Raw genomic sequence first — 65399 nt, forward strand, 5'->3', positions numbered from 1 at the left:
GACAAAGCAGGGTAACACGGGTGCTGGCCCCTGCAAAGCTGTTCGCCAGCATTTCAAGGTGAATCTGACAACGCAGCTGCTTTCCTAAAGTGTTAAGAACATGCTTCACTCCAGCTTTTCATCTCAAGCACATGCAGAGCCAAGGGCAGCTTGCCAAAAGCAAAAATCACATGCAGGACGAAAAGCATCCCCCCTGGGAAATCTGCATCCAAGGAAGGCTGGAAACCTCCTCCCCAAAACTGACAGAAGCACAAGGTTATTCGAATCCCTCCCCTGCTGAGACAGTCTCTTTCAATTTGTTCAGTGGATGCATTTCACGCCTCACCTGCGGAGTGACTGTTCCTGAAGAAGGAGGAACCATGGAGAAGTTTGATCACAGCACAAAGCCAAACTTGGATCGTGTCTCTTGGTTTTTACCGCTTCTCCCCCACTGAGGCACGTTAGGAGTGAGATTTCAGAGAGACCGGCGATATTGTTAGCGTCAGAGCCACAAGACAGCAACCCTAAGCTGGAAGGAACAATACAGCCCTCTTCATGAACCCATCCTGCTTATTCTCTTTTCACAGCACAATTGGAGGCTAAACTCACACTCCAATAACAGTGCTGTGGATGAGTCATCTTCGTTGCTGTCAGCTGGAATGATAAGGATGAAATCACATCACTTATCAGCAATGAGCCAGCAGAGAGGTGGCTGCAGGACCCGTGAGACAGGCTGAGGTTTGCATTAGGAAACTGAGCCCAAAACAGGGATGTTCTCAAAAGGCCCAACCTTTTGCCCAGTTCCTACATGAGCTCAGCATTGCTTCAAAGCCTAAAACCAAGTTAAACATCTGCTTGCAGACACAGCAACTGCCTCTTGCACCTGCCTATGGAGGAGAAAACTTTTGGGGGGCTCAATGGCAATTTTAGCACCAAATTGTGGCAAGTTCTTAATGTTTTCAAGCTGGGAGTCCTGCAGGGTCAACGGAGGTGGACTCACAGATCATAATGGCTCTGACTAATCACACCCAGCTCTTGGCTGGCTGCCTGGTTAAAGATCTGGATTACTCCAATGAGAAGCTGACCCTGATTTAAAGTCAAGTCCACATTTTACAGCTTCACATTACAGCTGCTAGGCTCTACCTTACGTACCTTCTTTTTGACATAGCTGTTTCCTCTCCCTCTTTTGGCAAGCCACCAAGAAGCAGGACCATTGGCAGGGTCTCATAATTGACGCATCTAAGAAAGCAACTTCCAGCCAGCTAAGCAGTCTGACACATTAAATAGCTGAGCAACTAAAACCACTGGTTAAAATTACTTGCAGCAGAACATTAGTCCTTTGGGGTGGTCTCCCTAAGCCAGGCCACGTTAGTATTTGTTAATACTAATACCTAATAATACTAATATTAATACCTTTCCACTCACACGCTTCGCCCTCAAGATGCAAGAATAGGAAGCCCGTCTCAGAGAAAGAACCACCCAACATACTGGAGAAGACATTTCAAGAGCACCTCCCCAGCTCCAAAAGCAGCCCCTGATGTAGCCATTGGCCTGCAAGACAGGTGTCTGTGTTCGTGTGGCATGTTTAACCCTGAAATGTCATGACTCACCAGCATTTTCCTCCTGTAATTTGAAATGTAACAAGCTGTGGCACGCCAGCTCAAGCTCAGTGATTCATGCTGGAGCGGGTATGCGAGAGACCACCTCTTACCCAAATATATATAGGTTTGGCTGACAGCTATAATGGACATCAGAGTCTTGCTCTCCATGGGAGATTCAGCCAGAGATCACCTCCGTGGGATCAGCTATCTGACCAGAATATAAAGGCAGCCATTGAGACCAGTGCTTCAGGGATTGAGAGCTGAACAAGGCAGTTGCCTTCCCAAATGGCTAAGTAAAGCAGATAAAGGAGCTGTAGGTTTATTTGATGATTTAATCAATAAGATAATTATATTAATTCAATAGTTTCATACAAGGCCACTTCCCTTCTGTTTGATTTAACTGCATTTCAGAATTTTCACGGCTTAGTTGACCAAATACATAAAATAGAAAATTTGTGCTAATTAATTAATCAGATGTATTTTCTTTAACTATGACTTGCAAGAGGCCTGGAGGCAGAGAGCACAATCACCCAGTGACCATGTAACGACGGCCCACAGATTTGCATCTACAGTCATCACGCAAGCCACTAACAGTGCCAGAATTCATCTAAAAGGCAGGGCACCTGTACTACGAGGGGATCTGGCAGAGAACAGAGATGCTGGTGCATCCACACTTAATACAGAGAGGTCTGAACACTTCTGGTAATGGAGTAAAGAAAGACTATTATCATGTATATAGCTGTTCTCCATTTACAGGGAGGAAGAGTAAAGTGTCTTCCTTTGGGAGGATGGAACAGTCTAGGCATGCATTTTTTTAGCCTTGTTTCCTAAGGAAACACCAGCTAGAGAAGCCAGTCAAGCACCACCACCCCCCTTGCCCAAAGGCACAGTAACATGGTGAGACCCATCCCTAGTATTAATGCCCCAGAGAGCCACTGTAAGAGGCTGAAAAGTCACAATAGGAACCTCTACCTTGTTAGACTGCAGGGAATCCCTCCCCAAGGCCGGGAGCAGGTATCGGCCGCTCTCCTTCTTGCAAAGGTACTCCTCATGTGGCTGGGCAGCCCCGTTTGAGACTGGAGAAGAACATCCTCCTAAGCTAGGGAGACTGGTGCTGTTTGCAAAGTTCCTTGGGTTTTTTGCCTTTCCCAGGAAGGACAAAAACCACACACACAGACACACACGCACAGACACCCCCTGCCTGCAACTATAGCCATACAGTAATTCCCAGCATTACCACGACCTGCTTTCAAGCTAATTTTCTCTTTTTCCCCTCCCTCCTTTCTCCACTTGAAATTTATCCAACCCCCACACGGCCAGAAGAGATGCAGTAAAGGCGATCGCAGGTCAGCCTCCTTCAAACAATTCCAGGATCTTCTTGCCAGGTTCCTCTCTGGGTAATACCATCCCTCCAGCAAGAAAGAAAAGCCTCTAAATTAAAAAGGCCTGGACAGCAACCCACCAGCTGCCACTCCTGCCCTGATCAATGAAGCTTGCTAATTAAAAGCAGTTGACCTGAGCAAAGAATGGCTTGGAGGAGATTAGCCCAAGGGAGACAAGATTTAAGAATTAAATTACTTGACTAGTCTGTTTCATTTTATTTTACAACCCTGGTTTTTCCTCCTCCCGCACACAGGTAAATGGTGGTTTTGAGGACTCAGTCCCAATTTGTAAGAGCAAAGCAGCAGAGAACATGGTCCTGCTGCTTAATTCACTGTCAAACACCACCATCTGAGTGCTTGGGGCTGTCGGAGCAGCTGCTCAGTCTGATCGCCAGGTGACAACTGAAAAACAGCCGGGTGGCACCTAATTTCTCCAGTTTGATTAACTAGTCCTTTGCACCCTGCCACATCAACAGGACTCTGAACAAACACACCAGCAATGCCTCAGACACTCGCTGTGACTCCACAGCCAGGGTCTCACTGATATATTTATCTCTGCCTGTAACCCCTGAGAGATTTATGCCTAGCAATCAAAGGGAGATGACCACCACCCAAAAGCAATAGTGCTCAGGTCAGGTCCCCATCATCTGACCTGATCAGTGACTCACTGGTATGAGTATCATACTGCACAGGGTTATAAAGCAGACGGGAGGTCCTACAGCAAGCCGGCACATAGCAAACACGCTGGGTCTCATGTCTGGGTATGCAGGATGCACTGGAATAGCAAGGAAGCAAACAGAGGGCTGGGCTCTTCGGAAAGCTCTCGCATCTAATTTTCAGAGTTGCTTTGCCCTGCTCACGTCAGTGGGAACCGCAGGAGCTCAGCGCCTCTAGAAACCCTGTTAATAGGAGGCAAAGGAGAGGAATGTAATACTTCCTTGCTTCAGGAGAATTGGCTGGAAACATGTTTTTTTTCCCCATACAATCAGAAATTCCTGTGCAAACATGAAATATGTTCTCCTTCAAACACCAGTATTTGAGGGCCTTCACCACAAAATAACTTTAAGGGGATTTGCCCAGAGCATATGCATTTGCACAGAGAGAAACAATATTCTTGGGAGAAAAGACCAGCTTCCTAACAAAACACTTGGGATTTTGTGTATGTTCCATATACAATCTTGGCATTCATTTTCTTTTAAAAATCACTGTCTTGGAGTTGAGGGGGATAAGACCAAGAACAGGAGCCATGGCAACCTGATTTTTATAACTTATTAATCCACTGCCCTTTTTTCTCCTGCATCCTGGTTCTTTCCTCATCCAAGACCCTTCCTTGCTTGGATGCTGCAGACCCAGCCTGGCTGGTTGGGGAGCTCTCACACTCCCAGGCCACATGCTGTCTACCGCTGCAATGGTATACTTACTTGTCCTGGTTTTGGCTGGGATAGAGTTAATTTTCTTCCTAGTAGCTGGTATAGTGCCGTGTTTTGGATTTAGGATGAGAATAATGTTGATAGCAACAACTAAAACATCAGTGTGTTAAGTAGTGCTTACACTAGTCAAGGACTTTTCAGCTTCTCATGCCCTGCCAGCAAGAAACCAGGAGGGGGCACAGCCAGGACAGCTGACCCGAACTGGCCAAAGGGACATTCCATACCATGTGACATCGTGCTCAGTACATAAACTGGGGGGAGTTGGCTGGGGGGCGGTGACCACTGCTTGGGAACTGGTTGGGCATCAGTCAGCAGGTGGTGAGCGATTGCATTGTGCATCACTTATTTTGTATATTCTTTTATCATTATCATCATCATTATTATTATTTTCCCTTCCTTTTCTGTCCTATTAAACTGTCTTTATCTCAACCCACGAATTTTACTTCCCCCCCTGCCCCGATTCTCTCCCCCATCCCACTGGCAGGGGGGGAGTGAGCGAACGGCTGCGTGGTGTTTAGCTGCCTGCCGGGTTAAACCGCAACAGTACTGCAAGTTGCTTTTGCTGGGTGCTGCTCCTTCCTGTCCCAGGCAGCTGAAGGAGGCAGCAGGCTGTGTAGGCAGCTGGGAGGGGGAAGTCCCAGGTGGCCCACGCACCATATCTCCCAGACTAGCATCCTTCCTTCAGAGCTGGCACTCCTTCTCTGGTCACCATGCCTTGTTCTTACTTGTCACGGAGAATAGCTCATGCCGAAAGAGCCACGCATCTGTGAGAAGAGCTTTGCTCACACACAAGGAAAGAGAGTAGCCCTCTACAATCCCAGTCCCAGACAAAACACACGCCTGGAAAAGAGCTGCTGCAGGCCTGGCCGCTCCTTGCACCGGCCCCTCAGCAGGGTACCATGTCTCTTCTGTGCCCACGCTTCAGTGGCTGCTCCGGTGGTTTGGAGACTGGGCCCTCCACTGCAATCCAAAGGCTTTCTGTGTCCAGCAAGACCTGCAGTGAGAATTAAATGGTGCAGCAGCCCCGTGGCACAGTTGCCTGCCAGCCTGGGCAGCACAGCCAGCCGCAGGCATGTATCCCCGACCCCTCATTGCATTTGCAGTCATCAGGCACAGGCGCTTGCTGAGAGCTGGTGAACAGGGCTGCTTTGGTCCTTGGCCTGCTGCCGCAGCAAACCTGCTCCCCTCCAGCTTCCACCCGCTTGGGGGACTCCAGCCAAGAGCCAGCAGGGTGACCAGCTTCTTTCTCTGTGCATGAAGAGATTGCTTCTGGATAAACTGTTATGGGAATCCCTGATGACAAAGCAAGTGGTGGTGATGCACCTGGTCCTGTTCTCGCCCACTTCAGCTCTGGCATGGCTGCAGGGCCCAAAGGGTCCCCCCATACTCCTGGCTGTTGATACCAGATCTTCAGAGTCATCTCAGCTTTTGCTCCCCCATAATTACGCTCTCTTCTTTTCACCTTCATGCAGCCTGCAGCAACTTGCTTACCATTTTCCAACCAGCATAGCTTGGACACGTCTGATACTGGACTGACCATCAGAGCAAGGCACTTTCTATTTCAGCTGCAATTCCCAAACTAAAATAATACTCAATTGCTTCCTCCAGTCCCCTTAAAAAAACTGATTGTAGGGTGAGGAAGAAGTGACAGCATAACATCCAGCAAGAGGAGCTGGTCATGAATTAGGACCCTAAGGCACTACCACCAGAAAAAAAACGATGCCTCCTTGCAAATGCCAGCCAAAGTAAAAATAATTCAGCACCTGAAATGTAAGCATAGCCAAGCTGCATCTCAGCAAGGCAGTAATCCATATTCCTCTTCACCAAGGAAAGTGGCACATAAGCATGTAGCAATAGACACGGAGTCAAACACACTCTGCAAAACCAGAGAGATGTCTCAGAGGTGCCCTAGACGGCCATACAGCTTGTAGGGGATGTCATGGCTCATGCATTGTTTAAACTGCATAAAGAAAGATGTCTGAGATGTTATAATATACTGTTACTCCGCCCTAATCCCCCCAGCCACTGTCCCTGAAGTAACCCCATCATTTTTATTACCAGGAGGGAGCCAATTGCAAACCCAACCACATTTCCTTCTGAAGGGAAGAAACTTCATCAGAAATGCTGCAAAACATCCTCATCTGACTTGTGAAACGAGATTTATTTAAAGAAAGTTCCTCTCTCCAGCAACACCTCCCTCCTGCCCAAAGGTGAGAGGAGTACGGGAAGGCGTAAAGAGAAGCAATGCTGGATAGTCCATCAGAGGAGGGTGCCGAGATACAGTCCCTTCCAGCTACCTGGCTGAAATCCAAATGCTGGATTAGTGCCTCTGGCACACTGTTAATAGGAGGCAAAGGAGAGAAATGTAATGCTTCCTTCTGGCCTTTCAGATTGACAAACCTCTCCCAGGTAGCAGACAGTCTGGTCCATCAAAGGGAGAGCAGAATCAGAAGTGAGACTTACTTGTCATATAAAATTTCCAGGTATGAGGAACCAAGCTGAACTCCAGTCAGGTGAAGGTTAGGGCTGCTTGGCATCCGTTACAGTCATGGGCCTCAGAAAACCAAAAAGAGCAAAGGATGAACACTTCTCCGTGGCAACATCACTCCTGTCCAGCTGGATATGAGGGACTTTGAAGGTTGGAAACTCAGCAGGGTTGGATGCAGTGAAACAGGGAAGAAAATGGAGATATGGAAGAAGAAAAAAGTTAATCTTCAAAAACAAAGTGTTTTTGTTCATATTCTCTTTGGTCACCAAGGTAGCTCCAGCTGTGACTTGCATTCTGGGACTAAAAGGAAAATGCTAGCTGGAGCTCTCAGGAATTGGAGTCACTTATGCGTCTTCTTTGTACTGAGTTAAGGTTCACATAAAAATGAGGGTGGCAAGCCCTGAAGGTGTCCTTTAGCCACATAAAGGGAAAAGTGCTGCAAAAGACAGACCTTGATAAAACATGATCCAAATGGGGACACATTCAGCATCCCTTGGGGTACCTGACAGCTGTGCAGACAATCATCCCAACAGCTCTGGGCAGGGTTTGGGCACTGGCTTCTGCCCAGATCCATTCAGTGGGTAAGAACACGAGCAAGCAAAGGGACTGGTGTTACACTCGGGTTTGGATATGTCCTATTTCTCCTATCAAATCTCTGCAAAAGCAGCAGTTTTCCACTTCGCCCCTTGGACACCTACAAGGATCAACAGCTGGAAGCCCCTTACCACTGCCAATCCCAGCACCCAAGGACCTGCCATCTGCATTGCAGCCTGCCTTTTGTACAGATTTGTTAAGTTTTAGCCCTGATTGCACGCCTCGGGCAGGCGACAGTTGCTTTGTGCAGGACTTGGAGGAGGGAAGTTTTACAGCTTGGCTGCTGCCAACGCACAGATGTTACAGGCTGGGTCACGGCAAGGTGCTAAAGGCCTTCAGAAATGTTGCAAAGCATTAATTATGTTTCCGCAGCTGTTCTTCAACCCTCGTGCATGTCTCCTTTCTTCCAGGGGCTGCCAGAATGACAACTGTGAACGGGAAATCAAAGCAGGACGCTTTGAGAGGAAGCAAAGCAGAGAATTTAAAGGTTAAAAGAACAGCAAACACAGGGTTTTTTTAAAGCTGCTTATCCCTGCCATTTGCTTGAACACCTCCTCTTCCACTTGATGCAGTGCCGAACTCCAACAGCACCCAAGGAGAGATGGAAGAGGTCACCCCAATCCTGACGTATCACGGAGCACGTCTCAGCTGGGAGGTTGATCCATGGGCTTGGAAATGCTTTGTCTCGCAAGACTGGAGGGAATGACTTGCAGGATGGGGTTAACCAACCTTTCTGTCTGTGCAGATCCAGAGATGAGATCTGAAAGGGGTTTCCCTGGTCTGAAACGCCCCATTATGCCCCAGTTGGACGAGAGCTGTACTGAGCTGGAGAGCAAACCTCTCAGACACACTACTGACCAACCTGATCTGCTGAACCCAAGCTCAGAGCTTCTCCCATCCCTGCTACAGATGCCGGGGAATGCCAAGCATCAAGACAGCATTCAAGCGGGCTTACCTGGAACAGCACTGAGAGACGTAGGGAGCCAACAGTCTCCTGAACTCACCTCATGTGCTTCAGCCCCGTGACAGCCACTGTCTGCCTGGGCTGGCAACATGCCTCCCGGGCTCTCTGCAAAGGCAATCTCAAAAGGACCTACATACACTTCTCTGGGCAATGGGAGCACTGGAAAACCTGTAGCTACTGCCAAGAAAGCAGGCCCATCCTTGCAGCACGGTGCCATTCAGAGCTGCCACTATGGGAAAGCAGAACCACTTCGTTAAGGAGGTCTGCATCTAGACTTCTGAGTCCTGCTGAACATCAGGACTAACAAGTGCCACCACAACACCAGGGCAGCCGTTCCGGTGCTAGAGCTGCAGCCTACCTGGGGAGGCATCTCCATGCCCCACAAGCCAGGGCTTCCCACAGGGAAAGTCTGCCCATCGCTAATCTACAGACCAGCTGCAAACTGAAGCCCCAGCTCAAACACAGGCATCCACTAACATGTCTGTACAGGCTGGGCTGCAGCTGTGACACAGGACCATGAGTGGTCTGATAAAACTCACCAGGCTCCTGAACGGCTTCTCCCTCCCCCATTCCCCGTGCTTTAAGCTGCAGTCAAACAGAGCATAACTCCTTTTAAGACTCGCAGATGTTGTGTTTCTGAATCATCTGGCCAGGCGGCTTGTGCTGGTGAGAGGAAACAAGATTGTCTCTGGAATCCTTTGTGCTGCGGCTCTCTATGCACAATAAGCTCCCACACACTGGCAGACTAAATAACTTTTTATGCTAGAAATGAAGTAGGGGGGGGAAGAAAAAAAATACAGGCACAACAACAGCAAACAAACAAGCAGAGACTGAGGTGATGGAAAAGCAGGCAGAAAAAGCTATGCTGTTGTGCCTGGACACACATCCCACACAACAGCATCTTCCAGCACCTTCCACATTTAAAAAGGCAGAAAACATCAAAGAGGACAAGCTTTACCTGACATTTCCTGGACATGTCTTCAGCCAGGGATCGTTACGATGCAGCATGCTGGCCAGGACTTAAATTTCTGCATAATGTCCCCAGACAGCTACCGATACCCTCAGCTGCTGCTGGCACAAACGTTAGCTCCATTGCAGTCTTAGGAGCTACGATAACTAAAAAGAGATGAACATACAGACCTTGAAAGAGATCCATGATAGCGTTAATCACTGAGCCCCAGGGCCACCTGTAACACTAGACCGAGCTCCCCTGACAGCCAGAGGTGAAGGAGCTTCCTCCAGGCAGCTCAGGACCCTCATTCCAGGTGACCAAAGAGGATGTGAGTCCTCCCACACCAAAGCAGCAGGTGACAGCCCTCCTCCCCTCCAGGGATATGCCACGGGGTGCCATGGGGAAGCCTGGCCCTGGGCACACAGCCATTTCAAGCGGGAATCCTAACTCAAGGATTCAAGTCACACTAACTCAAGCTCCAGTCCTTAGGCGCTGGGCATGGGCTTGCCTTCCTTGGGCAACTGTCCTAGGGGAGCTGGGGGGGTGGGCTGACACCAGTTTCCCACCAGGACGGACCAACAGCCAAACAAAATCAGGTTAAAGGCTTTGCGGGAGCTGTGTTTGTGTTAGACATCTGTGGAAACCCCCATTATGCTTAAATATTAAGCAAGGAGACAATGTTTTCATCTACTTAATAGAGCTCTTCAAACCACATGCAACCATGTGGCCTAGGCTGGCTATTTTAAAACAATGTTCAGCTGAGACTTTTGTTTCCAACAGAGTAATTAAACACCCCACTCTCGCAAAGTACTTTCACCCCCAGATATCAGAGCAGTTCAGAAAGGCTATGCCAATTTTACAAATGGGGGGGTGGGGGATGGGAACAGCAACATAACTGACATCACCTGTGATCCCAGGAGCAGAAACTCCTACCTGCCCAAAACTGCCACCAGCAGGGACAGGCAGAGAGGCAGCTTCTTCTCCAGCAGCCTCTCCCAAACAGCAGCTTCCCTCTGAGCTTTCTGCTTCTTTTTCCAGCTTTTTTTTTTTTTTTTTTTTTCTCTCCAGTCTCCCCCCCCCCCCACTCCAAGTTCAAGTTACTTAAATTTCACAGAGGGGCTGACATCTTCTGATGAAGATGATTCCATCGGTGTTATTGTCTGGCTGCCAGCTCCTGGGAAACAGGCAAGGCACAAGGGCGGTTGCTGTTTTTAACCAGAGGCCGTGTCTGACTCGAGCGTTAGGGGAGTTAATGAGCACTGTGCAGTGGGAGGGAGGGCTGGGAGAAAGCAAACGGGGAAAGCTTTATTTTTATATTTCATTATTTTTATAAGAAAAATAAGCCAGGAACCTTAAGGGAGGCATTTTTTATTTTATTTTTTTTTAAACAGCAGAATTACAGGTTTGCAGCCGGAAGAGACTGCTGGGATGTCCTGTGCCCAGGGGTTGAATAGAAGGGAGATGCCTGGGTCTCCATGCAGGACGTTACAGGTCACCTTGCTCTTCTAGGTGTCAAGAAGGTCTGGAAGGGAGACATCCCTCGCAGACTATATTAGTGGGTCCTGTTGGGGATGCACCTGCAATCATGGTCAGACAGGGAAGGCTCTGATCGTCTCCAGTAAGGGCCAGACACGATCGTGATGTTTTCCCCAGCTGCTTAAGGTCCACCTCACAATCTAGAAATTGAGACCTGCACCAATTTGCAGGGTATGAGGAACACACCACACTGGCCATTCCTGCTGAAATGAACCCCAAGATATTCACGTACACACACACACTCTACAACCCTAGAGAGGAATCCTCTGTAGTTCATCCCATTCACCCAACCCTGTCCCAGACACGGGGTGGGTCTGCATGATGGACCCTCTCTTGGGGGTGACAGTCTCCAGGCTGCCTCAAGGAGTCCAGGCACCCTGGGAGCTCCCTCGCCAGCTCTGAAGGGGGCTCTGACCACTTGGTGAGTGCTCAGCACCAGGCAGGTGGAAGCCAAACCCAGTCATCTCTAGAAAAGATGGACAGGGTCAGCAAACCTGACATTATTCCCCTTAAAGCAGCAGGGAAAAGGTTAAAAGAGAAGATTTATGGGCATATATCTCTGCCAGAACCACCAGGTGATCATGTGTACACATTTCTCAACACTAAGACCTAATTTTCCACCATTTCCCTTGATTTGCTGTTCCTTTTCTCCCATTTCCTTGATTTAGGGCCCAATTATTTCTTGTCCTCTTGCCAGTGAAACAAAATATTTCATAAGCACTCCTGCCACCTCTCCCCACTCCCTCCCTCCTTTGGATGCTGGTTTCAATGCCTGACTCATGCCTCATGTTCTGCAAGATTTAGAGTATTTTAGTGAACACCTAACGATGATTTTACCATTTTTCACAGTGATGCAAATGGGATTTGGCACCAATGAGCTCGCTGTTGGAATTTAAGTGAGTCTGTGGCCCCGGCAGCTCTGGTACATCTTTGCAAAGCAGTCCCTGGGGATTGTCACCTGGGCAGGATTTCCTTCTGATAAGACTGTGTCCTTCACTAGGGATGAGCCACGTGCCCTGAGCTGGTGGTAACACTCTGTGCTGGGATAGGGAGAAGGGCAGACAACTCAACTCCACAGCTCATCTAGTTCCTGACCAGTACAGATATATAAGCAATGCCCTGCAAGAGTTGTGTTGGCAAGAGCAGGACTGTGCTAACACAAGGCAACTCCCTGGCTGGACCACATCACCTCCTCGATGTAGCTGCATGCCCATGGAAGAGTTGGGGACTACCATCCCTACACAAGCATGTCTAGGGTCTGGTCCTTCTCCTTAATGATATAGACAACAAATTCTGCCCTCATTAAAAGGAAATGTAGAGTAAGAGGAAAAAAAAAAAACGATAACGCCTGTCTCTGGTGGGTCCCCAGTCTAAACTTCTAAGCATAATCAAATCTTTCAAGTGGTTCATCACAGTTGGACCCCTGGGATCCACCCCAAAACCCCAGTGAAGGACAGACTGACTTCTGTCAGCATGCTGAGCACCAGCCCTTGGGAATAGTCCCAGGCAAACACTCTCCTCTCCCTGTGGAGTGATGGTTTTACAATAGCTTTCCATCCTTCTTCCTCCCCTCTGCCCAATCACAGCATATAGCATCTGTATACCATCCTCCTACTAGTTCCCATAACCATATCCAAACCTGTCACAATACAACACAACCACAAAAAAAGACAGTTAAAAGTGCTATTTCAATATTGCCAACCTTTTTCAGGGAGATGTATCCATAAAGTGAGGTGAGGAAGATTAGGGGACCGACAGCACAGATCGAATCAGAGGTTCCCTAGGCTGTGAGCAGGGAGAAAGAGCTAAAGTTTGCTCCGAATCAAATGGAGCAAGGACTCAAAATTGGGTCTCCTGTATTCTGAACTCATGCCTCAGACACCAGTGACCTCTAACTTCCATGACCATCAGCTGCTTACCTCTACCTGCGCAACACAATTCCTTTAGCCTTCCCCACCCCACCCCACTCCCCCCCCCCCCCCAAAAAAAAAATCCAACTCACTGGATATGAAGCTTTTACATCCAAACGCCACCTGGAAAACTGCAAACCCTTGAAAGCTGCAGCAAAATGGGGCTGTGCTCGCCAGCCAGCTCTAACTTGGGTCACTCTCCAGAAGAAGAGAACAGCTGCTTGTGTCGGCAAGCTCCTGCTCCTGTATCACCCCGCCTGTCGTAACGGCGGACATGAAATACCACCTCTCTGGTTTACACCGTGGCTGTACATGGATTTTAAATAGAGAGCAGTTTAGCCAGCTAGGACAGGTGAACACCACAGCTTCTCCTAAAGCCAGTGCCTTTTCTATGCACGCATATCCAGCGAGGGGCATCTCCAGTGATTCTAGTCCTTCCAGTGGCTGGCAGTAACAAGGAGGAAAGATCTTGGGTATCTGAAGAACAGGATCAGGAGGAGGGGATAGGGAAAGGTACTCTCTCCTAGTTATTTTAAGCTATGCCCGTTCTCTTCACCCAAGCAGACAACTGTCATAGCACATGGAGAAGTGTCCAAACCTGACTCCATGCTCAGCCATCACTGATGGGGTCAAGCAGGCAAGAAAGCTGGACACAAGCTGGGAGATGCAGAGCTCTGTCAGAAACCAGGCCCTAAAGCAACACAATAGGAAGCCCTAGGTAGGGTAAAGCAACATTCACGCACCCCAAAGCCGGCAGGGGGATCTGGCCTTCACACCCACCACCGCAGCTGTTGGCAACTTATTCACACATTTCACAGAGCCTGGAGGACAAGCTGAGCCATGCGATGCTGTTTAGCCACACTAGATTTCTTGCTGCTCTGTTATGGGATTGGGCAACTTCACTCCAAAAAGCTTTGCAAAATAATTGACCACCAAATGCCACCAGAGTGAGACTACTTCCGTCTTTGGTAACACAAGAAAGGACTGAGGTTTGTCAGGGGGGCTCTTTATCTGAACTTAAGAAGCAGAAAACTAGCCCTAGCTAGAAACATCAAATAAGAATGGAAAAACAAATGAGGAGGAAGCCAGAGAAAGTCTCTGCAGACTGCCTTGTGCAAAGGCATCTCCTCTTCATCGCAGGGGCTACAGAAGGCAAGACCCTTCTATTTTGCCCTGGGAAAAGCTTCTGAGACCCTGCCTGCCACGCTCTGTGGGGCATCAAACCTGCTCTGGGCTCCCTCTGACGATCAGCCCAGCTGAGGGCCTCTAAAATCCACCTGCATCTTGGGGAGGTTTGGGGATTGGTACGCCCCCCCAGAGCCCTTAGAGGATGCTAACCAGGCTAACTTCATTCCTCTTCATAACTTGGTATGATCAGCTCTGCTAACTGTGTTGGCCTGAGGTTTGCTAGATTAATGTCACTTTTAATTTATCATGTGGCTGTGACTGGCTGGAAGCATCGCCTCCAGGGGAAGCTGACTCACGCTAAGCACGCTGTTTTCCGTAGGCCAGCTAAGTCCTGTCCACTAGACCAGCTTCCCTTCAAGCTACCTGTCAACCTAGCACAGGCTGGACAGTCCCCTAAAGCTAACAAACCACAGTTCATATTCCTGGCAAGTACCATCACAGAGCTTAACTCCCCTGAAAAGTATTGGAAATAGTAAAAGCTGGCCATTAGGGCAGTTTTATATTGGATAGAGATATTCTACATTGTAAAGCGTGTTTGGAAGGACCATTACACTCCCTCCCTTGTCCTTCCTCAGAGGAAAGAAGATAAATGTCTAGCTGGTTGTTCATAGCCCAGGGCAAGGGAAATACAACATCCACCGTAACAGCTCGCAGAAGTACCAGAGAGCAGAGACACGCAGGGACTATGCTCAGAGACAGCACAGCTGGCTTGCCCAGCGCTGCACCAGCGCCAATACACTATCAAACCCAAACCACCTCCAGCAAGCCCACTCCAGGGCCTTTGTACCACTCTCCCAGCAGCCCGGGTGCTGAGGTGTTAGGGAAAGAGGTTCTCAGAGATTCTAGCCCTGACCCCGAACAAAACAGCAGTGCCTGGGACTGCTCTCAAAATAACAAGACTACTGCATGCAAGCAGCACAGTGCCTCTGTATGGTTACTCTGCTACCAAAAGAAACCTCTCCCATTTGATTTGACCATTACACCAGCACAGGGAGGAACTGCGTTTGGTCCCCAGAGAGCTCACTAAGCCAGTATGTCTGTAGGAAACGGGTGCCTGTGCACCAGGATCTAAATATAGTTTTAAAAAATAAAATCAGCCTCTACTCCATCTGAGCAAGAGAAAAGTCTTCAGAGGGTAAACCAAGACAGGAGTGTTTGCTCAGATTTATGGGGAGGCTGAATAACAACTTGGAGAGGTCTGAACCGAATTCATCCCTTGAATGGGAGTGTAACTACGTAACTCTGAAGTCCAGCTATAGCTTCCTTTGCTGCCTGCCAAAATTCTCAAAGGAAGAGAGGAGGAAAGGACCCTTAATGACCTTCATCAGTGACCCAGATGACACGACACAGCGCACTCACAGCAAGTTTGCATATGATACCAAACAGGGAGGAAGGGATGATAGACCAGATGGTTGCCACAAAGATGATTAAGAGCTTGGACCATCCAACATACAAGGAGAGGCTGAGAGAGCTGGGACTGTTTAGTCCAAAGAAGACAAGGCTCAGGGGGATCTTATCCATGTGCATAAATACCTCATAGGAGGGAGTAAAGACTAAAGCCAGGTTCTTCTCAGTGGTAACTGGCATAAATTGAAATACAAGAAGTTCCATTTAAACACAAGACCTTTTTTTACTGTAAGGGCAATCTAAAACTTTAACAGGTTGCCCAGAGAGGCATCCATCCTTGGAGGTGTTCAAACGCTGACTGGATGTGGTCCTGGGCAGCCTGCTTCAGCTGACCCTGCTTTGAGCAGGCAGGTTGGACTAGACGATCTCCAGAGGTCCCTCCAACCTCAGCTACTTCATGATTCTGTTGGATGCAGGATTCATGGTACCCTATTTTGACACTGGGAATAGTAATAATGTGGTTAGGGCCACAGCAGATCTTCTATCCCTTGTCCCACCTCATCTGATTTCTAACAAAGGTTTGGATTCAAAGAGCTCCAGCACTTTCCCCAAAAGGAGCTGTTAAACACTTACAGGCTTCAGCCTTGGAAGAGATGTCCACCAGAGATCAGTTGTTCCATTCATCCATGGGATGGATTAGATCAAAAGAGCAAGGGCAACACAAACCCTAAAACATGCAGGTCCTCAAATGCTAAAACATTTCCCAGCCCTTTCTTTGCTAGACTGGGGAAAAAAAAAAAAAAGACAGCACGGAAGAAAGATGAAACTTGGTTTACTGGATCCTCCTAATCGAGCTCTAGTGCCTAGGATCAAAGATTAGTTGATTAAAATCCAATTTCAAAGCTTATTAACTTTTGAATGAGAAATGCCGCTATGGTGAGCTTACTCCGGCAGGCTATTTCTGGCTTGGCAGAAGTGGCTGGCAGGGAAAAACAGCTCTTTGCTTATCAGCACCCAGCTTAGACCCAGATGAGGCAGGAGAATTTCACCTCCCCAGACCACTTTAAAGAAAGACTAAATGAACAAAGGGACTTCCCTTAAGCTAGCTATTAAAACTGGCTGGGCATTTCCCCTTCATGCCACCACAGCTCATTTGAAAGCCACACAGAGCCACTGCATTACATTTCTAAGCTACCCAACATTCGCTTCCTTGCAAGATATTCTGGTCAGGCTGGCAACTGCCAGCTCTGTCATGAACTCTCTGGGTGTCTTCAGCCCACGTCCTCCTTGCCCAAGCACAAAGAACGGGACTAACTCAGAAAAACAGAGGCCTCTGTCCTTACAGCAGCTGTACCACCACAAGCAGCTCTATCCCACTGCACAAGGAGCAAAACATCCTGGCTCTGCTGGCTGAGATCTATTTGCCACAGGGTTTTATCCCGAGGGACATAAATCCCACTCCTAACCTGAGCATGCTTTAAAGCATGCAAGATATAGGGTGGAGCTGTGTCCTGGAGCTTCAGGGTTGAGTACGTTCCTTATCCTAAGGACAAATGGGGGTTAAGCACTGCCCTTTGGGGAGCCAGTTCATCCCATCCCCTCTTGTTTGAGCTATACCTCACAGTAGTGCTTGCACAGAGTTTCCGAGCTTCTACCCTCTTTCCCAGGCACAGCAACCATAAAGATGAGAACTGCAACACACGATTCCATAGCAAACTTTTTCAGATGCTAAGCGCCCATTTTTCTCTCAGGTACACAGTTTTTCAGAACAGCTCTCATCCAGGGAGACAGTATTTAAGGCCATCTGTGCCCAAACAATGAGCTTCACCTCTTCTGCTGAAGGACTGAGTTTATCAGCCAAGTGCAGCAGTTGTCTAGATCAGCTATTGACAGGGACTCATATGTGTGTGGCAAAGGTGGCAACTGTGAAGGACCAAGGTCTGGGTCTTGTCCTGCTCAAAGTGAAACACATGATGTATCCTCAAAAAGCATCAGAACAAGCAACGGTTAACACCAAAGCAGGGGGGGAAAAGGCAAACTCATGCTATTGCACATTAAAGAGAGAAGGTAGCAGATAGTCTGGGTGACCAAGTTTGCTTTGAAGAGTGGCTGGTGACAGCTACATGACAAACACCTTGTCTCTCTGGGAAGCACCTTGGTAGCTCCTTTCCTCTCTCCTGCTCTGCTCCAGTTATACAGATGGGCATGAAGCAGGCAGAAGCCATTCTAACTTCTGGAGGATGAACAGTTGTGAGCACTGCCACCAGTTGGTGGTCTGGAGTAACCTTCCTACACATTTATGTGAGCCCTTCAGAAGGATTCCTGCTCTAGCAGATCAGGCCCAGGCTTTCAGAAGAGGGAAATCAGTTATTTTCATGCATCCCTTTGCAATGACCAACCAGGGACCCAAGGGCTGGTTCCCGCTATGCATAGCGCCTCTGGGGAAGGGAGCAGTCTGGACAGCACAACCCAAAGGCCTTCCCCATCCCTGCCAAACTGGACAGAGCATGCGATGATGTGGAGAGAAAAGGGTTCAGCAGCATACCTCACCTACATGGGCACCCGGCAGTGCACAGCTGGGAACCAGTCTGAGACTGAGCCCATCAAAAAGTCTAATATACAGAAGAACATTGGTACGAAAATGTAGTAGCATAATACCTCCCCGCTGGTGGTGAGGCAGCTATTGCATTGGGGAAAAAGCATGTATTTCTCCCGCTAAGGAAGCTGTGCAGAGGTTGGGACAGAGAGGTAGGAAGTTTTTTCTATGAACAAGAGGTTTTCACTTACACAAACTACTTCTACCAGCAGAGTCTGGCTCTCCTATTACACAGCCTATGCCACCACACTAATCAAAAGGGTTAAGGGTCCGCACGCAACCTGGGACGGGGCCAGAAAGTCAGCATGGGTTTTGCAAGTGCCACCTTTGGGGTCCAGCCACACACTTCCAAGACCAGTAACCCTGCTCTCTCTTGCAAGCTACACTGTGTTGCATACACCAGCAGCAAGCTACAACCGAGCTGTTAAACAATACTTGGAAGCAAAGACAACGCCAGATCACCCAGGCAAACACTGAAGAGAGGTGACAGTAACAAGGAGGGTTATGTTTAGCCTCACATCTGTGCTGCTCGGAGGCTCTCTTTGGTGGGGGGCAGGGGGTGGAACATCTTAAGAATAAATCTTTTACTTGGAAAACATCCAGCCTGGGAATAAAAAAAAAAAGTCTAAGAGAATAGGTAATTCAATGGAGAGAGGTTGTTGAACAGAAGAGGTCAGGGGATGCAGAGAGCACACGCGCAGGACCACCAGCACAGGGAGGATTTGGGGAAAGCACCCATCTTTGGGGTGGACAGGCATGCTCCTGCTGCTCCCCCTGCCTGGCTGTCTCACCAGGATCATCTTGCAGGGGAAGGAATGAAGCCCTGTGCTACCTCCACTTCTCACAGCCTCCCCTCCTACGGCAGGGGGAACTAGCCCTATTCTTCCCTGAGCTGTTCCTTCCCAAAGCCTGGCAGAAAGCCAGATGCCAGGCAGGATCTGGGAGCTACTGGTGAAGGTAGCCCAGTGTGGAGGACATGCAAAGTCACTGAATCTGGGTCTCAGTCTGGAACTAGCCACTTCATACAATAGCCTAGCATCACAGATCCCTCCTGCACCTCATCCAAAAAGCACCGGCACTTCTTTCTCTAGCCTCATTCAGCCCCACCACACCAGGTCCCACCGCACCTGGTCCTGGACCACACCCTACTGCAACAGCAAGTGCCAGCAGAGTTTTAGAAAGGCACACAATGTTTGCTCAGGACCAGCTCAAGCACACGTGATTGCAAGCACATTCCCACCTAGTCCTCCAGTGTCCCAGCATCCGCCAGGAGCCGGCACACCATGGTAGCAATAGGTTCCCTTGCTGCCCAGTGCACTCCAGTTCCAAGAAAGCAGCAGCATGCCAGGTTTGATCAGTTAAAACTTCATGCAAACAACCACCTGGGCCACATAACCCAACTCCATACAGGCTCATTCGGGACATTTCCCCATTACTGCTTCAGCAGCGGGTGACAGATCTGAGCCTCACTGCATTATAGGACGCTGCAAATCTGTTTCCTCCCCCAAAAACTAAGCATGTTTCCAGCTACCTTGACCCCCCTGCACCTTGCCTAAGGATCGAGCGACTGGCAGTTCAAACCCCACTAAGCATTAATCCACGTTCAAATCAGAAACTCAAATCTCTAATTTGCTTCATCCTGAAGTCACTTAAATGTAAGCAATGCTCCTGGTCCTAATTCTGTATTTATTTTTATGGTTGCAGGTATTACAATTGTTGTACTAACAGTGCTTTAGTTGCGATTATAAATGTAGAAACTCACATGCCTATATATGTGCAGGCACGCATCCGCACACACTCACTCTTCTACCTCTTGAGAAATGGGTCCGTTCCGCTTTCTTCTGCTACTGATAAAATATTGATTAGGGAATGTGAAAATTTGAAATGATTTAGGAGTCCCTGGATGGGAAACGTAATGTACTGTGCCGGTCGCATTATGAGCCATCCATCACCTGTCAGCAAGCAGCAAGAAAGTGACAGAATCAATACAAACGTGTCTGAAGATGGGTTTAACTCATTTCCCTTCCCCCTCGGGCAATGGCTGGAGCATCCCAGCTGGAGGAGAAGGGAGGCTTGGTAACTAACACCAGGCCAACCTCAATCCAGCCAAAGTGCAAAGGGGTTAACTCCTTCCTCGGCAGTCCACCCACACCAGGGCCAAGAACCGAGATGAGCGACCTCGGCCATGCTCCTCTGGGAGCACAGCTAGACCAGCCAGCCAGGAACTGCTAATTCGGACCCTGAGGGCTGCGTTCAGCTGCCCCCGTGTCAGCACACAGAGCTGTTTGAGATGGTCCGGGGTACCCAAGACCTCCATGTGGGTCACAGCACCTGCATGGCTCCTACTGAGGCTGCTTCTACCGACTTGGGCAGGTTGTTATTTGTTCCTAAAGCCTCCCACAGCTGGTAAACATTTTCCACTCCTGCCTCTCCCAGCACACTTTACCCCGTGACACATTCCCAGAGACTCACGTAACATTATTCTGCTTTTGGAGGGACCAGGCTGGGCAGCAGCACAGTATGAATCCCTGCCTTGCTTCCCTACCCATTGCTGCCATGTACATCCTCAGCATCGACTTCCCTTCTGCATCACCCACCTTCCGTCAGCACAGCCTGATCCAGCTCCTCGTTACGCCACAGAGCTTGTTCCCTAGGTATTCATTGTTCTTACTAGGTCCAAGAGTCTTTTAAAATAAAAAAAGAAGGGGGGGGCAGAATCCATCCATAGGGTGATATATCATCCTCCCATACTTTGCAGATGGATTCAATTGGCCTGTGATCCTATTTTGCAGATTCCCTTAGAGCACTGTAATTCATCCTGCAAGGCATATCAAATGAGACCGGACAGAGCACCAGAGAAATGATAGGAGCCGAGCGCCCTGCCTCACTCCCCGGGAGTGGGCAGGGTGACCAGGCAGGCTATTGCTCATGTGTTATTAGAGTTAATTATTCTGAGAGTACACCGCAAGAGGTGATGGCAGCACAAAGGCAGCTCAAACAAGGCCAACAGAGCAGCCTGGGCCCAGAGCAGCTGTTCCCAAAAGCTGCTCCTCAACTCAAGCCTGCCCGCTGTGGGCCGCATATGGGAGCAGCATTAAACACTGGCTGCAGAGCACACGGCGTGGCACAAGGGAGGGAGCAGGGGAAAGGGAAGGCTCCACAGTACCAGACACCTTTTGACCTGCCAACTGTGGGGTACAAGACCAAACAACCTGCTGGGTAGGAGCAGCGAGGATCTCCAAGCCTGCCCAGGTCTCACCCCTTGACTGGCTCTTCTCTGCCATGACAGGCAGCTGGTAGACACCCCCTCTTGCCACCTTTCAAGGCTTCAGAGGGGCAGCACTGGCCAATGGATACAGGAACAAGCACTCATCTTCTGGGCAGCTCTTTTCTCCTCTGTTCTTTCTGCAATGGTGAAGCTTCAGCCTTCAGGCAGAGTCAAGCCACTGCCTTGGCTTTAGGAGGTTCAGTCCTTCTACAGGCAGCAGAAGCAGCCAGAAGTGAGCCCTAGCCCAGCTCTGCCATGTCAGCTGATGATATGGCTGCAGGTAAAGCTTCTTGGACAAAACTTTCTCATTTATTTTGCTTTTAATGCCACTATTTAATAGACTGCAAAACCCTTAATGTGGGAGTCTCAACTACTGCGTCTGTGCAGTTCACTCCGGATATGTCCCTTCTACCTTACCATCCCTAATAGACTCTATAAAAGGTTTCCAAATCCAGCAGAAGTGGTCTATTTGCTGCCTAGTATACCATGTAATCTTTTGCAGAGGTGGTATTGATCTTATTAAACCTGCAGCCATTGAGTCCTCAGATGTGTCTCAGCATTTGCTTTCCTACAGCAAAGCAAAGCACCTTTTCTAGCCCCACAGCAACACGCAGGTGACAGCACCAGCCTATGCTGACCCAGAGACAAGACGATCACTGCATTTCTGAGAACAATTTAATAGTCAGTAGAGCCATGGCTGTAGGGTACTTAGTCAGAAGCAATACCCCATCTCAAAAAGAAACGTCTGAGTCATTTTAACTGTAAGGGACAGAAATTAAGGACTAATTCAACCAGTAACAGGTACTGAATGCTGAGCCCAGAAGCAGCTCTGCTCGTGGCTAATGGATTTTGCACAGTGAGACTGGCTCAGGGCTCTCGGCTCACCACTCCAAGATGCTCATAAGACTCATTCACAGCAGCCTTGTCAAATTTTCTTCACCCATCCACAAAAGGAAAAACTCATGCAGCTATTTGCACTGTCCTTTCCAAACAACTAACCCATCCCAAAGCACACAAGCTGGCTCCAGGTGAGAAAGGAGAGACACACAGTGCTAAGGCTGCAGGAGGCCGGGCAAGGGAAGAGGCGTCAAGCTACAAAGCACAAAGCTGGAGCTCTCAAAAAAAAAAAAAAAAAAAATACACACACATATATATATACACATGTGCAGATACATGAAGAAGCTCACCTTTTTGGAGGGAAAGCAGCACCACGGTGTGCTGGGAAGGTAGAGGTGTAGGCACAGTCTAACCAGATGCTTATCTGACAGGACATCAGCACTGGGTTATGTTCCCAAGCTGCCCTGGCAGTGGCATCCAAGGAGAGGACAGATGGCAGCTCCACAGAGCAGCATTAGGACCATGACTACTGTCTGTCTTCTAGACGAGGCTCTTGTGCCGCCAGCTTACAGCAGTCACTGAAGGAGGTGGTGATGAGTGGCCACTGTCTGGCCCAGAGGCGCTGGGGTGCCAAGCAGAGGGGAGATAGAGATGCATCTTCCACCCCTTCAACATTTGCGCTGACCCTGTTGTGTCAGCCCCGCTTGTCAGCCCATCTGTCACGGTTCTGGTTCCTGCTGGGGCCTCAGGACCTGTGAAGGTGGCTGCACATGTTGGACTATTTATCTTCTCACGTTGTTGGGACAAGGTGTCTGACAGCCCTATTAGTTATCCCACAAAGCAGAGCCCAAACACATCCTCAGAGAGGGGGACAGGGAATAACCCCAGGGAACAGGGGAACACCACAAGCCACGTGGCTCCCAGCCCCCCAGGCCTCATGGAAAGGCAAAGCAGCAGCACAGCCTGAGCACTGAAATCCTTGCAAGAAGTACGTGGGGAAGAGCCGTGGAAGCTGAAGCTTTTGCTCATCATCTGCCATCTTTCCTTAGCCAAGAGTAAGTTACCACTGTTAACGGGCAGGGATCTTCCCCACTTTTTGGGCTGACCTTTCAAGCCTCATCCTGGGATGTGCCCAGGCTGGGAGGTGGGACAGCAACTTTTTAAAACTACACACTGCAGCCCCAGACCTCTTCCAGGAAGAAGCACAGGCCCAATACTCATTTGTGCTAGGACCAAGACAACGCTGTGCCTTCGCTGGACTAGTATCGTGGAGATCTAGACTATTCCTGCACCACCCCCAACTAATCATATAGTCTTCAAGGCAGCACATCATTGCTCTGGGAACCAGCCACCCACACACACACTGCTGACTATGAAGAGGAAGAAATATTGCTCCAACAGCCCAAAGAAAGAAGTCATCCATACCTACGTGATGCCCACATGTCCTGGAAGCAGCAATTCAGGACCTGCATCTCTCTCTATCCAAGAAGAGCCAGGATGTATACAACAGCTAATCAAGGCACTGAAAGAACCAGGCACAGTAGTTGGGTGACTAAGAAAACTAGTGTCCTACAAGTCCTCAGGACACATCAGTGGGAAGTGTTGCTTCAGTAAGATAGCAAAAAAAAGTGCCCTGCTCCCAAACAGAGAGCTCCTCCAACCAGTACAAGTGTTTCCAAGTGACACACACAGCCAGGCCATGCATCAAGGCAGGTCCTGACTCCCCATTTCTGTGCTGGCTTTTTGGGTAGGGATCTCAACATGAGTGATTATGAGCCAGCTACTCACCGTCACCCAAGGCTGTCCACCTGCCCTGCCAACACCTCCAGCAGAGCAGGAACCCAGCCAGCACTAGGTCCAGAATCCGCCCCAGCAGCTCAGGACACAGCCAGGAGCCAGAGACCGAGCAAAGGCTTAGTAAAATGGAGCATGTCATAGGTGGGGAGGAGGGGAGACAGCTCTTTAAGCAAGTCATTTCAATTGCCTTGAGAAAACAGGTTGTTAAAATGATAGAAATAAATGGGTTGGTTTGAACAGCCTCAGAAATGCTTTCAGAGAAAGCTTCCAGGTAGGAATGTTGATTGCAAATACTTATTAACTGTTCCTTTATTATCAAAGGGATGTGATACATATGTTTACATATTTTGATACATTTTTATTAATCCTACTTACTGTTTAATTCCCTAAATCTGCCCAGAAGAACTATCACCAAGCAACCCCCTAAACACAGCCTCAACTTCTGCACAGGCAGGCGTGGGCATTGGAGAAGTCACTCAAGCATCTGCCTGTACCAAGGAAGACACATTGCCAGTGTTAGACCTGAAATGGCGCTTTTGATCACAGCCTCCCAGAAAGGAGTCTTCCTTCAGATAGTGCATGGTAGGGTCATTTACCCGCCTTTGTCCAGTCATGACAGCCGTCAGCCAAGAGACCATAGGTTCCTCTAATTCAGCCTCCTGTCTCCAACAGCAACCGAGCTTGATGCTAACGGAAAGAGCTGAACAGAAGGTGAAACATGGAGGTGTTTTCCCAGGACATTTCTCCAGCTCCTAGCAGCCCAGCACTTACAAACTCCCAAGCTGTAAATCGCTCCAGGGCTGTGTTTAGGCCCATCGTCAAGAGTTATCTGCCATGAAATTGCCAAATTCCTTTTTAAAGGTTCATGATATTTTTGGCCTCCACAAGATCCCAGGACAACAAGTTTCCAGGGTTGAATTACTTCTCCCCCACACGTAGCATGTAATGCTGTTTGGTTTAAACCTGCAGCCCACTATTTTTGGTGGGAAGCCCCGGCTTCTTGCCCTGCAGGAAACAAAAGACAATTGCCTCCTAATCACCTTCTTGGGTGATTTTATAGGTCTCTCTCAAGTCCTCCTCACTCACGTCTTTTCCAAGCTAGTGAGTCCCGATCTAGGCTATCCTCAGATGGAAGCTACAACACCATCGAGCTACATAAAGCACAGCTCCCTGCTCCAGCCAACATCTTCTCCAGCAGCAACCAATGTCAGCATGAGCAATGCACTGTGCTGGGACAAGGGTTCTCCTCCGGGGCTCCTCACTGGAGCTATTCTTCTGATAGAGAACCTGAAGGTCTGTTTATTTTAAGCAGGGCTTGAGAGATGCACAGGCAGAGGATGGGTGACGAGGATCCCTGCCCCTACACGACCGCACAGCCTACCACAGGCCACTGCTTCAATAAGAGATAAGATTTTCCCCTGAGGCAGCCCATGCCGGAGGGATGCAGAGATTGTCACCTCCTGGCCACTTGGGCAGGGGTTTCTGTCCAAAGCAGAGGCATCATGCTGATGGACAGATCCCTGCAGGCTTCCACAGCCTCCATCATCCCGCTGGAAGCAAAGGGCCCTGCCAGTCCTCCTTCCAACAATCCTGCCCGGGGACTGCAATGTTCCAGCTAGAAACTGCCCTCTGAGTACACAAGCAGCACAATGACGTCAGTATGGTCTGCAAACTCCACCTGCCACAGAGATTACAAGTCAGCCCACAACACATTTTGTTTTCAAAAGGAGCAAAGCACTGCTGAAAACCCTGGTGTGCCGCAGAGTCATGGATTCTTCATTGTTAGCACCTCGCCTTAAGACTGCACACAGCACGGCTGGTGTTTGCAAGAGAAAATGGGAAATATCCTCTCTCCACATACGGCCGTTACAAAACTCTTCATCAGAAGGGTAAACCCAGCAAGGCCAACCCAGCAGGACCCAAAGCAGATAGGCGTGCCGGTACAAACTGGCAGGCATGGTGTATCTGATGGCCTTCATTCCCTGGCAAATATCTCCTATCAGCTCAAGCACTGGGGGGGGGGGGAAGCAGTTGCAGCTTTCTATATACAGTGAAGACATTGCCTTGGTGTTGCAATTTTCATACCGTTAGAGCAAAGACACTGGGTCACAGCAACCAGATGTGTTTTGGCATCCAAATGTGAGATCCACAGAGCTCTAGGCCCTCAGCATCCCTGCAGAGTCTCAAAACAGAACCAAACTCTTTGGCACAAAAGCCAGTCCCCAAGTCACCTGTGGGCAAAATCCAAAGTCCCCTCCCAGCCACACACCCTCCGTAGACACCTCCACCAGATGGGCCAACACATTAGCCCCAGAACACCGTACCTTGTTTAGTTCAATCCTAACCCAGTGCCTGCAAAGCCCACTGAAGTATAGCAAAGCATCTCTTTTACCAGCATCCAAGTAGAGCCCACACACCCAAAGTTTTCGACCTGTCTGTATAGCCCATGCAGTATTTCCACCACAAAGAGAAAACAGCGGCAGGACTTTCCACGCGTACAGACCTTATCCCTCCCTCACTGCAACTGTGCTGTCCCGGAGGCCTTAACTGGCATGCCTTCTCCCAGGGAGCTGCTCTGTGGGAACATTTACATGTTCAACTCCTTTGGACAAGTTCAGAGACAGGCAGCTAATCCTCTCCCAGGTCTCAATGTCATATCAATTTTCTGTTCGAAGCTGAGCTCTCTCCATCAGGGTTTTTAAACTAATGAGATGCACCAAGGCCTTCAACTCTGGGAATATCAAATGCAGTGGGATTCAGTTTCACTTGATTTTCATGTGGTTTTCCCTTTGTAATTAACACCAGACGGTATGCAACTTCTCTTCATCCTACCACTAGATACAATCTTCGCTCAAGACAAACACGTCAAGAAAGGTGACGCTTTTACCCTACACTACCAAAGGCTTCTAACAATTTTTTTCGCTGTTTTCCCCTCCATGAATATAATCCACATCCTCGAGGTAATATTCAGCACTTTAAATCACCAAGAGCAGTGGCATAGGTCCCTCAGGGCTTGCAGGTACAGCAGCCCCTCCTGCTTCTTACTCACGTGGATTATACTCCAGAAACACTGGTGCATGGCCAGAGGCTCAGAGAGGATTTTGTAGGTCAGTCTTTCCTACCATCATTAGGGGGCTAAGGATCTCCAATGTGTCTGAGCAGAGATAAGGAGGTATGAAGCCATCCTACACCCTTCCTAAAGGCAGACCGTTAGGCTTCCTACCATGGCAAATGTCCCTTTTCCTCTTACTTCTGCCACAACCCTCCCAGGTCATACTAACCGGGTCGTAGAACTGATTGCCAGCTCCCCAGGCACATGATGCTCCTGCACCAGCCAAGCTCTTCCGCAAGTTTTTGGGGAGCAGGAGGGAAGGATCAGCCTTCTGATCTGTTCATACCTCACTTACTGTAAAAGGAAGCCAGTCTGAATGAGGTTGCCGGACACTGTGATAACAATTAACACACAGCCATCGGCTCCCACCTTTGCACTTCGTCCTCGGGTGTTAAATGAAGGATGTGAGCAACTTCACAGAATGCAGGCAGACTTTCTACACTGCTAAGACATGACAGCCTGCAATGGCCGTAGCTTGGAGACAACACAGACAACACCCACCATTTTTTTTTAAACTTAAATGAGCTCAGCTGTGCCATACCTGGCAGGATCTACAGGACAGGTAAATGCTCCTTTTGATCAGAGGAGTTGGAACAGTCCTTCTGTGTAGCAAAAGGCTGCACAGCAATATAGCATGGTGCAAAAACCTGGTCAGCAATGGGGCAATTCCAACAGGGACTTGTACACGAAGGTTTTGAGGGAGGATGTCCATTACTATAACCAGACACTGACAAAATCCTAAGGCCCTGATCCAGCAGAAATCCCTGCAGAAGGGCCCCTGCAATCTCTATGGCCAGGGAACATCCCAGATTAGAGGGGAAGAAGATATTGCTCCAAGAGAAAGCAGGGTGAGTCAGGTCTGCTTTACTCCAGGAGTGAAGCAGATTCTTCTCCACAAATAAGAAAACAAGAGTTCCCAACCATCTACCCCACACAGCTTGACCTTGGGCTCTCACTTCAAGAGACACATAAGGGTTCAGAGCAAGAGACCTAAACCTGGGGTCCTCCCTCCAAGATAATCTTTTGGGGAGCAATTTTGCTGCCATTCAAGCACAGATACTAAACATGCCCTGTTAAAAGGCACAGTGCACTGCCTGTGTAATATATTCCAGATTAGTATGTAAAAAGCCTCATTTTTCCAAAGACAACTGTTTTATTTACAAGACCTCAGTTGTTACCCTGACTTTTCCACACAGGGTAGCAGAAGCTGGAAGGGACTTGCCTGGATTAACGCAGCAAAAGCCCGCTTCCCACAGACTCAAAATTATGCTCTTCCCTCGCACATATGTAACAGCCATCATCCCACTCCTTACGGTGATTCCCAGCTGGTACCAGCAGCCAAACAGGGCCATTTTAATACATTTTAATAGATGTTGTGTTGCATCCACTCTCGCCCCAGTCCCAGCTCAGGGCTTCAGAAGTTCCATTAACCAACAAACTCTCCCGTACCTGCAGCATCTGAAGTGTCCCCCTGCTAATGCTCACGCTGCTGTGTAAGAGCCTGCTTTAGAAAACGCCAAGCCAGTCTCACGCTGCTGTGCCAGGAGCCTGCAAGTTCAAAGTCCTGAGCAGCACCTCGGAGCAGAGTTCACAAACACTTTATTATCGCTCCATCACGGAGTTCATTGCACTGCCCAGCAGCTCCAAATGAGCCCTCCACGGCCGTGACAGTTAGCGCCACAGGACCACCGAGGTTTCATTAATATTCATGTCCCATTGACACTCAAGCAAGCAATGAAAGCTTGCTTTCTATAGCACATCATTAAGCAAGGGGAAATGAGTGACCTCTTAAGACCAGCTGTGTCACAGATGTCACCAGGAGCTGAAGGGACAGAGACAGGGTCATCACCCAGCACTTCTTTTAATAAATAACAGTTCTAAATGAGCGTGGCCTTGCCGTACCCAGCGGGACCCACATGAGACTTGAAAGCATCCGGGAAGTGGATGCCCAAACTGCAAGCTGGGCAGGGCAGTGCCTCCTCTCAGCAACCCTGCCCGGGAGAGGCTGGGCAGTGGGATGCTGCCGTGCAGCGGGGAAGCGAGGAAGCAACATCTCACCAGCAGATCAGGTGTGTAATTCTGAAATAAATCATCGTGTTTTGGGCACAGTTAGCCCAGGTCAGTGGGAACATACTTACCTCCCTCTATAAGCTAGTAGTGTTTAGGAGCATCCCAGGGCTTCCTCAAAGCATCCCAGCTCAGGGTATTTAGCAGAGCTCGCCCGGGCAGCAGTTACAACACTTCAAATAGCAGAGACGTGATCTCAGATTACAGACCCTAATTGCTGCTATCACTCAGAGTAACAATTAGCATCAGGTTAATGCATTCCCAGTGCTCTCCACAGAGGATGGGGAAGGAAAAGGGAGTCTTAGTCCCAGTTTACCTCAAATTCATTGGGAGGCCACAAGAGAGCAACTCACGGGCAAACTTCCCAGGCACCTAGTTTTCCCAGGATATTCACCACCTCTGAAACACCCAAAGCCACACAGAAAAAATAAGCTCCTCCAGCCCTCCTAGTCCAAGCAGACAGCTGCCCTACCTCTACATTTCCACAGAAAGAAGCTAATGGAAGATCACATCTCACCCAAACCAAGCCACCCTCCCTGCTGCGGGAAGCCACCAACGTCACCCACAGCCTCTCCTTTTTTTAGCTCCTTCATTGAAGCCTGATACCCAACTCATGTGCATCAGGTGTGCACCAGACAAGGCAGATTCAGCCTCTTAACTCTCTCATGACTCTTGCTCACCGTATCCCCACAGCACTGAGGCTATAAGCAGTGCAACAGGCCACATGCAAGCAAGGAAACTCCTGTACCCCCAACATGCATGGCTGCGCACTGAGCTGCCTCTCCTAAGGGGATTTGCAGCACACTCTACTTCAGAAAAACTTTGCTGCCTGACTCTTTACAGCCTCAGGTGGATCAAGAGTGGAGTCAGAAACAAAAAGTGTGAAGAGTCATCCCAAAACCACAAGATTTATTTCTAAAAGTATTTGCCAGACCTGCAAGCTTATACAAGAGGTCCCCTGTGTTTACCATTTTCCTCCAAAAAAGAGATTGCCCAAGGACCAGGACAGACCATGTTCAATCTCAGAAAAGCAGGATGTTTAAGGCCCAAGGCGAGAGCCTTGCATACTGCTCAGACCATTTAAATCAACTCAAAAGACTGGAGAACAGCAAATAGCCCTTACAAAGCCAGGGAAGCAACATATTGACCCCACAAAGGGTTGCCCCACAAGCACTGCTGCCCGAAGCATCCTGCAGCTGGGACAGAGGTGCAGAGAAAGGTGCACAGACACAGGGCTACAGCACACAGCGCTGTAAGGACACCCAGGAGGGCTGCAGCCCCAGTGCAGCCAGGGGATTCCTCTCCCCACACCGAGACAGACAGAAGTATCCCATGACTAGGAGCCCCAGCCCCAGGAAATCTGCTGGAATTGTGTGCTGCAATCAGCCAGACTCACCCCAGCATGGCACCTCAGGCTCAGCCAGCCACTTCCACCCGTGCAGCCCTGTGAGCCAAACCCAGAGGCATCCAGCCCTGGAAGGAAGGAGAAGCCAGTGAGCAGCGCTCAGGGCGGTTGTTTACGGTGTCTGCCCAGCCAGTAAAGCAAAGCAACCCCAACACTAAGGAGGCACATGTTTCTGGGGGTGTTTTAAAGTAAGCCACCTGCATTCCCCTGCACCGCCAACCCCACACTGACTATAAGTCCCCCCTGCCACTAGTCTCACTCATCACCTCATGCTTATGAGACAGCGGTGGCGAGGGATAAAGGCTCCCCGAGTGCTCCTCTGCAGGGCTGCACAGCCCTGGGCGCCCTGCTCAGCCAGGCCCTAGGCTCCCCTGGCAGCCCTGAGCCCAGCCCAGGGTACCCTTGCCAGGGGCTGCAGGCTTACCCACTGCCTCAGTCCATGCTGCACCTCCCCAGGCCTGCTCAGAGTACACAGGGCAGAGTGTCCCGTCAGGAGTGGGCCCCAGCCCCACAGCCTGTCACAGGCAGGTCTACGGCCCCACAGCCTGTCGCAAGTGGACAACAGCCTGCCACGAGTGGGCCCTACCCCTCACAGCCTGCCACGAGTGGGCCCCAACCCTACAGCCAGATGCAAACAGGTCTTGGCCCCCCAGCCTGTCACAAGGGGGCCCCGGCCCCACTGCCTGTCACAGCCCGTCACGCGTGGGCCACAACCCTACAGCCAGGTGCAAACAGGTCTTGGCCCCCCAGCCTGTCACAAGGGGGCCCCAACCACACAGCCTGCCACAAGCAGGTCTTGGCCCCCATAGCCCGTCACAAGCGGACCCGGGCCCCGCAGCCCTGCTAACCCCTAGCCCAGTCGGTGCCGGGCGGCAGGCGAACCTCCGCCGTCAGGCCGCGCTTTACCTCCCCTACAAGGTACCCGCGAGGGAACACCCCGCCCCAGCTCCGCCCCGACGAAGGGGAGGATCTATATTAGCATGCGGCGCAGTGCGCGCTGGGTAGCGCCGGCGGCTCACCCTGACCGAGAAGCAGAAAGAGAAGTGAGCAGATATATAGAGGCCGGGGGAAGAATCGTCTGCGTCCGGGAGAAGCTCACCGCCGAGGCCACGCACTGGGTGCGCGTCACCCGCGCCCCGCCTCGGGGAAGGTCTGAGAGAAGGGCCGCCCGCGGCTCCAGCAGAGCCCCGCCCGCGAGGGGCGGGTGAGCCACCAGCAAGGGGGGGCGCCGCGTACTAACGGGCCGGCCTGGGCAGGAGAAGCCGTGCAGGTTCCCGGGGGGTGGGGGGGTCACCCTCCTCCCGCTCAAGCGAACCCCGGTGGATGCTCGTGGCCCCGCGGTGCTTTGAGACAGACTCACGGCCGGCGATCGTTGAGTCCAATGGTGTGAGGTGGGGCAGCGCCCTACAACCCAATTCAGACTACTCTCCCCCGGACACCCTTTTTTTCACACACACCCCCAAACATTTTATGACATTGAACCCCCCTCAACACCCACAAAACCGGTGGCAGAGGCTGGGCCCGGGGCCCCGGACGACGCGTCGTCCGGGGCCCCGGGCCCAGCCTCTGCCACCCCCCTTCAAAATAACCACAAACACCGTTTCGGTTAGAAAACTGCCCACAAACGGTCACCGCTGTTGATTTCTGCCACCCACCCACTCCCCCCCGCCCTCCTCCTCCGGCTCTCCGCTCACAGCGGGTTGGGGTAGCGGCGCTGGGAAAGCAGCCTGGATTGGTTGGGTCGAGAGGCAGCGGCGAGCTGGGAAGCAGAGAGTAGATGGTGTAAGGGAGGGCTGTACCCCAAAATGTGGACCCACTGTCCTCAGAATGCAGCTACAAGCATCCCCCCCCCCCAACTTCTCTCCTCCATCACACCCCCATCACTGTCCTCCCCCAATTTAATTTTCTTATAAACACCAAACTCTTATACCCAGGGCGGGTATCCCCCATATCCCCCCCCTTACCCATAGCAGATTGCAGGCAATCTGCCACCCCCCCAAAAGCCAGGAGCCACCCCCCGCCCTATCCAGCAACACCTCAGGAGGATGCTCTCACCTGAGATACCTGGACAGGGTTGAAGAGGGGGACTGTCCCCACCAGTGGGGGAGATTCATGGGAGCCAGTCTGGAAGGGGTGAAGGCGGAGAAACTTAATGGCCACCCCCCAGTTTCAGACACACACACACCCCCATCACACACAAATACACCTCTCTCCTCACCTGCCCTCCTGCTGACTCCCCACCATCTGCATCCCACGAGCCTTTCATCTCAGTGGACACTGGAGTAACAGGAAAGGTATTTTCACCTTGCATTCCTCCTGGGGCATGCAACCAAAAAAAACCCCAAACTTCAAATTAAGAGGGGATCAGCTTCTAAAAGGCTGACAGGGAGAGGGGCGAGGGGACCCATGCAGCATTTACCGGGATTTCTGGACGAAGACTGAGCCAAAGGGCTTGTCCCAGCCACAGGAGGAGCATCAGGTGGGGATGGCGACGTCTGTTCCTGAAACCACATCCACCCATTTAGAGCAGAAGCTCCTTGCATGGTGAGAAGACCTCTGCACCAGATACCACACCACACTTTTGGGGCACCGCTCTGCACCCATCCTGCTGGAGAGGTACCCCAAGAGCTACAGGCACCCAAGCTAAGGGGGACCTACAGGGTCAGGGCAAGCAACCCCTGTCACAAAGCTAAACCACCCGGAGAGCTCAAAATTAGGCAGGAGGCTGGACACCAAGCCTGTGTACAGTGTACAGCACCAGCAGGGTCCATGGGTCCCCCCCTCTGTTCCTCATCTCCTGCTAGTTTTGGAAGAATATCCCAAAATTTCCTGCTCCGGGACTGAGGTCATTCTCAACCAGGAGGAAACTTCCAGGGGAGGATCTCACTCCAACATCTGCCTCCAAGCCCACCGTTGGCCTGCAGCTGGGGATGTGACACCCTGAGGACTCGGTCAGGACTGGGATAACTACGCATGGCTGCTTCCCTGTCTCTGCTGCGCTTCCAATTAAAGAGGTTTTCCTTCCCTTCAGCTCCTAAAAACTGCCCAAGCGGTGCCGCTCGCAGCTGCTGCTTTCCTCTCCAGCGGAGGGCAAGCAATCCCTGCAGAGTTTGCCAAGTGCTCAGAGGACATCCCAGATCAAAGAGGCTTTATACATTTACAATTATCAAGTGAATCAAGGATTCACTTCCAGGCTAAAAGGACTCTTGGTCCCACTCTGTCCCCACACAGAGCGGCTATGGCCATGAAGAGCTGTGCAATAGCACGGCCCAGCCACCTGCACAAGGATGGAGGGAGAAATAGTGGGTGAAGGGGTAGATGTGTCACCTGTCCCCATGGCTGTAAACCAGGGTGTCACCCAGGGACAGGACAGCCTTTTGTCCCCTACCTGCGCTCCCGGAGCGGGGGAGTCCGAGGCTGTCTCAGACGTAGCTTTGGGAGATGTTTCCTTAGTGGGCTTTGACCGAAACCAGCCAAACCACCTAAATCCGGAGCTCTGGGAAATGGAGGTTGTCACAGTCAAGAGAAATGGGTGAGAAGTGGAGGATGCCACGGCCACCTAGATGCCCCCTGTGCCGGCCGGGAGCGAGCACTGTTTTGCCCAGGTCAGGGCAGGCACGGCGGGCATCGGGGACAGGCAAGCTCGGAGCACGAGGCTTCACATCGGCTCTGGCATGCTCACCTTATCCTTACCCGGTTTCACTGCCTCTGCTGGTGCCGGCTCTTCAGCAGCATCTTCAGCTGTGCTCTCCGAGGAAGGCTGGCTGTCATCTTCCAAGGAGACGGTGGAGCTCTCTGAAGTGGTGCGAGCTCTTGCCTTTAATTCCTCCTGGCATCGGAGATCGGAGCTGCCACTTGGTGTTCCCAGAGGATCCACCCCAAGCATGATCAGAGCGTCTCCAGGACTCCTCCATGCCAGGCTTAACAGATAGCATGCCTGGGGACCCCCGCATCCCTTACATAGCAGGTGGGGAGGGATAGCACCCACAGCAGGGTGCAGTGGGCAGCCCATGGTCCCAGAGGTAGGAGGCTGGAGAGGGCTATCCTAACCTGTCAGGTCCCCAAGGCAATGGCTGTCACCATGATGGCGGGTTTCCGTGTGAGTTAAGTGCATGGAAGGATGAGCCAGCGAGTCCTAAATCCCCCCGGGGCCCTCAATGGGATGGTTTCCCTGGCCCCTCTGACTCACCTCCTCTGCTGGGAGGGATGGCTGCACCCCCCCGGAGGACAGCGGGGTGTCCTGGGGCTCCCCAGCTTCTCCTGTGGGGCAGAGGGAAGGACAAAGTCAGGGTTTGGCCTGAGGAGCTCCTGCCACATTTATCAGATGTATTTTCAGTGCTTCTATCATCCCACCCCAGAGCAAGGCCATGTGGCCAAGATATCCCCCCAAGAGATGCAAAAGACTATTCTGGACCCTGTCCCTGTCCGTGCCAGCACCAGGGAGGGAGCAAGCCACAAGGCTGCACCGGTGCATCTCAAAAACCTGCTTTGCACTGCTGGATGTGAAGCTGGTTTTCCCATCTGGCAGGGAAGCGGCAGCTCTGCCACCAACCTGCGGCTGCCCCCCCTTGCTGCTTTGGGGGAAAGGTCTTCTAAAAATGAAGACCCGCCTGCCCAGGGCGGCCAGCACTGGTGGACACAGTTTGCATGCATGGCACTGGGGCAAGCGTGGCTCCACATCTGGGCAAGGTTGGAGGGAAACAAGGCACTGGGTGAAGGCAGCACTGGCAGGGAGCAGCGTCTGAAGCGACACACATGCCATAGGGGATCACACTTCCCTGAGGGACACCCCATCCCACTGCTACTAACTGGGGACAGGCATTTTTGCAGAGAAACAAGGCTGGAGCACTTACCTGCCAGTGGCACCACCTGCAGAGGGGGCTCAGCAAAAACCCCTCCTGGAGGGGCAGCCGTCCCTGGGCTGAGTGTAGGGGGCTGCAGCTCTTGCCGAACACCAAGCAGTGGCGATGCTGCAACCTGAGCAGGTGCCAGGGGCCGGAGAGGCACGTCCTCATGAGAGCTGGGTCCCTGGGGTGGCATGGGCTGGTACCACTGGTCATACTGGTAGCCTTCACTCTGTGGAGGCTCATGGACAGGCTCTCCACCTGCAAAAAAAAAAAAACCAACAACACACCACACACACCCCTCAGGAGTTTACTCCGGTGTTTATAAATTCATCAAGCTGTTGCACAGAATTCTCCCCTTTTCCATTACACATCAGTGGGAGCCAGGGTGGTGAGGAGGGACCCCAGGGACCAGGTGCGGGCGAGGGAGGAGGTAGGGCATGGCACAGCAGCGGGGACCTTTCAGAGGCTTCAAGGAAGGTGGGCTGTGAAAGATAGGGGGGAAACCTCCCGGGAACATGCCTGAGGTTGCAAACGAACTCGGAAGGGAAATGCTATGGAAGCAAAGGGACCAAGCACGAGCAGCACGTGCCCAGCAGTTCAAAGGAGCCCGGGGCCTCCAGCCTTTTATTCCACTCCTGCCGCACACCCCGAGCAGGAAAGAAAATTCACCAGGAAGCTGCAGCCTTCATTCCTGCTCCACAGGAGCACCCATGATGAGTTTCTTGCTTTAGGCAGATTTATTCAGGGTTGGGTTTTTTTGTTTGAAAGGCAGGTTGAACAAGTGGGGTTTGTTTTATTTAACACACACGTTGCTCTGTCTGATGTTAGACACGGTGCGGGCAGCACACTGCCGTTGGTCCCAGGTGTGTGTCCTGCTTGTTCCAGCTCTGCAGCCTCCGGCCAGAAACGTGCTGGGCACCGGGAAGTTTCTCTCCCGTCACCGTGAGACACAGCCAAGCAGGAGCCAGACCCCGTGGGTCTGAGCCTGAGGACAAACTACGGCACCTCTTGGATGCAGTGCTACAAAACCCATTGCTTTGCCTGCCGGCATCACCTCCAGCCTGCTCAGGGTTGGCTTCACACCCACGAGCTGCTCCCACATGGCCTGGAGATGCTTGAGGATGGGGAGGAGGATGGATGCTCGACTCCATGCTGCCTGGCAAGCTCAGCCAGAAAAAGTCAGGGAGGACAGCCCAGGCTGTAAGGATGGAGAGGGAGGTTGCTGTGACCACGTCAATCCCAGCTTGGCACTTTAATTCAGGCTTTGTCTTTCCAAGATGAATTCAGCACCAAGCCAGCTTTCTCTGCATGCAGGTCCCTCAGATGGTGACTCTAGATGGCCTTCTCAATGAAGAAAAGGGCCAAGCATCAGGAAAGCAAACTGTGGAGACCACATGGAGCAGACCTGTCCGCTTGGAGAAGCCATCCCATTGTACTTGCAACTTTTTTCCAGAGAAGGATGATCATAGCCTCAGCCCTTGATAGCAGCAGAAGGCAATCAGGATTGATGATCCCTTTTACTGCCTGGAAGAGCTCTTTGTAGAGGAATTTGGCAGCAGCAGGGAAAGCTGATAGGAAGAAACGGCTTGGAGGAATTTGTCATGTTTTATCCTGTCTGCACCAGCCTTTATTCTCCACCCATCGATGCCAGTGTTCCCAGCAGAAAGCTAGATCTGAGCAGCAGCAAGGAACAGCAGGCTGTGCCAGGGCATCCCGCTGATGGAGGCGGCTGTGAAGCAACGCCAATGGGTCACCAGCCCCAAGTTCTCCTCAATGGAGAGGAAAGGAAAGCTCTCCAGCCCTTCTCTTGACAGCCACCCAGGGGAGGCTCATGTCCCTCATCTTGATGTCTCTTGTTCCTCTAGGTAGACTGTTACTGGAGGGGACGAATCCTGGGGTCACCGAGAGGCAAAGTGGTAAAAGAGGCAGTGGGGAAGGGGAAACACTGGAGCTTCACCAACAGGCATGCTGCAGCCTGGCACACAGAGGGACAAGCTCCTTCCTGAATCTTTCGCTCTGCAAGTGTGAAATCCCCTTAGTTCAGCTCCAATTTGTACCCTCGGAGGACTGCCTGGGAATGGGGCCATCTCCGCCAAGGCTCGGCCAGGAGGCACGTGCTTCGTCCAGCCACCCACCCCTGGCCCCCCTTCTCCCATGGCGCCCACAGGGACTGCTGAAGCTGTGGTAATTAGGCCCAATTACTCAGACTTCATATGGAGTGCATGAGCATCAACCCCTCTGTTTGCAGCCCATCCCTGGCAGCCCCATACCAGAGGGATGCATCCAGGCAGGAGCAAAATTTTGGGCTCTGGGGGGATGTAAGGAGCAAGGAGCAGTTACTGAGAAATGCTCCAGGGAGCAGGGAGCTGCCTCCCAGCCCATAGCAGCACAACTCCACATGCAGTGAAGCCCGCTGCAGCAATTGCAACCTGTTGCTTCGTTTTCTTTACCTGCCATCGATGCAGCAGCCCAGGAGAGCCCTGACTGAGCAGGTGCCACCTCTGGAGGGGGGTCATCTTCCACCTGGAAGGAGTCAGAGGGAAAATGTGATAAAACAGATGGAAAAAGGGATGGCACAGGGCAAAGACTAAGGCAACGACGAAGCCAATGTAAGGAAAGCATGGTGCTCATGGGTCTGGGCTCATGACCCACCCCAGGCTATGGAGCCCAGGTTACAGGTGAGACCCATACCAGCATGATCACAGCTCTTTCCCAGCAAGTGAAGGGGGCTGCAGCACCACTGCCCTGCTGAGAGCAGGCAGGAGGGGAAACTGGAGACAGAAAAGGGCACAAAAACAAAAGCAGACATGAAAGCTAAATGAAAAGCATTAATCCAAGGACCAGACCACAGCTAAGGGACCCAAGAGCACACGTCTGCAAGGTGATGCCCCGACGGTGTCCTCTGCAATATCCTCACCACAAGAGGAGATCATCATTCACCCACCAGCCCCTGACTGCCCTCCTTGAGCCAAGACAAGGAGCGTTTTGCCCCGTGGGAAGCTCTGCAGCCCTCGTTGGTCACACCTTTGGGTGTTGCAACCCCCCTGCTCCTGCTGAAGCTGCAGGTCCAACAGCAGAGACCACATCTCTGAGCTCACAAGTCAAGGGGAAAGGCGCCTGAGTAACAACAGCATTCGAACCTCCATACCTGTACCTTTGGATTCAGGGCAGAGGAGGAAGATGCTTCCGTAGACCAGCTGCTCCCCCCCGCATCCCTGCTCCTCCTTACCTCCCACTCCCTGCAGCAGGCTCGGAGCTGTACCAGCCAGTCAGGCTCCAGTGTCTGGTCCTGTTCCGGCATCTCCAGGAGCAGTGGGTCAGAGAGCTTCAGCCGCTCGGCTAGCTGCAGAGCCAGGAGGGTAACGGGGCTTGTCACACACCTCAGCTCCATGGGGGAGAGACCAACCCTCACAGCAATTGCACATGGCCGGGCACACAGACCCAGGGAAAAATAGCACCAGAGCTGCACTTCATAATATGGGAGTTAAAGTAACACCAGACTCTTGTGCAAAATTAATTCCATCTCCTGCATTGCTGCGGAGAGGTGCTGGCCCATCCTGTGCCCCGCGGAGAGCCTCCCAGCAGGGCTATCTCAGCCATCTCTGCAGAGATGTCAAAGTACCGATGTCAAAGATGCTCTTCACATCAGAGAGGCAGGTAACTATTACCATCCTTTTCTCCTCCAAGTTAAATGAGCACCTTTAATCCCACTTGACAGCCAGCCCGGGGCACCAGTGGGTTTGCAGGACACCCCAGCAGGAGCTCTGAGAACAGCCCAGCTCCCAGGGCTGTGCACCAGCCCCGTACCTGCCCCACAAGGATGGATGAGAGCCGGTAGGGCTTGAGCTAAGGGCTCACCCAGCTGTTTCCTCACCTGGCTTTGCAACAAGCATTACCATCACTAATAACCACACAGAAAAATACAGGGCTAGGAGGGACTCTGAGGTTACCTGATCCATCTGCCAATGCTCAAGAAAATCCTGTGTGCCCACACCAGCCCGTGTTTGTCTGATTTGCACTTACGAATCTCCAAGGAGAAGATTTCACAGCCTCCCAGGCCTGTCATGATGCTTAATGTCCTTAGAGGTAAAGAGGTTTTTCTTAATATCTAAGTGAAATCTTCCCTGCTGCAAATTAAGCCTCTTGATTCCTGCTCCCGCAGAAGCTGTGGGGACGGTCAGGCACCATCCCCTGAAAAGCAGCCTCCTGTGTGCCAGAGGGCTGTTATCACATTCCCCATACCCCTTCCTCCCCCAGCATATCTTGCCTGGAAAAAAATAATGCCAAGGCCTTCTTTGGAGGTCATTTTCCCCTCAATCTCTTATCACCCCTGCTCTTCTCTTCTGCACTTACTCCAATTTGGCCCTGTTTCTGAGTGCAGCATCCCAAATGGGGCACAGTGCCCCAGCCAAGACCCCCAAGACCCGAGCACTGGGGATCATCACCTCCTTGTCTCACACATGCTGTTCTTGCTCTCACGGCCCAGAATAACATTATAACATTGGATTTTTTTTTCTTTTTTGCAACAGCATCCTGTTATGTTGCTGCTTGGTATTTTTTCCATGCTCCACTATCTCCCCCAGGTCCCTCTCTGCAGTATTGCTGCTGTGTGTTTAATTTATCCTGCAAGGGAGGGGTTCATGCCACCCTGGCTGCAGCCGTCTACAATGACATGGGGCTCCAGCTACTGTCAACAGAGCAAGAAGCTCTTCTGAGGTGACCCAACCCACTAGCCCAGGGTGCGATGGAGGGCTCCCTGCAGAGCTAAATCGGTCTGAACAAATTGCTTAGACAAGGGTCCAGTTTTAAGACAGCTGGATTAGGGGAGATGACATTCACCCGAAGCACTGCTCTTCATCTGAGCTTTTACTGAATTTTCTCTTACTGATATCGACCCACTTCTTGGGAATTTATCAAGCTCCCTCCCAGCTCCTTCACACTCATTTATCTTCCATGCTTTGCTATGAGGCTGCCTCATCAAGGGCCACCAAAAGCCATCCAGAGGTGACTTTGCAGTTCAGCCACCCGCCACAGCCACACAGGTCTTGGCTATCCCCCCCGCCGCACCAGCCCATATGGGCTGTTTCTTCCTATTCCCAAAATTGTTCAAAACAGTCTAAACCAGCACAAAATACACTTCCCACCTCCAGGAGGTTAGAGTGAGACATGACCAATGCAGCTAGAGCCCGGCTCAGGACAGGGGCCAGCCACAACAAGCAGAGTAACCCAGCCAGGAGGTTGCACTACCAGACCCCACCATCCCGTCTCTTTGCAAACACACATGTGTTCATCCTAAATCAATTGCAGGAAAGAGGAAATTATAAGCATGATTACTCCTAAATGGGGGGAATGTTTAATCCAAAAGCTAATGTGCATTTTGATCCAATATTAATGAACCAGCACCTGGTTGTATATCGTCCCCAGCTTCAAAAGAGGGGAAGTCTTAATCAAACACTAATGTGTATCATAATTTGTAACACAGTCTAAAACATCAAAGACAAGAGTGTCTACGAATGCACTAGTTTTTCAGATGAAAGTGTTTTCTCCCAGGAGAAGCATTATCCCCAGCAGAACGGTAGATCTGAGAGGCTGTTAGACAGTAAATAGGTTTCAACAATGGTGGAGGGGGAGGGGGCTGCGCCTGCCGAGTTTTGGGCAATTTCTACAGCACCTGCTTCAGACAGGCATCCCTGGTGCCCCTCATCTCACAGCACCGCAGCTTTTGCCCCCTTCCCAATGAAGGAAGGCTTCGAGCAGCCTCAGCACTGCCCTAGTGATGGGTGTGGAGTGGGCACTCCTGAGAGCCCAACCTGTTCAGGGGACCTGGGACACTTTGCTTCTCCCCTCCCTGCCCCAGCACCCCGCTCATGAAGCAGAGGAGCTGGGCTCAGGGCTACAGGCTGGGACATGCTCCTGTTCACTAACACCCCAAAAGAGCCCCCAGCAGGTAAATGCAACCGTGGGATGATGTGCTGAAGGGGAAATGTCAAACACTCACACTTCAGCTTCTTAAGTCTGTTCCATTTAGAAGTTCAAAAAGCCCCTCCAGAATAGAAAACATACTTTGCTTCCAAATAACTCTGCTCTTACTTGGCAGTCAACACAATTCCTTTGTTTTCTACCCTAAATCTGTGGGTATTAGAGACCCCACAGACGTTTTGGCTTTGCCGTGCTCAGCACATGCCAGGCAGCAAACCCTGGAGGGGCTGCTCAGAGCAGCCAAGCACCCCTGGCCATGAGGAAACCCCAAAGATGCTTCCCCACGCACTGGGTCCTGAAGGGGTACCACCCTGCCCAAGGATGCAGAGGGGTACAAGACTCACCTTCATCACTTGCTGGGCCAGGACAGGGTGGCTGGCCGGATCCTGGCCCAGGAGTGTGGTGGCAATCTGCTCGCAGTATTGCAGGGCTTGGGCTGGGAGCCCATAGTCAGCCAGGCGAGAGGCATAGAGGAGCTTGTACACCTCAGGAGAGGAAAGCAGAGCAGGCATAGGTGAGCAAGGAGACACTCGTGCCCGTGAGTCCCCTCTGCCCTGGTGCTGGCACATCATCCCAGCATGACTCAGAGCACCCTGGGTCATGGGTCTCATCACCCAGAGATCACCTGCAACTTGGGGACACCCCACCCATCCCCGTGGGGCAGCCCGGCCACGCTCCCCAATCCATGGTGCTGTCGCAAGGCCAGCCCACCATCTTCATCTATCCATCCGATTTGTGCAGCGCCTGAGGCAGCAGCAGCTGGGTGCTTATTTGCAATATGAAAAGCCTATACATTACCCAGGAGCAGGAGGGGAGCCAGACCTGAGCAAGCACCAAACATACCATGCTCCAAAACCTGCCCAAAGCCCTGCCCTCGAGGAGCCCCTCGGTCAGGGCAGTCTCCCCATCACTCCCAAAGCCCAGCGAGGGGACAAGCCTTGGAGAGCAGCCTGAATCCCTTCAGGGGGATGGATGCATGTTTTGGGGCAGGTCTGAGCTGCTGCACCAGATGTGCTTGTGCATCTCCACTACCTGGAAGGGCAGCAGGAAGGATTCAGGCTGTCGTAGCTGCTGGCAGTACTCGAAGATTTCCATCCGCTGGATGACCTCTGTCCTGGCAAACTGGGTGAATGCCTGACTGCAGAGGAGAGGGGTAGGTTCAGCAAGCAGGAGCAGAGCCCTCTCCCCAGACAGCCCCACACACAGATTCACAGCTCCACCACTGTGCCAGCCTGCAGCTGGAGAGGCCCAGAGCAAAGCTCATATTAAAAGCAGTAAAAACCCATAAACGGGGATTGCTTTTGCATAAAAGTGAGATCCCAGGGATGGGGAGAAGGTGGGACGCATCACTCTGGCAAGAGCACCGCCTCCTAGGCTCGCTTACCGGTGGCTGCTGCCCAGCAGGGCCATACGGTCTGCCTTCGCCCCGAAGTAACCGAAAGGAGTATCTGCCATCAGGTAGCAGAAATGAGCTGCTTCGACTGCTCCCCTGCCAGCTAGATGGGAGGAAAAAAGACAAACACTTAGTCCTGAGAGAGAGGTCACCATGTGGTCAGCATTGCTTTGGAGGCCCCCAAGCTCACATAAAAATCCAAACCCCACCACCCCACTTTTCTTCCCTGTCTATGCAGACTCTGATCCCTCCCTTCTCACTGTTTTTTGTCTGTTTTCCCCGATTGCTGCTTTCTGTACCTAGGAGGGGGTTTCAGTTCAGTGGTAGGACCAGGGGAGCCTGAGCAGGGTCCACCTCCAACTTCAACTCTGCAGGCTGCCATTATTGGCATGAAATCCCTGGAAGTCCCCACCACTGGGAGTAAGTCTCAGTCCCTGCAGTTACATATGCCCTCCCTGGGTCCAGCCGCTCCAGGTGTCTCCAAAAGAGAAGCTAATGGATGTGCCTGAGCCTGACTCATCTGCCAGCACGAAGGGCAGTGGGATCCACCAACACCTCATTCCTGTCACCGCAGCTGCAGGAGTACAGGCATGCACACCCCATCTCAGCACCAACGTACATCCATGCCAGCGTGGACATGCACGGTGACATTTCAGATGTCCACCCACTACTACAGACAGCAGGAACATAACTGCTCACAACGGCCTTGGCTCACCCAAAGTGTCTCCCATGGTGACGATGGCTCGGTGGTTCAGCTCCATGTCTCCAACCTTGTTGGACAACATCACGGCCAGGTGGGGCCTCCAGTCTCCCCACGAGGCATCCCCGCAGCACTGGAGGGAGACAAGAGGAGAGTGAAGGTGAGCAGAGGTGGTCACCACAAGGTGGGTGTCACAGGCAGGTGACAGCATAGGTGTACATGTGCCAGGACCAGCCTCTTGCTCACAGACCAGCGCTGCCTGAGGGATCCTTCCTGACATGAGCTGGAAGAGGGTCTGCAGGGGGTCATTGGTGGCCAGCGTGCTGGTGAACCTGTGAGGAAACAGCAGTGATAGGGCTGCCATGCCAGGACCCCAAACCCTCATTCACCTCCAAGGGCATGTCCCAAATGCCCCAGGACAGCAGTGTCCTGAGGGGCTTCCCAGAGAAGGCAGAAAGGATCATCAGCCCACCAGGCTGATGATCTGCATTACCTCCAGAGCAGGCAAGTCTCCAGGACAACACTGAATAAAACCTCCTTAAAAGGATCTGGGTTGCACAAGACAGAAAATTTCTGCTTAACTCTCCCCGAAGGGATCAACCCAATCCAGACTAAGTACGTTAATTCCACCAGAAAATATTCATACGAGGGGGATGAACAGCTCAGACCAGGCTGGATCACAGTGAAGATGGCTCAGGTCCCCCTACCCCAAAGGCTGCCTTTGCTAGGGCAGCAAGGGCAAAGCCAAAGACTCAGAATAAATCCACCCTCCCCACATCTCCAGGGAATGGCTTTTCTTCTGCATTCCAGCCCCCACTTGGTTTCTCTTGTCCATCAGGAAGATGACTCAGAAGACTCAGGGCCACCCAGATGGATGCCCCCTCTCCCCTTTGCCCCCTCTGAAAGGGTCCAGCTGAAATCAATGCTCTTTTTTTGGTGCACTGGGGCTGAGGGCACCTGAAGGGATAACAGACTTGGCAAAGCCAGTCACAGAGCATCATATCTTGCTTTAGCTTCTCCAACTTACCCGGTGAGCACCCAGCTGTAGGTCCGAGGGTCCATCTTGCTGGAGAGGAAAAGGGCATGGCCCCACAGCTGGTTTCTCATGGCCCAGACCAGAGCATCCTGCAGCCAAGGTGGAGAAGAAAAAAAGGTTTGCGCTAACTCTCTTTCCCTGCTCTCCTCCGCTGCCAGGGGACCCTCTGCTCACCCAGCTCAGAGAAGAGCCCTGATAACTGCTCTGGCTTTAACTAATACCCTCCAAAAACTCTTCCATGTTCACCAAAGGCCCCATTACCTTTCTACCTTGCACGATGACAACTGGAACCTTTATAGCAATACTGTCTTTCCTGGATTTCCAGGTCTGTGCTGCCTGTTAGCTCTCAATGCCACCACTGTGGGATTCCAGCCTGGGCACCTAAGCTTCTCTGCAACCAACCCTCCTCTCTCCCTGCGCCTTTGGTATCCCTTGAGATCACATAACTGCAACTAAACCTGCAGTGCTGGTAAAAGCCTCTGCATCTTGCCTTCACTTGGGGCCCCTTCCCAATTCCCGATGGTGGGAAGTCACTGCCGTAAGCCCTGTTGTACAAACACAACTTGAAGAGTTGATCCCACAACCACAAGGCACCTCTTGACCACTCTTCCCTTTAAAACCTGCCTGAAGAGGCCAAAGGGTGCAAGAAAAAAAAGTCAGCCCTGTGTCCTGGATCCTGCTCACCACCTACTTTCTTTCTGCCATAGTAGAGGAGCTTGGTGAACTTCTCCACTATCTGTGCCTGCGTCTCCACGACAGGAGGGACCTCCCCTGTGATGAGGTCCAGTGTCCCTGGCTGATGTGACATCCACTCATCATCTGTTAGGCCGATCAGGTTTGCCGCAGGGTTTTGCCTCTTGTACTTCTCCCGGCTCCTGCAGTCTTGCATCAGCAGCTCAGCTGTGTCTGAGCCCACCATGGACTGTGAAAGGGAAGGGGAGGAGCGAGGCCTGTGGAGGCTGCCCCATGAGCAAAGGCTGACAGCACCTCCAGTATGACACCCTTACACCTGTATCCTCATCCTAGCACACCTTCCCAACAAGACCAGCCTTGGCCACCAGCACGCAGTTTTGGACAGCAAAAGATTTAGCACAACTAGCAAGACCCTCACAGCACTCGCTCTGAAGATCTTATTCATCTGCTTCCAACAAGCAGCCACTGATTAGATTGGGTGGATTTCATCGGGTTAAGGGAATAATCCCCTTTTAAGCATAAGTGCTGGCTCCTCAATGCAGGTGGCACCAGTCCCTTTCACAGCTGTTATAGCATTGGGTTGTTGGTAGTTCACAAGGATGAGAAGCAATCACAGACGAGGGTTTGCTCCAAATATCCAGGCAGTATCAAACTGATTGATAGTACTATGGGAATGAGACACTTCTAAGGTACACCCCCCCTGAAAATAGCAACTGGATCAAGAGGCACCTAAGGGGCATATAACTTCTCACTTATAAAATCAAAAGGGTCAGCCCCTTCCACAGGACACCTACCCCATTCTGCCGGCAGAGGAGGACCAGGAGTTTCCAGAGAAGAGATGAATCTCTGCCTCTCTGTGTTGAGAGATCACAGCTTGTGGCTATCTTCTGCTGGCAAAATGTCATCACATCCACCTTGTGCAGATCTTCCCTACAGCAGCAAAGAAAGGCATCAAAAGAAACCCAAGGCAAAACAATCTAGGACATCATTCAGACTCAAAGCGTCCTCAGGTTCAATGATGGGGATGCCAAAGACTTTCACAAGATGTGAAAGATGGAGGAGAGAAGATCCCCAGTGCCAATGACCACATACCACATTGGCCACACCAAGCTCAAAAATGCTTAAATTTTATCATTACTCTGACTCCTTGCAGATTTCTGTTTCGGAGATGCAGAGTGCATCTCAAACCCTCTCTGCCCTCCTGATAATATTTTCATCCATCCATCCACAAAGCACCTCAGTTTTGCTGTGCTGCTGTTACAGCCATGGATGTCTGAGGCTGCAGGAGCAGGCACATATATGGGCAGTATCTTATTTAACTGACATAGCGCAGGGAGAAAGACACACTTGTAATCACAAACCCCTTGGGTCTGAAACAGAAGCAAAAACCTTTAAGCTATGTGCAAGCCAGGCAGAACTGCTGTCTTACAATAAAATAATCAGACAATTGGAAAGAAAGTGTGACTGAGACAAGATCAGCCAGGGGAGAGGAACTGGGGATGGAGATGCTGATCCTGACTCAATCACACCAATATAGCATACGGAGATTCCCAACGTCCCCTTCGGCACAAGTGGTAACGTCCAGGTCTTCTACCCAACTTCTGGGCATATGCAGCTCTTTTGCTCAGTAAATGGTTTTCCTCAGTAAATTGTTTTCCTCCTCCTGCACACTCCTTTTCTCTCCCCGCTTTGGTTATGAGTGATCAGAAGACACGCTGGTGTAACCAGTACGATACAGAGACAACCTGATGCAATATGCCATGATTCATCCCCAAGCTCACACTGGATGAAGGGGCATACTGGGTCTGACCCTGCTGTGCTCAACAGTCTCAGGGGACAAAAACCTTAGGAAAAGCTAAACCGCAGGTTGACCCAGGGCTTTAGACATCCAAAGAGATCTCCCAAAAATCAGTTTTCTGGGACATGAGTACAAAATAAGGTCAGACATACAAACCACACTAAGCCCACACCCTATAAATATTCAAAAAAAACATCTCCCAGAATCCAAACCAACCTACAATGCAGCAAAGGGGCTGGGCTCCCAGTCTGAACTTAGACTTGGCCTTTGCAGATATCTCAAAACCATGGGGACACTAAAGTCTGCCTTGAGCTCATGTCTCCTCCCAAAGGAGAGGTGCTCCCAGGCCAGCCATGCCAGCACAGCCAGGAGGACACAGCTCCTGGACTTGTCAGTGTGGCATACCTGGTCAGCGGCCCCGGGAAGGCCTGTAGCTCCTCCAGCTCTTTCGTGTCATGAAGGATTACCTAAAAAACAAGAGCAAATTCAGCAGCTGGACTCCAGCAATCAGGCCAGCCCCAGCTGGGCTAGCTCAAAGTCAGTGCCTTGGCCAAGGGTTCAACTGTGCTGGTGAACCCATTCTCTGTACTGTCTTAAGGTAACCCCAGAGCATAGACCCTAAACCATCACATGGACCCCAATACTAAGGTCCAGGAAAAATGCCTGTTGAGATGGCATCTACCTCCTTTGGGAGGTAAAATAGGAGGCTGAAACGCTGTGGTAGACTCAGGGGATGGATACGACCTCTGTATTGGAGCACCTCAGAAAGGTGAGCAGAATTATCCTTCAGAGAAGTGTGAACCACATCTGTCCCTATCAGAAGGGATCACTGTGAACAGGTCACAGATGACAAGGGTTACAGAGCTGAAGGAGCAGAATGCGGGGCCCGAAGGCTGAAAGCAATGCCCAGGCACAGGCTGGCATGATGCAGACTCAAGAGTCCATGTGGGCTGGAGATAAGATGGCAGCAGGGGACAGGAAGGCTGCTAAGGAGGCTGTTTGGGTGATGAACAGTGTTTGCATCCCTCAGGGCAAAAGGTGGCACTCCAGCAAGGGGACAGAGGGCAGTCTGGGGTGCTGGGCTGTGGCATACCTCCAGGCTGTGTAGCTCAACATGGGCTAGCTGCCCCTCGGCAGGGCGGTGAGGACACACCAGCACCAGCTGGCCTCTGGCTCCAAAGCACACCGCCATGTGCGGCAACGAGAACTTGAGGGGTACCACCGGGGCCGGGGTGGACACCAAGGGCCCCCCTGCAATGACACACAGGCTACCATGAGTCCACTCACCCTGATCCCACACCACCTCCACTATGGAGGATGTGACCAGGTCCCAACCTGGCACCCCAACTTAAGTAACCCTCCACTGACCCCCTACGCAAGAACTGTCCCCTAAAGCAGAAGGCATGCATGGCAACTCCTGCACTACCAGGGCAGAGCCGCTGGACCATGCACCCACCCCACAGCCCCCCAGTCATGCCTTGCACCTGCACAACCTCCTCCAGGAAAGGACCAAGTTGCAAGACAGCAAATCTTCTAATGCCAGCCATTTATTTCCTTGCTCCCCCCTTGTCAGAGGGGGCCAGGGCCCCATCACACCTCACCTGCTTGTGCTGGGCTCCATGTCCCTGAAAGCACAGAGTCATAGTGGTCAGCACCATCATGGATGTACTGGCTGAGCTCGTAGCTGCTGGAGCTGAGCCCTGACTCGCGGTACTGCAGGAGCAGGCTGGGCTGGCCCAAGGGCTGCAAGGGAGAAAACACAAATCTGGCTGAGAAACTAGGGACACTGCTGCTTTTCTGCTCCCAGGGCAGTGGGACAGGCTCTGCTGCTCCATGAAAGTGCCCAGCAGGAGAAGCAAAGCGCAGCACAGCTGATTCCCATCTGAGCAGCTCACACCCTTCGGCATCTTAGGTTCATCATAGCACATACCCTGGTCATACCCAATGGCTTTTAGAATAATTTACATCAGCCACCAGTCTAGCCCAACAGCTTTCCTAGCCCTAACACGGACTCCTCAACACAGACAGCAGACAGGGCTTGAGAAGCCAAAAAAGCATTGCCCAGGAGCAAAACCACCACAGCAGCTTTGATTTGATCTTTTAATTTGCTCTTGGCAAAACACAGTGATCAGGACACAAGTGTGATGGAGCAGGATTTGGTGGACAGAGCTGACAATGACACGCAGCTTTCAGCTACCTAGGGAGGATGCAGAAGAGCATCCTACCAAGCCTGGATTTCTGTCCTGCTCTTGGCCCTGTGCGGGAGCGGTGTACAGTCCCGTGCCTGGGGGAATGACAGCCCAGCAGATGGAGAGTTCATAAATACTAATAACCCACTATAATAATCCCTGGAGACTGTTGAGCACTGAGTGCAACATAGCAAAGCAGCCCTTTTCTCCTCAGCCTCCTTCCCAGCTGGAGGAGGGACACATGGATTGCTCCCAAAATCTCTGGGAGATCCCCAAGCCTTTTGTCCTCCACCCCCATCCATCTTGAGGTTACCTCTTGGGGCTGGCCACCAGCCTCCCCTGAATCGCTGCCAAGGGTCTCTCCCCCTGCCCACTCCTTCCTGGCAGTTGAGATGTAGCTCTCCTCGTGGGAGTCGTAGGTCTGCATCCTGCAGACAGGAGCAAAAGGAGACACCCTGAAGGTCAGAGATTTTGGAACCAACCACAAACCCGCTCATTTTGCAGCAGATGGTTGCATCAGGTGATGCCCAGACTCTCCACCCTTACCTGTCCTGCCCTGGGGTGGTCGTGGCCAGGTTGGGGTGGTAACCCCTGTAGTAGTGCTGATCCCGGTAATTGGTACTCTTGCTGTAAGGCTCTCTCTGTCTCAGGTCTAGAGAGAGAATCAAGATTTAGCATTGCCCCTCCAGAGCAACAAGCCATAATGAAGTTGCAAAAGAAAAGCAATGAGTCAGGCAATTTGCCATGCACACCCCATTTGCTTCCAAATTAGCCCGACACGCTGGAGGTATGATAAAGTCCTGTACATGTTTGCCAACACAGCACTGATGTCCTTTCCTCTTTCCTCCCTCCCCTTTTCTTCAGCCCAGGAACTCCAGAAACAGCAAAAATGAGGCCACCATCACCCTGATAACACAGCACCATCAGCATCAAGTTCAGCCTGGAACAGGGAATGACACAGATTTTTAGCCATGGAGATCAAGATCAAACATTCCCTTGGCTGCACCTAGTTCCTGCTCACATTTCCCAAATGCAAACTGAGGGCAGTGCTGCACGGGGAGAACACCACCAATGGCCCAGGAGTATGGGCAGGAGAATGTCCTGGAGTTGCGCAAGCCCTGGGAGAACCACCCATCCTGGAGAAAGCATCGCTCCTTCTCCTGCAAGCAAGTTGCCTCCATACCCAGACCCAAAGGATAAGCCCATACCTCTGTCATCCTGCCAGGCCACCGGCTGCCACTGATGGCTTTGGTAGGTGTAGTCGTCCCTGTAGCTGGCTGCTGGATACTGCCAGTGGGGGTCTTCATATCCTTGCCTGAAACACAACAAAACATACTTAATCGGAGAAAGAAAGGATACCTCTGCAGGTTCTGGACCATATCTAGGGTTAGACTCATGCCCTGGATGGGACCTTTGGAGGCAGAAAGCATGACAGAAATAAAGCCAGGTCCCCTGTCCAGGTGCCCTGCTCAGTGGCAGGGCCAGAAACTGGTCCAACATCATACCTGGAAGGAGCAGCAGGAGGTTTGGATACTTTCCCATCCCCATCTATGAGAAAGCTGTGCACTGCAGTTTCAGGAGATGCCCAGTTTCAGCTCGATGGTGTGGACTTGTCATGGGGATCAACATTCACCCACATTTTAGAAGTCCCCCAAAAGCACCTTCTCCGCCAATCTCTGGAGCTGCCATGTCCACCGCTCAGCTCAGCAGGTCTCCCCCTGCACTGGAGCCCAGCCCCAGCCTAAGCCACCCACCTGGCACTCACGTACCTTAACCCTTCACAATTTACACAGCAATTTGGTCAGCCCCACACAACATCCCCCTTCCTGGTGCAAGCATCGCACCACCTCAGCACAAAACCCTGCATATCCACACCATAACTCACAGAGGGCAATAACTCAGGCAAATCAACCCAAATTTGCTGAAGCGCTCGAAGCTTTCTCAGCACTGAGAGCATCCTCTAGCCCACATTTTATCCTTCCACCCTCCGCTGTTTCAGCAGCTGAGCTTGCAAGCTCTCTTTTGCTCCTATATTACCATTTGTATTTTTATTGTTCACCTTACGCTTGGTAGAAAAAGAACTGCATTTAATCAAACCTTCAAGAAAAATGCACCTTGGGACCGAGACGAAGCCTGTAAAACGGCAATCACAGAAGTCACAGCTGTAAGAAGAAATCAGAGCTGCAACTGCTATGCAGCCTTAAATATAGAAGTCACTGGCTGTTTTAATAGCTGGACATCACCTAATCACGCACTGCTTCTCTGAGCCTGCAGCTGGTGGCTGCTCACCACTTTGCCTGTGCCATGACAAGGGCAAGCACCCGTCTTGCAAGCCCACGAGAGCGGTGAAGTGGTCAAATCTCGTTTTAAAAGGGTTTACAAGGAGGGGGTTCGGTGCAAGAATCACAAAGTGAGGCAGTTCTCACCTGGAGTATGGTCTGTTGGGGTAGCTGCTTTCGTAGTACTCAGCCCGGGAAGCCGGTCTGCAGGCGTCCCTCCGGGGGTGGTGGCCCTCATTCCAGGAGTGGCCGGGGAGATGACCCCCATCCCAGGAGCCGGGCCGAGGTGGGGGCCCCACACAGAGGAGCTGCCGCCTGGGCTGTGGTGGGGGGCCACGGTGCACCTCTCCCCATGACCCCCAGGCTGCCTGCCTCTCCTGGGGCTGGGGCAACCAGGCGGGGGCCCAGGGGTCCATCACAAGCTTGCCAGCGAGAGCCTCTCTGGTTTTGGGGTGGGAGCGGGGATTAAGTCCCAAACAGCTCTAGTGGCCTGCAAGCAATGAGATAAACCACAGTGCGTTTAATCAGCAGCTTTCACCGCCCCGAAAGCCCCCCGTGAAGCCTGTTGCCACCTGCTCTCCACTTTTGGGAGCCTGCTGGAAACCCACCATCTTTTCCAAAATGCCCAGAGGCAAGGAAAAGCTACCTCCCCATTTGCTTAAACTTGAAGGTCCCCTTAAAACACCAGGATGAAATGGTCCATTTTTGAAAGCAACAGGCATCCAGCTCTTCCCAGAGCAAGAGGTAGCATCCAGGTAGCATCCTCTTGCACCCCCAGCCAGCCTTGCAAATCACCACCGCTCACAGCCTCCCCAAGCAGGTGACAAATCAGCTTTACCTCTGTGACAAGGCAGTGAAACCTCATTTTATATGTGGTAGGGGAAGGAATATTGGCAAAGCTACAAGCAGGATAAGGAGAGTTATTCTCAAATAAATTAGTAGAGACAAAGGCAGGGAGGAATGGAGCTTTGCTCATGTGAGCTACGAGACAGGGTGGAAACAGGGATTTCCTCCTGCCTTTCAGCTCCAGCAAGAATATAGCTGTTCAAGTGGACACCAGATTTACTTATAATGGTTCCACGCAGAAGAGGAAACCCTAAGGAGAGCCCAGGGCAACACATGGGTGAAGCCCCAGCTGCCGGGGAAGGGGGATGTCACCCTCAAGCTCCCCCACATCTCCTCTTGCAGCATTGGTACCCAAACTGCCCCCACAAAGGCTCACAAACCTCCCCGATGCAGGCAGATGGCCAGATGCTGTCTGAACCACTTGTCACACCCCTCACACTCCAAGTTTAAGGCATTTCAGGGTTGGGGGGGCGGGGGGGCAGGACAGACACACACTCAGGTCTGAACAGAGGTGGCCCAGTTTGTGCCCCTTCTAGGTGAAATCAGGGTTAAATCCTTGCCCTAAAGAGCCCCTGGGCACAAGCATCCAGGCACCCATCATTTTGGTCCCACCGAGGGCCCCCCCTAATTTTCAGCCAGGGGTTCCCACCACCGTCCACCCCCCATGGCAGCCGCACACACCTGCTCGGAGGCCGCCGGGGCCCTTCTTCCGTTCCCTGGGCCCTGCTGCCAAAGTCCACTGCCACATGGGCTGCCAGCCGCCACCGGGGACAAAGGGCAGCCTCCGCTCCTCCACCTCGGGCCGACTCCCTCGGCCACTCGCTCAGCCCCTGGGGTGGGTGCACACTGCTGTTTGCATCCCTGAGGGTCACCTTCCCCAGCACTTGTGCCTCCTCTCAACCAAGAGATGGAGCACGCAGCCCTCCAAGCTCAAAAAAAGCCAGGTATTTCTCTTGTGGGTTTTTTTTTTTAATGCCATGAGATAAGTATCCTTCTCTACACATCCTCACACTTTCTAAATAATAAATAAAACTTGTTGGCTGAGCTGTTGGTTTAATCTGGACCCAGCCACAGCTCAAGCAAATAATATCCATCCCACCAGCCACTGCCTGGGGCAGAATTTGGGCAGGATGGAGCTAGGGTCCACCCCAGCCTTGTCTCATCTAAGTCCTTATAGTGCAATAGTGGCCTCACTCTATAAGTGTGAGTATAAGAAATGAGGCAGGGTTTCCTGCCTGGATGCCCTCTCCCAAACTTCCCCGGGCACCTTAGAAACCAAAAAAGGAGTAAATTAAGGCAAATGGCATCATAGAAAACTGCAGTAAAATCTAGATATAAGAGTCAGCGTCTTTGACCCAGCAGCCTAGCAACATGCCATCATCTCCCCCTTTGCCAGGGAAAGCACGCACAGTTTCCTAGCCCCCGAAGCCTCCATTTGCTGAGCGTGAGCAGCCAGATTTCAGCCCAAGGGTAGCACAGAGGAACATAGAATCATAGAATCATTAAGGTTGGAAAAGACCTCTAAGATCATCGAGTCCAACCAACAACCCAACACCACCATGCCCACTAAACCATGTCCTTAAGTGCCACATCTACACGTCTTTTCAATACTTCCAGGGATGGTGACTCAACCACTTTCACATGGGATGACCAGCAGAAAAACAGCTTTTTTTCCTTCTTTTTTTCTTTTTTCACACCCTCCCAGTCCTGGCTTTCCCTGAGAAATTTCCTCCAAATTACCTCCACCATTATACCACGACACCGATTGATTTGGAATTTGCAGGCAGGATCTTATTCATTGCATCGTGGTGGCACTGTCAGGCAAAACCCTAGATGTTGGAAGACTACATATATTATAAGCTTCAGAGCTTAAAATTTCCACCCTACTGGGACAGTAAGAAATTTCCCCTGGTGATCCTAAGAAATAAGTGCTCAGTCTCCGCAGAATTCAAGGTTTCAAATAAAAAAATATCCTTAGCAATCAGCCATACAGAGAGCCGACTGGAAGAAATGCAAACCAGGGAAGCGCTGTCTTCATGCTGCCAAGCTGCTTCAGTAGAATGAAATCAATCATCTCCTATCCCTTTCACAGCTGCCTTTCAAAACTTTGGGAGGCTTTGAACAAAGTAAAAGGTCTGTTATGGACAGGTCAGGCCTTCTGGGAAAGCTAGAAAGGATCCCTAGAGACCATGAGGATGCCACTTTTTTAATATATAAATATTATATACTATATATTTAATATATATAATATATATATTATATATTATATAAATATATAAATATATCATACTTCCACTTGGCTGCTGACTAATAGTTTTAGGTTTCTAGCCAAGAGGTGACTGCTAGATGTTTCCAACCTGTTTTCTAGCAACCACAGAAATTTATACTGGGAACCTGCAAGCGTTCAACCAGCGCCACGTGAAGAGGCTGAGAGCAGCCCCAGCTTCTTGGCCCGCTGTTGCCACACAAACCGGGAGGATTTGGGTTGCGAGGAAGACTCGGGAGCTTGACTTGCATAAAAGCAGCTGCAACTTGTGATGCTTGTTTTTGATGAGTGGAAACGCTGTACCGGTCCGTGCTAGGGAAGAAGATGCAGGAAACACTGCCAGCAACATCAAGCTTCAAGCAAAAGTGGCTTAAAATGGACAGCTGGGGAACACCAATTTAAAGGAAAAAGCAGAAAAGTGCATTGGAAGAGGAGAGAGCCAGGGGAAGGAGCTGGGAAATGAAAAGTGAAGGAAGAAAAAACAGAGATAAAAGGACCAGATAGGCTAGAAAGAGGGAAAGAAAAGGGTAACCCTTTAACTACGTCGCTTCTAGCCAAGAAATTTCTATTTGAAAAGGATTCATAGCTTTCTTGGAAATTCAAGCTCTGTGCCATAGGACTGCCATCAAGCTTACAGGACTATTGCGAAGCAGGCAGCACACGCTACAGATAGCATTTTCAGACAGAGCTGAAGAGACACCACTATCGCTTTAAAAAATCGTCTTTTTCTGCTTTAAAAGGTTTCACTGCTGTTGTCACAGTAACAAGATTAGGTGGAAAACGTTTTTCTTCATGCCCTCTGGGTGTTTGCGCAGTGCATTGGGGCTCTGGACACTCAGGCCAGTCCCCCCCAACACCAGACCCAACTGGTGAGAATAATTAGCAAAGCCTCGGAAATCTTTGTAACCTAAGAGGAGAAATCCAGGTGGCTTCGGTACCTGAAGCTATTTTTAGGTGATTTATGTTGTTTCTAATTGGTTCTGAAATTAGATTATTATTTTTTTTAAATGGCATCAATAGGAAGCTTTGTTCATCTCTGAGCTTTAGCCCCTTAGAAATATGAGATATAGATATACACACTTTTCTTGTGGAGATGTCTTAAGCATCATGTCATAGCACAGGGGAGTTTGAAAGGGCTGGCTACAGCCAAGAGAGAAAAATTGAAACCAGCTCATCTCTCATCACATCTGCATGGCAGAAATGCAAGTAGCAAATGAGCTACATAAAACGTGAAAACTCATCTTAAATATTCTTTAGAGTGAAAACGTCAGCCCTGAACACACTGCCAGCATTTGAGACATTTGACAGCATGTTCCATGTCTCACACACACCCCAAGAAAATTAAAACCACCCAGGAAACCCAGGAGCTCAGGTTCCCAGGCAGGCTGAGCACCTGCACTAGCATGGGGAGAGCCCTCATCCTCAGTTTCAATGGCAGCTAATTAACTAATTAGCTTGATCACTCCTGACAGGCTTACAGGGAAGGAGTGGTAAGAGCCCCTGCTCCAGCTGGGGGTGGCATGTGGGGCCTTCCCAGGCCAGGGGCATCCCAGTGGGAGGAAGGTGGTGGCTCCCAAAGCAGCTGAGATACATCTGCTCCCACCTGCAGCCACTGCATTAGCACCATCATGTGGATTTGATCCGGCCAGCATGGCACCACTGCACATTTCCCCATAGCCAGTTTGTGTGCTTAAGTTTTCACCAATGGTTTTGCACCTTTCTTCCCCACATTAGGTTGTTTCCAGCTTCGAGGGACCAAGCCATCCCTTCCACCACCACCCCGCACATACACAGTCACATTTAGCAACATCCAGACATGCCTATTAATTTTTTGAGACTTAGACAAGAATATTAATTGCATTCCAAAGGCATTCAGCACACAGCAAATTAAGAAAAATCATTTTACACCCCACATTGTATCCAATGAAGAAGCAGAGCTGCAAAAAGCTATTTGTGGAAATCAAAGCACATCTGTGCAAAGTGCTGTACAAGTCCCTGGTCTGGCTGCAACGGAAAGGTAATTCCAGCCTCCTACATGAGCTCCTATTACAAAGCAAGCCCCAAAAACTTTGAAGTCTTTGCCTTACTTTGTTCCCACTTCAGCAAAACCTCTTAACTCTTGACTGTTAATACAAATTCCTTGCTACTTGCATCCCCCACCCCTAAAGGAAAGGCTATGCTGCTCCTGCATCCCACTGTGGCAGGCTCTGTCACAGAATCTCGTCCAGCTTGACCCACCATGGGAAGGAATGGGGATGCACAAAGGCCGACAATGACACAACAGCTAAACCCAACCGCGTTGAGGGGGTCAGAGAGCTTTCAGTATTCAGGTCCTCTCGTTTGTCTGTGCAACACCCCTTATGTTTTCCCAGCCATAAAATTGATGTTTATCTCGCTGCTAACTGCCTTACAGAGATCATTACACATTTCAAATTCAACCATTCGCAGATAAAACGAGCACGAGCAGCCTGGAAACTGTCACACCACCCGTCTCCTTGCCACATTGCAATGCGTTACAACCTTTAAGCTGAAAATTAACATATAAAACCAAGAGGCCTGGAAATATTCACTGGGCAAATGATGAAAACCAAGCAGAGGTAATTTCCCCACCCGCCCCACACCACCCCCTGCTCAACCAGGGAAAATTAATTTTTAAGTGAGACAAATTCTGAAGCTATTCTTGTGGCATTAAGCAAAAAAAACCAAAAGGAGATTATTCTTCCTTGTCTAAAATATCTTTGCTATATGAAATGTCCCTCTGGATCTGTGTCTGTTGGAAAATATGGAGGGAACAGAAGGCAAAGAAGGGGATGCAGATGCCAAAACAAGCCCCAGAAGAAACATCGCCAGCTACAACTGCTGCATCTCATGGCATAGGTGCCGTGAATGAGTAGGGGATGGATGCTGAGCTCGTGTCTGGATCGGATCACACAGCTGGGGCTACCAGCCCTGCTTGTGCTGATGCCCTCAGAGATCTCCACCTCACCCCACATACTTTCAGGCTCCTTTACTGGTGGCCACAGAGGGAGGGACCCGGACCCAGACTCTTTTCTCAGGGTCTCCATCAAGTGCCGGAGCGAGAAAAGCTGATAGCTTGGAAATCTTTAGCCCTGAGATATTCCAGGGTGTCCTTTTGAGAAGATTGCCATCTTGTGTCTTTTCAGACACTTAAACATTGGTTGCCTTCATATTTGAAACCACAGGTCTCGTTCAGGAGCTTTATTACACACAATCAGGGACAATAAAGACCCTTGACAGTTACAGATGGCTTCGTGTGTCCTGTTCTTAGTGCTACCTTGTAAAGTTGGACAGTAATGTTTCCCTCATTTTTTTTCATCTCAATTTATGACTCCTCTACCATGAAAAGGCACTTATGCCCTCCATGGTTACATATACTATATCCTTCAAGGCCAGTAAATCACAGTCTCAAGTCATGTCAAATTTTGCGAAATAAAACTAAATTGCAGTTGTCCTCTAAGGCAAGAAGCTGCAAAATTTAGAGAGAACGAGCTCTGTTAAAGCCAGAAATCTGGCCAGCAGCCTCCCATGGTGTGCAGGGGCAAGGATCACTAAAAACCTCTAAGTGAAAGAGAAAAGTCTGATACAAGGGAGCCTAGGGGACCCTCTGTGCCACCCCAACAAGCTGCCTCCATAGGTACTTCTGTGGTCTAATGGCAAGAGTTAAAACTGTTCCAAACTCACAGGATTTCTCTATATAAGCTGAGCCTCCAGTCCCCCACAGCTGGGATGCAGAGGGCTGGGAGCAGGAGAGAGCCAGGCTCCAGCAGCATTTATTCATTGAGGCTCAGTCCCTGGGCTGGATTTGTGCTTGGAAAGAAAACTGGGAAGCTGATGGGATCATAACTTCTTGTTTTAAGGACTTTTTGTGCAGACAAAAGTTAGAGAACTACTAACACAGCAGGGTTTTACTCAGCTGAGCCCATCTGGGTTCACTCAAAGTGCTGGGCACCTCACCAAGGACTGGGGAAACTGAGGACAAAGATACAGCACAAAGAAAACATTGACCCCAAACCCACCTTTTACATTTTTCAGGGGCACAGTGAGTTGTCTTTTCCCTTCTGCAGCAGAGTTAAACTTTCATGACAGATGAATTAACTTAGAGAAGAGCCAGCACCAGGGACAGACAGCAGCCTGCTAGTATAAGAGCAGGGAAGACCCATACCACTCCTGTGCTTGCTAATTCCCCTCCCCGCATCCCACACAGCTAATTCACAGGGGGCACAAACTGCTCCATGCATTGCAGATTCACCATCACACCGTGGCACAGCATCCAACCTGGCACAGACACCATGGCAACTCTTTCACCATGTATGATCGTTGCTCAGCAAAACCCTTGCAATAAGCACTGCTATTTTGGAAAACCCTATTTAAAAGTTTGTTCCATGGTCTAAGCTCAGGAGGCTTCTTTGCTTCACAAGGTGACCTCACACCACGTTGCATGAGCCCAGAGCAAGCTTTTCATGTGGAACAATGCCCTAGAAGCAGGAAAGAGCCAACCCAGAAAAAAAGAGGAAAATTATGAGCAGCCATGACAGAGACAAGGAAAAATGCAAAACATCTCATGCCATATCCTTAGCTGATAAAAACCCAACGTGCATAACATACAGCTTCAGGCTGGGATACACTTACCCATCTCTGAATGTTTAATGGGAGCGTACACATCGGTTAATCAGCAGCACAAGACACAAAGCATTTTGTACCTCCTCTCCACGTGTTGTGCAATTAAAAGGCTTCTCATTCAGGCACAGAGAAAAGTCAAGGGACTTCAGGCTGTGAAACATCCATTATTCAAAAGTGTATCCATTATTCAAAGTTTTTCTTAAAATCCTATTGTCAGCTTGAAAGAATAAAGAAAATGAGTTTTTGAAAGCTGTGCTCCTTTGATATTCCACTCCAATTTTTGCTGATTGTAAGTACTAAAACTCCAGACATTTTGAAGAGCTGAAGAAATCCTTCACAGTTCCTGAGAAAGGCAGCACCCTGTGGGTAGTTGCATTTTTTCCCCCCCCCTCACTTAACTCTACCTGGCAGGGTTGTGTTACACCCTGGCCAACAGCATGCTCCTTTCCCAAATTGCTCAGCTACCCCAGCATGAGGTTGACAAGCATCTATTCAGGAGAGGGCAATAACAAATTACTCAGCAAGCAGTAGCAGATACCCACCATTGCACCTGACCAGCTTATTGACATCTGTAAGCCCAGCTGAATGAAGTCTGGGTGGTATGCACAACCTTTTCACAGCACCTGGGAGATTCAGTGTGGGGTGCCAGGACTAGTCTGCAGGAGACCACATGAGAAACAAGTCCCAAGGGTGCCTCCCACCACCCAGATGTGGGTGCAGAGGGGCAGCAGGCCCCACAGAGCCAAGACAAGGGAAAGCCCAACACTACCACAGCTCCTGCTGCAAAGGGAAGACATTGGGACAACCAAACAGTGCTGTTCCAGGAAAGATGTCACACAGGAACTACCTGGGTGGTGGAAGATCTTCAACAAGAACATCAAACAATCAACTGCTAACACTAGGGTATAAAAACAATCAGCAAAGAAGGTTTTATCTCCTCAGGAGCTGGAGGACCTAGAGGGAAGAGTGTTGAAAGCCCCCAGGTCCAGGCATCTCTGTAGGGATGAGGTGGGTCTAACATCCAGCCAGCAAGTCAGTCCACAGGTCAGAATCAGGTCTAGAGAAAATACCTAGGTCAAACACACTTGGCTGGGTCCAGAAGCAGCAGGGTCTAAGGCTAGCCTAGCTATACTGAGCTAGAGATTGGTGTTCCTACAACACAGCTTATAAAAGAAGAGAAGCCCTCAGGCTGAGCTTATACAGGGCCCCAGGCCCATGGGTGGGGATGCTCAGGTAAGGCCAGTCAGGGCCACTAAAGGTTATGAAGGCACTGAGAGGCCTAGTGGAGGCTTATGGAGAGGTAGAGCAGGAAAGGGTGGGTTTCTGTTGTGGGGCTGGCTGCTGAAGAAGGAAGAGCTAGAGTGAAACAGCTGTTGAAGCTGGGCATCAGGTTAAGAAATAGAGGCTGAAGCCTGAAACATGTCCTACAGCTGTGAGATGAAAAAGATTACTTTGTCTAAAATAACTATTTGTGAGCAAAAAGCAGAAGTCCTTGAAAGGCTTCCATATCATTGAAGAGATAAGGCTGTAAGGTATGGGGGTCTCTGAAGGCCTGAAGACTCTTCTACTTGGCAAAAGGAAGATCAAGAAAAGATGTAGCAGAGGTAAGCAGCACTTAGTAATGAGGGACTAGTTTCTTCAGGGCTTATTATAAAATAAATAATATTAAAAATACTATCAGACTTAAAATCAGTTTGTTTAAGTTTTCTGTATCCATAGTGTATAACTAAATTGTGGAACCCCCTGTGGTGTGACCTGAAGACACTAAAGATACTATTTCAACAAAGCAAACTGATGGAAGGATGATGACTGAAAGCTAATAAATGCGGTAACCTAGGTGTAATGTGTGATTTAAAGTCCTTAAACACTGCTGGAAGCTCAGTGGGTGCAACAGTGTAAGGGTCCTGCTCTTCCACCATCAGACTAACTACTTTACTACCATCAGACTACTAACTTTAGGTGTTGTCAATAATTTAGGGGACAGCTTGAACATATAAAATGAAACAGTTGTTCAGTGGTCTTCGCTGACTGCTATCTTTAAGCAGCACATTTACCTAAAACACAATGATGCTCCAATAATGGATACTTGTAGAGTGTTTCCAGGACACTAAAATGAGCTGGATGTTATCTACAGGACAGCTACAGCTCACAGCTTATTTGGATAAATTCTTTGCTGCAATAGACCATTTTCTGCTATTACCAGTGAAATAAGCTAAAAACCCACTTCTTTTCTTCTGCAATGAGAAGCTGTGCATAACGTAATGAATTTGCAAAGCTTTTAAAGGATGGATGGGAGTTAAATAACTTCCTCCAGGGTCTAAGGCACTGCAAAGCAGGACTGGAGTTGCTGCCATAATAAAGGCACGCTAAGAAAGCCAGGAGGGTTATTGCAGCAGAGGAAGCACTTTGTAATCAGTGGCAATGCTGAAGCGACTTGTGTAGCCAGAGTCTATGCAATGCTGGAACAGCAGGGCACAGCACAAATTTAAGTATTGCCAGATGAAACAGTTTGACTGTTTTGTCTCCACAGACCATTGCAGTTCAAGTCTCTCTTGTTAAGCTTCAAAGAGTATAGCCAGCTTGTTACCAGAGTTTCAGGTTCCTTTTGTTTGCAGCAATGCTTATGAAGGTAATGGTACCAGTAATCGCCCCTCCTGGGACCACGCTGGACTGATCCAGGGTCAGCAGCATGTTCCTTCTCCCCAGACAGAAATGACCGGGAACGTGGGTGGGCAAGGGTGAGGGAAGGCGTGAGAGCAGGCCCCCTTCCTTGTTGGTCACTGCTGGAGGCAGGATGGGTCAGTGTCTTCATTCCCTGTTCAAAACATACATGCAAACCTTTACCCCTCCACCCATGTCTTTCTCATTTTGGATCAGACCTTTCTGTCAAGCTGCTTATCGGATGCCTGGTGGGGCACTACTGTGATGTCCTATGGCAGTGGCTCCCAAATGGGGATCAGTGGGACCCCAGTTAGACTCAGTTGCTCTTTGTACAGCTCAAACTATGTAAAAGGAAGCTGGAAGTGAGCTACTTTGCTCCCATAAACAATAACCGCAGCCAACACAGGATATAAGGCTGTTGTCAATAAGGGAAAAATGGCCCATAGCCTACTGATGGGGTTGGACAAGCTGTGTAAGAAGTCAGCTTACATCTGGACTATATATGTGACTCTGCCACTGAGAAATGTTGCTGGGTTAGATTTTGAGTGCTGTGTAAATTCATTCAAGATTTTGGGAGGCCAGGCAACCTGGTCAAAATTACTGTTCCTGCAGCTGTGCTGATACAGGTTATTGACAAGGTAAGCTCGATGCTGAGGGATCCTCTGATTTACCACACAACACACACAAGTATAGTCATGCAAGAAATCCCTGACAGTACTATGGGGTCCCCTGGGCTGTGTGAAGGCATGAAGCAAAGCATCAGCCACACAACTGAGCAGTGGCTGCAAAGGTTCCCCCTCTCACTTGGGCTGCAGAGCTCTCAGCCTCAGCAGGAGCCTTTCCAGCTGGTGGTTAAGCCAAGAAAGGGGACAGGCTAAAAGCACGCAGCCATCAACAGCTACCCCGTTCAGCTGACATGCAGCAACTTCTTAAGCTACCATAACTAAGTTGTGTCCCTGACTCATTTGGCTTGTCCACTGTTGGGGTGGGAGCTTGGAGAGCCTCCTCCTCTGGCTGAGTCCTGAGGAAACAGCACTCTTACTTCATGGAGATGATGACCTTCCCTGGGACTTGCACTGGAGCATGTGGTTGAAGGCTTTATCTACCTGCAAATGCAAAGCCCTGGGTATCTATATGGTGATGGCCATCAGGGCTGGGCTTTGCAGGGAAGGAAGGGGCAGAATGAGGATGCATGGGAGAAGGTCTGCATCTGAGTCTGGGCTTTCCATCCCTGGGATCCACTGCTGGGATTGAAATAACTCGGAACCAGATGAGCTCCTGGGTATTCCTCTGCCTTACATCCCTGAGTGTGCTGGATGGTGGCTACATAAATATTTCTGGGGAGCTGAGCCATTATTTAAGGATTAAAATACCATCAAATGAGGAAAAAAAAAAAGTGTTTTGAACACCTTCACAGGTGATCAGGGGAAAAATGCAAATGAAGGCACCTCAGGGTCCACTAATCTACTTCTAAAATAATATCCCAGCATATTATCCTTTAAGACCACAAACTCTTTGGTATGGGAGTGAGTGGTTTTATATGATTTTTGCCATTGAGCATGTCACAATTCTGGCCTTGCAGTACCGAACCGGGAGTTAACGGCTCCCTGGCTTAAATACAATGAAAGAAGATTAAAAAGGGTGAGGGGAAAATGGGATTTCTTGATTTAATATTTTTGTTTCTTAGAGAAGCACGAGTCTGGAGGCTTTTGTGCCAGGGGCCTAACTGCACACAAAAACCTGTTTCTACCTACAAAAAAAAAGCTTTGCTAAAATAATCCTGAGGAATCTGCTCCACACTTACCTCTTCCAGTCTGAAGGCTGCTCCAACATGGGGATGGATATTTCCCTACTGGCAATACTGGGGAATGGAGGGAGATAGTAGAGGAAAAAAATGTGGAAATCATCTTCCTGGTACTGACTCCAGCACACTCCTGTGGCAGACACTCTTCAGAAGCAGCAGGTTGGTGGGAATCAAGGGGATTTTTCCTCTGGTAAAACCCATCCCCACAATTCTGCCTTCCCACGCCAACCTGCAAGGAGAGGGGAGGAAAGAAGACAAATCTAGTGGAGGTCTTGCACCTCTTCCTGAGGCAGTACTTGCATTCTGAGGAGGGCTGAAGAGCTGTGGATGCTGAGCTTTCAGGTATGAAACACTCTGGTCTGGGCTGTTGTACTTTAGTGTCAGTTTTCAGAGAACATACTTAACACCACCACCACCCACCCACCACCCCCAAAAAAAAAAAATGCAACAAGCCAAGTTCCTCTGTGTGCACAGGTGGCTTAAGCACATTGCCCCTGGGACATGGTTGGCTGTATCTGGACCCTAAAGTAGCCTCCCCTTGGCTGCATCTCTGCAAACAGAGCCCAATGCATTTGCTTAATCTTCCCCCAAAGGGCAGCAAAACCTTCAAACAGGTCAACAGCCTCACCTGCGCTTGCACAGGTTTGTCATAAGGCAGAGCAAGGCAGGGCCTTTATTTCAGTGCAACTTTGCAGAGCTGCCTTGAAGATGTCTCCAATGATGGCCTCAATGGCCATGTTGACTGCTCAGTTGCTTTTGAGCATCTTCACGTCCTCTCTGTCTGCTCCAGCTGTAGTTCATGCTGTGGCTCACGCTGCTCATCAGAGCCAGCTCATATTTGGGGTTGCTTCTAGCTGCCACTATCACCTGAGACCAAAGGAAAACCCACCACCCAGTGCAAAAGCTGCTCTGCTCAGAGAAGCACAGAGCATCTCAGGCCGGAGGTATGTTTTTACTTTATTTATAGCAAACAGGAAGTTGGAGCCAGAGACCCAACTCTTTCTCTGTATATATTTAAAATGTGTACATGTATATGGCACAGCAGAAACATATCATTGATTTCTGAAGGGGACAATATGTTTTAAGACCACAAGAATCCCCCCTGCAATGAGAGATCTACTGGATACTGCAGCCATTTGAGGGGTACCTCTCTGGAAAGGAGGTCTGTCCCCTCCCTGGGCTCAGCTGAACCCAAGGCACTGGCTCTGTGCCAGCACAAAGCTTTGATGTTGCAAAGTGAAATGATCTGCTAAGCAAGGATCCACGTTTGCCAGATGACTTTACAAGCAGAAGTACATTAACTCCAGGCGGTAGAGAAAAATGTCACTCCTGTACCTTTCAGACAGACCATGTCTTGCCTCTGCTGCGGGGCAGGGGGAGGAGGATTGTATGAATCAAGGTGTAGATGTGATTTCTGCAGGCTGTCGCCACCTCTGCTGTTGTCCCTCCGTATGAACATCAGGAATTTTGCTTAATCTCTATGGCTTTGTCTAGTGATGCTTCTGTATTTCAGAGGAGCAGAGAACTCAGCGTTTCAGCTGCTATTGAAAATCCAGTGAGTTGCAGACATCCCCCACTACAGCTCCCTAGCCAAGGCAGAGTGGTATGACCCTGCTCCTCCAAAACAGAGCTGCTGCCCTAGGGCCCCATCAGGAGAGACGCACATGGACAGCAAGCTCGTCTTTGGTGAGACAGCTGTGCAATGTTGCCTTCTCAGGACACTTCCCAGCAAGGAGAATGGGGAATTAATTCACCACTGCACATGGCCTGTGGTTTATAGAACCTCTCAGTGCTGAACAGGTTTACCAGGAACA

At 50.5% G+C, this 65399-nt stretch overlaps 2 protein-coding genes across 3 annotated transcripts in view; both read right to left on the minus strand.

The window, feature by feature from the left end:
• Positions 1-32143: 32143 nt before the first annotated feature.
• Positions 32144-51828, minus strand: SEC16B (SEC16 homolog B, endoplasmic reticulum export factor). Of its 2 annotated transcripts, none has more exons than XM_076338177.1 (25): positions 51515-51828; positions 50297-50403; positions 49635-49740; positions 49402-49516; positions 48501-48642; positions 47993-48150; positions 47305-47366; positions 45896-46031; positions 45100-45330; positions 44400-44497; positions 43623-43704; positions 43388-43505; positions 42664-42775; positions 42312-42417; positions 41624-41764; positions 38530-38643; positions 37751-37823; positions 35307-35558; positions 34643-34713; positions 34136-34282; positions 33842-33949; positions 32873-32954; positions 32672-32730; positions 32509-32577; positions 32144-32212 (listed from the first exon to the last, which is right to left on the minus strand). In XM_076338177.1, the coding sequence occupies exons 1-25, from the start codon at positions 51781-51783 to the stop codon at positions 32144-32146; spliced, it is 3027 nt and encodes a 1008-aa protein (XP_076194292.1). In that variant the 5' UTR covers positions 51784-51828. The 2 variants fall into 2 exon arrangements, with proteins under 2 accessions (XP_076194292.1, XP_076194290.1); XM_076338175.1 differs by having other exon boundaries at positions 32672-32769.
• A 10991-nt stretch (positions 51829-62819) lies between these two features.
• LOC143160308 (quinone oxidoreductase-like protein 2) overlaps positions 62820-65399 on the minus strand; it is an 8313-nt gene continuing 5733 nt past the window's right edge. Inside the window, 7 exon segments of the mRNA XM_076338034.1 lie at positions 62820-62848; positions 62851-62883; positions 63582-63672; positions 63675-63729; positions 63731-63813; positions 64272-64365; positions 64367-64452. Of these exon segments, the coding sequence (XP_076194149.1) occupies positions 62820-62848; positions 62851-62883; positions 63582-63672; positions 63675-63729; positions 63731-63813; positions 64272-64365; positions 64367-64452 (471 nt within the window).

The sequence above is a fragment of the Aptenodytes patagonicus genome, chromosome 5 (assembly GCF_965638725.1).
Source record: "Aptenodytes patagonicus chromosome 5, bAptPat1.pri.cur, whole genome shotgun sequence".
In the NCBI taxonomy this organism is placed as follows: Eukaryota; Metazoa; Chordata; class Aves; order Sphenisciformes; family Spheniscidae; genus Aptenodytes; species Aptenodytes patagonicus.

Coding starts and splice junctions, on each gene's coding strand:
- SEC16B (XM_076338175.1), bottom strand. CDS start 51,783: ATGGACCCCTGGGCCCCCGCCTGGTTGCCCCAGCCCCAGGAGAGGCAG. Junction 45,331..45,895: donor TCCTCTGCCGGCAGAATGGG/GTAGGTGTCCTG, acceptor TCCCTTTCACAG/TCCATGGTGGGCTCAGACAC. Junction 35,559..37,750: donor GGCTGCTGCATCGATGGCAG/GTAAAGAAAACG, acceptor TTTTTTTTGCAG/GTGGAGAGCCTGTCCATGAG.